Source organism: Tuber melanosporum, assembly GCF_000151645.1.
Source record: "Tuber melanosporum whole genome shotgun sequence assembly, scaffold_100, strain Mel28".
Lineage (NCBI taxonomy): Eukaryota > Fungi > Ascomycota > Pezizomycetes > Pezizales > Tuberaceae > Tuber > Tuber melanosporum.
The window spans coordinates 96,632-168,720 of record NW_003298756.1 but is presented as its reverse complement, the minus strand read 5'-3'; the positions used below and the strand labels follow the sequence as shown (position 1 = coordinate 168,720).

Genomic DNA, 72,089 nt, shown 5'->3' with positions numbered 1-72,089 from the left:
TACACATGGCTCATACCAATGAAGCTTACCGATTCCTCCAAAGACACCTGGAATAACCTCCAACAATACCTGTTTACCCCCCTTGGGTACCCCTTATCTATTGTCAGTGATGCTGATTCCCGCTTTACCACCATATTCTGGAAGCAAACCTTGACCTCTCTCGGAATAAACCACATTATGGCTGCTCCTGGACACCATGAGACTAATGGCCAAGCAGAACGAAAGATCTGCGAAGTTAAGACCGGAATTAGGAACATAATCAATGAACGACAAACCAACTGGGAACCAGCCCTTGTTGAACTGGCCGTATATACCAATGCCGGATTTTCAGATACCTTGGAAATGTCACCATACAAGGCAGTCTTTGGCCGTTAATACCCCCTCCTACCTACAACACTATTTAAGAACTCCTCAGTCCCTGCCTCTGATGACCACCTAAACCGCCACCAAGCAATTTGGAACGATGCCTTCCAAGCTGTTAAGGCTGCCCGATTCCGAAGCACCACTACTGCCCAGAAACGATGACGCAAACATGTCTCCATCTCACCAGGAGACATGCTCATGGTACATGGTAACATGTTCATTACCAATGTCAGACGCAGCAAGAAATTGCAACCCCGGTAGCGAGGACCTTTCAAAGTCATATCTTTTGACGAGCATACAGAAAACTACACTGTTCAGATGGATGGATGCATGTACCGTCACAATACTGCAGTTTTCCACGCCTCTGCTGTCAAATGATTCCACCCAAATGACGGGTCCAAGTTCCCTGGAAGAACCCACTCTCGACCCGCACCTATCATCATTGAAAAGAAAGATGAATGGGAAGTTGAAGAAATCCGAGACCACCGCCTTTGGCATAGAAATAATCAGTTCCTAGTCAAATGGAAAGGATATCCGACGAGTGAGAACAGCTGGGAACCACTAGAAGGACTAGAGCATGCCATGGATATGGTAAATGAATGGTGGAAAAACAACATGCCAAATGAATCCCTCACCCCAACAATCAATTATATCACCATGTGCTGGACACCTACAATGCCAGAAACTGAGTGATGGCATGCAGAACTCGAAGCTAGAGATGGATTTTGGGCACCATACTTTGAGTCGGAATTCGAAAGCAGCGATGAGGAGAATCAAGCTATGGAGCAGGCTCTCGACAACTTTATCTAATCACCAATCACCATCCGAATACCATAACGATGTCAAACTATGTGGAGCTCAATGTGAGGCTGCGACAACAGATTGTTGGACTGTTGTTGAACCGCGATGTTATCAAACTTGAAGACTATTTCGAAATCCTCTGGATAGATTACTGTCCTGATTGTGATCACGCTTGGGTTGATGTACAACGTGAATCTGGTATTCGTGACTACTGTGATTTACATTTCTTCTAGTCTAAGTGTTTTCTTAGGGTTTCTTCCTGCCCCTGGTGTGATACTTATGATGAAGAATTTCTTGCAGAAACTGAGGCCATGAGTTTCTCGGAATCCACTTTTGATGATTATTACGTTTTGTTTGTTTAAACAGTTGTTTTGTTTTGGGGAATGTAACCAGTACGGGTACTCAGTTATTGGTTTTGTTTTATGTTTTGTTTTAAGTATCGCTTTGATACTTGGTTTGTTTTAAGTATCGTTTGATACTTGGTTTTGTTTTATGTTTTGTTTTAAGTATCGCTTTGATACTTAAGGAGTTTTACCAAAGTGTATCAATTGATACCTTTGATTAGTTTCGTTCATGCTAGACATGAACAGATTTGTATATTTAAAGACCGCCTGTTTCTACGATAGAAAAGGCAGACTTCGACAGACAGTATTTCAATATACTTGGTTGAACGGTTACTTCTTTGTTCCCCAGTACACCCTCGAAGCCTCCTTTAGTTCTCAGCTCTCGCCTCCTCTCTGGAAGAGCAGGCCACCTGCCAACTATCGTATCTATTACCGATAACGTGATTAGCACCCTGCGAACACATTACAGCGCTGGTAATCTTAGTTGGTCTGCCAAATCTGGAAGTATCATAGGTGTTTCCATCTCTGGATTTCGTATTTTTGACTACTGTTGAAACAGTTGACTTGGAGAGATTTATAAGCTTTGAAATTTTACAATACTCCATATCAGTATGTTTATCTCTTGGACTGCTGAAACGGTGGAAAGTTTTTGACCACCCTTGTAATGATCCCTCTTCGGATAGTTAGTTCTTGTTGATGGGAAACAATACTTCTCTTCTTCTTCTGTTCCTTTCCTTAGTCTTACAACAGTACTAGGCCTCTTTCTTCGTTACCGATAATACAAGACCTTTGCCCTCTATCAGAAATGCCTATCGTAAGCTTTCTCTAGCTCTTCTTTGTGAAGAGCTTTCCTCGGCGTATTTATAAATGTTGTAATAAAGATAAAGATCGTAAAGATGTTTTATATTTGTTAAAGTAATAAGTAGGAAAAGTACTTAGAATTTAATCTAATATTATTGATACTAGTACCGCCAACACTGACATACGACTAGTCTCCCCCATACCCCATAAATCAAACTATCTAAAATACACTACCGCGGACAATTCTGCCTCGCATCCACTCCCCCAAATATAAATCCAAACATCACTACCTAAGTGGACTCATGGGCGCTCGAAGTAACTAGTGCTGCTCCTGATTAACACATCTTCCCACCTCACTACCCAGCTACCATCTCATACCCTTACCCCTATCCACCCCTAACACAATTTGATCCACATACTCAACAAAGGAAATATACAGTTTGTCCCAACATCACTCTCTCCTCTTGTAATGCAACCCAAGATCCAAATACCCTTCCACCAACACCAAACCACAAAAGAGACAGCAGGGTTCCTTCAGCAATTTGTTCACCTTAGCCCATCTCAAGACCACCGATGTCCATGTCACCAGGTTCAGCTCATCCCACTGCAGATGCTGAGAATGCCAAAATTAATCATGACATATCTGTAAATACCAGGGGCATTTCTCAAAGTGTTCTGCAAAGGTGAAACATTTCTTGGTGGCCATAGCGGAAATGGCGGTACCACAACAGGGACACTCGCACCGCTGTTGGTCAGGTAAAAAGAACCACTTCTTCAGCAGTATCACCTCGCCTAGCAAGACGGAGCCACTACCGTCGTGTCTCTTCTCACACCGGGTGCAGGTCGTAGGGTCCCCTATCAATACTACCCTCCCATCCCTTTCCACCATCAATGTGCCATCAAAGGGGTTACCTACCACAACCAATTCTCAATTTACAACTCCAACATGATGAGGGATTCTCGGGCCCAGCCACCGATAATCCATCTACCAGCACTTCCACCACAGGATTGCCGAATCCTTATACAAGTCTTTATTAGCAGGGCGCCCTCTAGCATAGCGGGGGCACTTAGTCCAGTGGTGTCTACCTTCCTTCCCTTCACAGCTGTCATGGCCAACCATGCCCATCCCAATGCAGATCCTTAACAAAATGTAGGAATCCATTCAGGTCAGGTCCCGGAAGTGTCAGGATGCTTTCGGTTCCTGAGCATAATACTCGTGCCCTTCCCTAGCGTGCCAGGTTTCCCACTCTTCCTTACACAGTTCCCTAGCCAGGGCCGCATGACCAATCCCAAAGCTAATCCCTTCCCAAAGCAGGGGGCGCAAGGGGCGTTCAACACAGGCCTTAGCCTTCAGGTTGACCATCTTGTTGCCATCAATGCCCACATACTCGAGAACCTAACTAAAACTGATGTGAGAGAATTCATTCAACAAGGGAACCATTACCTCCTACAACTCAGCCGAGTCACCATCTGAAAACATGTTGTCAAACCATGATGAGGGCCGGCATACAGTCTAAGAACACATGGACCAACCGTCACTTAGCTATACCTTGAGCATGCCGCAGGGCACACATAACAGTAAACAACTCACATTCCACGATGTTCCAGGATGGGGGAACCGAGCACTGGTCAACATGGATCAAGGCCCCTCTCTCGAATACCGTCCAAGCTACACCAGCCCCCTCAGAGCACCTGGACCCATCTGTGTATATGACCACATCTGAGGATGTGCAGAGGTCCGTGTAAAGTGCATGGTAGCATGCAGTCATCACCGCCTTTCCTTTTCCAGCTGAAACTGTCAGGCAGCAGGTGAGCTCCTTATTTAAAGTCTACCAACATGCCAGCAGGCCTTCCTCCTTCTATTATAACCGTATCTCCCCGAACCAGGGATGCTGGTCACAGTATCGGTAATAGATGAACCAGTTGTAGCACCTCCATTGTAGGTACCTTCCCTGAATAGCAACGGGCAGTATTCCGAACTCAGCTAGCAGTATGTTGTTTGCCAGCCTCATTGGTGTCCAAATCACTGACAGGAGGCAGTCGTTATCGTGAACCTGAATTTGTTTCACATACAATGCGTGGTTAGTTACAAACTCAAGCCCATAGAAGACAGTCGGAAGGGAGACTGCCTACACCAATTAGTAAGTCTCCCACGCCCCTAACCCACCAACACTCCTAAATCTCCTCCTCAATACCGAAATCCTTCTCCTAATACCTAACCCCCTTTCCAGCCAATACTTTACATGAGAAGAAAAGTTAAGAAATACGTTGAACCTATACCCAATAACCTGCAAGTTCTCCAAAGTCAACACCATTTCTCCTAACAACTCCTTTCCTTCCCATGCTCTATCTCCAAACCCAATCCACTGAGTCTTAAGGGCACTGAACCCCATTCCCCTGACTATGGCTATGCGGTTACAGTCTGCAAATATTTCTCTCGTATGGTATTGGGCGGCCTTACTTTACACCACCGCTACCATAATAACCCCATTTTCGATATCTGAGACCACCAGCTGATGTAGACCGGGGGAGTAGTGCATGCGTTGCCTGAATATAACTACTACATACCCACTGAAAAGGAATGGGGAAAGGGGCAAGCCCTCAGGTACTTCTCTACTAACATGGTAGGGGCGAGAGATGTATCCGTTGAAGTGAAACCGTATTGACCAACAGGAAGCCTACCGCCAGATCCATTGGTAAAGGTATACTGGATACCCTCTGACCACTAGAAAGTCTAACAGTAGATCAATATCAATGTTATCAAACCCTCCTTTGACATCCATTGACAGAATTAATTGTTTGTAACCCTCATTATACCATAAGAATTCAAAGATTACTGCCATGGCATCATGCACCCCATGCTTCCGACAAGACCTGAACTGTGTTTCTCCCAGATCAAGGCAGGCAGCCAGTCTCAACAGGACAATGCGTTCTGCGACTTTTGTCAGTGTTGGTAGGAGGTGTATCATCCTCCATGATTTTACGACACCGTATCTGGGTTTGTCCAGTTTGGGTACGAGTACCACCTCAGCCTTGTGTCAGTCTGGAATATCGTGCCATAACCCATAGTCCACCAGGCACCTCAATGTTGTTGTATCTCTTCGTTTCCAAAACTGTAGGAAGGGATAGCTAATATCATCCTCGTCTGGGCCTGTGTTCGTAGGGAACCTAGCAAGGGCAATTTCCATTTCTTGAACACTGTCTATGTCGATCTTGGAATCCTCCTAAGGGGTGGAGTTGACAGGGGACAACTGCTGTGCAATCAGGTCACTAATATCTGAATGTGTAGTAGCATAGGACCCATCTGTCCATGCCATGGAGGTAAGGGTTCGCTTAGCTTCCAGCTTCCGTGCCAACCTAAAAATGTCTGGATCTTGGCTCTCAGCTATATTTTCTCTAATGTGCTTGAATCTAGCCCTTACTAGTAGGCATGCCCAGTAAACACATCAGGCCAATTTGTAGTCCTCCATCCACTCCTGCATTTGGAGTATCAACGTAGCCGAGCCACATCCAACCTCATCCTGTCCAACTCGGGTGTCCACCACTCGTACTGACTTCTGCCAACCGAGGCCCATGGGAGTACATCCACTACTCATCTCACTTCTTCAAATAACCTCCTATCTTTCACCTCTTGCAGGGCATCCAACTGTTTCCCAACCTTCTCCCATACTAGCTTCTTCCAAGCTAGCCTCCTATACATGATATTGTCAGGGAGGTCAACCGCCAACTTGAGGGCTTGAGCACTATACTCACAGCCAGCAGCGTCTAGATATCAATGCCTAATGTATGGTACCCCGTGTAAGTAAAGATCGATTCTGGAAACATCCCAGAAGGTTGGTACTGTTAGGTGAACCATGTTCATATCACAAGTCGGGACCATGAACTACTGTTTTAGCCACCGTCCACCTCTATTGTTGTGATCTGCACTGGGGTCCCAATTTTGGTGTCTGGCATTAAAGTGACCAAACACGATGTCTGATTCCCCGGGTTTGTCCAACCAGCCAACAAATTGATCCTTAGTGTAGCCAGGTCGGAAATAGACTCCAGCGAGTACTTTTTTCACCCTCCTTTCCCTAGAGCCAATGCTGGCACTACTCTCTCCATGCCTCACCATCTCAAACATCCCACAGATGTGGGATCGAACAAACACCTCAATACCTGACTTCTTAACAAAAGAAAACAAATCCCACCCATCAATATTTATTGGTACATGCAGTCCCTCCAGGTCAACCGGTGGTTTAATAATAAAAATCAAATCAACTAAAGAAAACAAATCAAATGCCAGTGCCCGATTCTGACTACTCCTCCCCTCATTTAATGCCATTGTCATAATAAGCATTAAAAGTGGGCCTCGACTGATCCACTTGGACCGCAAGGGCTAGAGGCATAGGGGACACCACTATCTTAGTCCTGGGTGGTCCAAAAAGTATCTTCCCGGAGGGGTTTGGAGGTGGTAGTGGTTTTTAAAATCCCACACACTAGGGAGGGGGAGGGGGAGGGGTGTTCGGGTTACTTACCCTTAACCTTATCTGACTTCTGATGGGGGCCTTCATCTTCCTCATCACTGTTGATCTCAACCAGGAATGGTGTTGGAGACCTTCTATGACTGCGGTGTTATCTCTGGGTCCTCCTCATCTGACTTCCCTGTTGTTCTGGTTTCTTGGCAGGTTCTGTCATTGGGGTCGTCTCTTGTTGCAGAATTGAGGCGGATGTAGCTTGGGGCAATGACCTGACTCCTGAGCACAGCTCATATCCTGTAAAGTGGTCCATTCAGTGTAACGATCCCTCTCGGGATAGTCAGTTCTTGGCGATGGGGAACGATACTTCTGATTCGGTGTCGATTCTTCTTAGTATATGCGACCAGTTCCGTAGGCCTCTGCCTACGTTACCGATAGTACAAGACCATTGTCTTCTATCGGGAATGCCTATCGTAAGCTTTCTCTAACTTGTCTTCATGAAGGACTTTTCTTGTCGTAACAATAACGTTGTAATAAAGATAAAGATTGTAAAGATGTTTTATATTCGTTAAAGTAATAAGTAGCAAAAGTACTTAGAACAAAGCGTAAAGAACCTATCTTCCTCGGCCGCATCGACCTCCTTATATAGGATTCTTCCTGCCCGTAGTCATGTGACCTAAAGTGGTCACATGTGTGAAACCAAATCATAACAAACTAGTTATGTGACCAAAGTGATCACATGCTCAAAACCCATGACCTCATAGCGAGGTCATGTACAAAACTCATAAACCAATCATAACGCAATAAACAAGTCATATGACTTGACTGAGTTATATGCGTGAAACCCATGACCTCATAATGAGGTCATGTGCAAAACATAAATCATATATGCAAGGCTTGCTCGCAAGGCACACTTGCAAGGCATACTCGTCAGGCACACGTCCCATGATTCATACTCGAGCCATGTGCGAAAGCATTACAAATCCCACACATAACAAATCATATAATCCGAATAGGTCATATGTGCAAAACAATAACATACCTGTGACTCATAACCATGTGTTACGTGAAAACCTTTTTCATGCTAAGCCACGTTCATGACATTAGCTCCCCTCTTCCTAAGCCTGAGTCCCATCAGGCTTTTTCTCCCAGTTTCAATTGTTCATATCCTGCCAAGCGCATGGTCCTTCTCAGCTTGTGGAACATTTCGTCTGCCGTCCTCCACCTGACCCTTACTGATTCTAGGGTCAGATTCGCCATCTCGATCGTGTGCCGCTGATTATTACTCAGCTGTCTTAGCTCCGCGATTGTTTTGTCATTTGCTGAAATTGTGGCCTCAGCTTGGCCAAGTTGTTCTCGGAGTCCCTGTATCTGCCTGTGCAGGCTCCTGACGTCCAGTTCCATGTCTGCTGAGGAGTTTTGGGCTCCTCCCTCCCTGGACCATGTCCTCACAGCCCATGCCTTCCTGGCATCCTCTCCTTGCAACTCTTTCCTGCTTCCATCCTTCTGCGGGTAGAATCCCACAGATATTTTCTGTGCCCTGTGCATCCTGCACCTATTTCTGAAGCATTGTTGCCAATGATTCAGAACGTGATCCGGGCGTGGGCCACGCTTTCGACATTCCCTCGGAAACCATCCCGAGACTTCTTTGTCGCCAAAGTGTGTTTGGCAACTGTCATCATAGCATACTTTCCATGACATGGCGTTATGCTGTGCTAGTTGTTCCCTTTCCTTAAGTTCTTTGTCGGTTGGCCTCATGAATAAGTATTTGGGGCTAGTGGGTATGGCTTGGCGGGGGCTATCGCCCCAGCCTTTGTGTTGTTGCAACGGCTCGGGAGCCTTTCACTCGCCTTTGTCTTGGTTGAACGTGATCGTCACCTGGGCCGGACTTCCCTGAGTATCGCTGGTGGAAGGTTGAGATGGCATCTTGTATGCTTTCGAAGTTGTGTGCGAAGTACCAAGTTTTATTGTGTTCGGGAGAATATCCCATCCACTTTGCTCGGTATTGGAGGTGACCATGGAAGAAGCAGGAATCGACTATTTCGTCGAGCTCGTATTCTGGTTCTCCGTTGAGTTGGATCGTAGGGGGAGCAATAAGTGTTTGTGAAGGAAACCTATTGTCGTTGTGTAATTCGAGGAGTGAGATGTGGAATGTGTTGTGTATTCACATTGAGGGGGGGAGGTCAAGTTTATAAGCTCGACTGCCCACTATTTCCAGTATCCGGAATGGTCCTATTTTCTTGTAGTCCAATTTCTTTAATGGCCGCGTTGTATGGATCTTGCGTGGTATTAGCCATACTATATCTCCTAGTTGTATGTTCGGATCTGGTCTTTGGTGCTTATTGTATTGTTCCTTCTGTCTTTGTTGTGCTTGACTCATTTCATATTGTAATGTTTCGTGTAGTTTCCACATATCGGTTTTATCCGGTATCACATTATTAATCGTATGATATATAGTCTGACTTTGTGGATGTTGTTTGTAATTTGCGAAGAAGGGTGTTGTGCCGATTGTTTCTTGCTTTCCATTGTTGTATGCGAATTCGGCCATAGATAACAGCTTGTACCAATCATCTTGTTCATAATTGACATAGGCCCTTAAATATTGTTCAAGTATCGTATTTACCTGTTCCGTTTGTCCATCTGTTTGTGGATGGAACACTGTGCTCATTCTGTTTGGTATTCCCATTTCTCCGGTTACTTTCATCCATAGTCCCGATGTGAATAGTGTTCCTCGATCGGTAATGATATTCTTTGGGAGGCCGTGAAGTCGAAAGACCTCTCGGAAGAATGTTTGTATAAAATTCCTTGTGTTGATATCTTTTCTAACGGGAATGAAATAACTCATTTTGGTCAGACAATCCACCACGACCAGGATGCTATCGCAATTTTCCGATGCCGGTAGGTCCGTGATGAAATCTATAGTAACTGTTTCCCATGATTGTTCAGGAACTTCGTTTGATTTTAGTAATCCATATGGTGCGTGTTTCGCCGTTTTCGTCCTTTAGCCTATGTCGCAATTTTTGACCTATCGTTTGACATCTTCGCGCAGTCCTGGTCAATAGAATGACTTCGTGATGAATTCCGTGGTCTTAGCCGTTCTCCCGTATCCTGCCGTTCAGATATCATGGTGTTGTCATATGATGTCTGTCCTTATCCCCTCTTCTTCTGGGATCCATTGTTTTCCGTCGTACCACATGTTTCCGTCCTTCCATTGGTATAAACCCAGAGCAATTCCTTTCATCTCCTTTTTCCCTTCCTCCAAGTCTTCTCTTATTGCCTGAATTGTTTTGTCTTTCTCGTTTGCATTCTCAATTCCTCTTTCCTCCATTGATGTGAATTGGATAACCTGCATTGCCTCGAAGTAGGTTTTCGGTAATAGTGTTGTTATTTTTTGTTTGATTCTTTCGACTTCTTTCGTTTGTGGTTTGTCATTTGCAATCCTTGTGAGAGCATCTGGCTTTCCACTCTCTTTGCCTGGTAGGTATTCGATTTTGAAGTTGAATTTGCTGAGGTGTTCCATCCATCTTATCTGGCGGTTGTTCAGTTCTTTCGTAGTCATGAACAGGACCAGATTCTTGTGGTCGGTAAGAACTCAAACTGGATGGTCGTTGTTCAAAACGTATCTTCTCCATTCTTTTAATGCTTGAACTATCGCTAATAGTGCTTTGTTTGCAACATCGTAGTTGCACTCTGTAGGGGTCATTGTCTTGGATCGGTAAGACACTGGCCTCCATTTTCCATCATCGCATTGTTGCCATAGTATGCCTGAGCATACATATTTTGAGGCATCCGTTTCGATCATTGTCCTTCGGTTTGGGTTGAAATGAACCAGTATGGGTGCTGATGTTAGATGCATTTGTATTGCATCATATGATTTTTGTTCGGTTTCTCCCCATTCCCATTTCTTGTCTTTCTTTGTTAGGTTATAGAGTGGTTTTGCAAGTCTGATAAACCCCTCTATGAACCTTCGATAAAAGTTGCAGAATCCCATAAAGCATTGAACATCTGTTTTGCTGTTTGGTTTTGCCCAATCCCATATAACTGCTGTTTTGACAGGGTCGACCTTGACCCCACTTCGATTGATGATAAATCCGAGGTATTCTGTTTCTTCCTTATGGAATTCACATTTTGTTGGTTTGATCTTCATTCCTGATGCTTGTATTGCGGCCATGATATTGCTGATATCCGTTTGGTGTTGTTGTATGTTTTCCAAGTATATGAGTACATCGTCCAAGTATATGATGCAACATATGTCGAGGTACTTATTAAGTACATTGTTGATCCATCCCTGGAATGAAGCCGGTGCATTGGTTAGCCCGAAGGGCATAACCAAGTATTCGAATATTCTGTATCTTGAGGCGAATGTAGTCTTCCATTCGTCTCCTGCCTTGATGCGTATATTGTGGTATGCGTCCTTGATGTCGAGTTTGGTGAAGTATTTTGCTGACCGTAGTCTGTCCAGTACTTCTCCAATCAAGGGTAGTGGATATCGGTCTTTCTTGGTAACCGAATTGAGGGCTCTGTAGTCCACGCAGAGTCTCATTTTTCCATCTTTCATTTTGACAAATAGTATTGGGGATCCTCCTGATGCGAAAGAGTCCCTGATCCATCCTCGCTTTAAGTTTTGCTCGATGTACTTCCTAAGTTCCACGAGCTCTGCTTCTCCTAGTGGGTATAATTTCTTATAGGGAATCTCTTTTGTCTTTCCCATTTTTTCATCTTTGTCCAGCTGAATTTGGTGATCAATTCCTGGTCTTCGAGGTGGTAGCTCCATAGCTTCCTCTTCTTGGAATAGATTCGTGAACTGGTGATATTGTTTTGGAACCAATTCTTTCCATCCCTTTTTGCTTTGGTATTTCTTGTCCTGGATTGCTAGCTCTGTGCTGATGTTGATTTTTGCAAGAACTGCTTTTTCGTCTTCGTATGTCCATTTGAGAATTCCTGTTGTATCTCCTCTTCGATAGTACTGTCCAAAGGCTTGTGCTGTGATCTCTTTGATCTCAATTCTTTTTGGTGTATCAAGCTGGTTTTGGTCCATACTTCCAAATCCCTTGTTTCCTCTTGTGGTTTCTTCCAGTTGATCTACTTCATGCAGATCCTCTTTGTTGATTTTTTCGATTATCAACTGTGCAATTCGATCACCTTTCTGGACTTGGTAGTCCTCTTGAGCTAGGTTGGCCAGGACCACTTTGATTTCACCTGTATAGTCGACGTCGATCACCCCTGCCATGGTCATGAGCCGATGTTTGACCGCTAGACCACTATGGGGTGCTATTCGTCCATAGGTGCCTTCTGGAAGTCCAATGGCTATTCCCGTCGCTATCATTGCCTGCCCATTGGCAGGTATCTCAATTCCTTCGTTGGTATATAGGTCGTGTCCTGCTGCCCCTTTGGAACTATTGGTAGGTACTCTTGCCTCTTGGTCCAGCCTTTGTATCCGGACTCTCTTATCTTGCCGCATCTCAGCGAACTTTGCATGCAAAGTTTCTTCTTCCGCTTCTCGTATCGGTGTTGAGTAGACCACAGGCGAACTGTTGAGATATCGTGTTGCACATAGTTCGCTTGTAAAGGTCATCTTGTTCTCGTTCCAATCCATTGTCAGATTATGTTTTCGTAACCATGGTATCCCTAGAACTATCTCCCGGTTTTTTAGATCCACTACTTGAAAGGTTACCGTTTCCCTATGGCTGTCAATGTCCATAAGTACTGTCACTGTATGGGTTATAGGACCCATAGCACTTGGCTTTCCATCCGCTAAGTAGACTTGTCTCGCTTTCTTCGCTTGTTTAGTGTGGAGGCTGTATTTGTTGCATATTTCTTTGTCGATAAAGTCTTCGGTGGCCCCAGAGTCGAGCATTGCATATATTGTTGTTACTTTGTTTTCTTCATTGTATATCTTCGTTTTGATCATCACATGATCTCTATCTTCTTCTCCTCTTTGCATGTGTAGTGCCGTGTAGTAGTTCGCTAACTTGATAGGTTTTCCAGGTCCACATCTTGGGTCTCCCAGACTACCGTTTACTGGGAACCCTCGTCGTTTTCCGCTGGTGAATCTTCTGCTATCATTTTGCGAATGGTGCTCCTTTTTTGATTTTGGAAACAATTATTTCCAGTAGCTTGTAACGATCCCTCTCGGGATAGCTAGTTCTTGGCGATGGGGAACGATACTTCTCTTTCTGTCTTCTTCTTTCTTTGTCTTACGATAGCTCTAGGCCTCTGCCTACGTTACCAATTGTACAAGACCTCTGTCTTCTATCGGGAACGCCTATCGTAAGCTTTCTCTAACTCATCTTCGTGAAGGACTGTTCTTGGTGTAACAATATCAGTGCAATAAAGATAGAGATCGTAAAGATGTTTTAGATTCGTTAAAGTAATAAGTAGGAAAAGTACTTAGAACAAAGCATGAAGAACCTATCTTCCTCAGCCGCCTCGGCCTCCTTATATAGTGTTCTTCCCGCCACTAATCATGTGACCTAAAGTGGTCACATGTGCGAAACCAAATCATAACAAACTAATCATGTGACCAAAGTGATCACCTGCTCAAAACCCATGATCTCATAGTGAGGTCATGTACAAAAACTCATAAACCAAGCATAACGCAATAAACAAATCATATGACTCGACTGAGTCATATGCGCGAAACCCATGACCTCATAATGAGGTCATGTGCGAAACATAAATCATATGCGCAAGACTTACCCGCAAGGCACACTCGCAAGGCGTACTCGCCAAGCACACGTCCCATGACTCATACTTGAGCCATGTGCGAAAGTATCACAGATCCCACACATAACAAATCATATAACCCGAGTGAGTTATATGCGCAAAACGACAACATACCTGTGGCTCATAACCATGTGTCAGTGAAAAAACCTTTTCCATGCCAAGCCACGTTCATGACACAGCTCTGTTGCCTTGGTATCCGTTGTCGGGTCGGCTTCTGCATTCTCGTATCCGATGTCCTGCTTTTCTGTACCTCAGGCAGAGTTTTCCGTTTATTCTTCTGGCGTATTCTTCCCTAGACAGGTTCAGAGCAGGTCCTGCTCTTGATTTGTCTAACTCCATTGGCTCGCCTGGTGGTAATGCTCGACTTTCTCCGCGAGCTGCTTGGGATTTGAAGGTCCCATCCACATTCCTGGATGATTGGACCACCCTGTGCGCTATGGTGTTTTCCGAGTTGCTTCAAAATATATTTAATTTGCTTTCTTCATCGGTCGCCCATCTTGCAAATCGTTCTGCTCCTGTATAGCACTGGTCGGAGATTCCCGATGCCTCTCAGAGTCTCTCACTGTAGTTTCTCAGGAGGATGATGTAGAGAGTAGCATCATCAAACTTGGCCTCGTATTCCAATAGTCAGCATTCGTTCCAGTATGCCGAGAATGTTTGTTTTCCTTGTTGGAGTTTTTCTTGCTTTCGTCTTGCTGTTTCTTTGGCGTTGGGATCTCCGAATTGTTCGAAGAGTGTCTCCTTGAACTCTTTGTATGTGACCCATTCCCTCTGCTTTCTTCCATCTTGGAAAGGCATGATCCATTGTCCCGCAAGACCTCTGAGTAGAGATTCCACGTATGGAATCTTGATCTCATCATGGTGGTCTCCATATCCCTTAACAGCAAAATATCCTGGGCATTGCACTAAGAATATTCGTAGCTTGTCTTCAGCTCCTTCGTATGTGTCGGGTTCCTTTACTTTCGGCCTTTGGACATTCCCTGGTCCTGTATTTCATGTGGCTGCGAGAAATGCCTGAAACTGATTTTCAGTCATTCCAAGTATGCTGGTTCCTGGTACCGGAGCGGCTGGGGCCGGTGGCCGAGGTACTGCCGATCCCAACATTCTCTTGGGTTGTGGAGTTCCTTCAGGAGAGCTATCCACTGGTGATCCTTTCTCTGGGGTTACTGGGCTTGCTGCTCTCGAGGGTTCTGCTGAGACGTGATCTAAGACATCGCTGAATCCTCCTAGGTCAAGGTTTTGATCGTCGATGTCGATATCTCCTTCACTGTCTGCATTGAAGGATGCCGTCTTGTATCGTTTAGCGTCGTACTAGGTGACGCTTTATAATGTAACGATCCCTCTCTTGATTGTTAGTTCTTGGCGATGGGGAACGATACTTCTCTTCCTGTCTTCTTCTTTCTTCGTCTTACAATAGCTCTAGGCCTCTGCCTACGTTACCGATAGTACAAGACCTTTTTCTTCTATCAGGAATGCCTATGGTAAGCTTTCTCTAACTCGTCTTCGTGAAGAACCTTTCTTGGCATAACGATAACGTTGCAATAAAGATTAAAATCGTAAAGATGTTTTATATTCGTTAAAGTTATAAGTAGGAAAAGTACTTAGAAGTCAATCTAATTTTATTTAAACTCATACAGCCAACACTGGCATACAATGAGCCCCCGCCGGCACAGGGATACCGCTAACTGGTATGCTACTAATCCTAAGCTAACCAAGTCTATGGCCTCACACCTGCTATCCCCGAGTCATGCCCACACGAGAACCAATTACAAGACCATCAAACAACCCAGCACCCTCTCCGGTCCAAGTCCATAGCCCCTCTGGTATGAAACCAACCAGCACCAAGCGTAGCCGAAGCTGGGCAAGAGACCGACCCAAACTGATTCCTCGTCTAACAAATATAAAATCACTACTACTCGGTCTGAACACCGTCCCACAAAACCTCTTCCACAGTAGAAAACCAACCAACACCCACACAAACTAATACTACAGGCGACACAATAGCAGAGAGGAGGTGACCAACATGTCCACCTCTCGCATCCGCATACCCGGCCGTTGACCCTATGAACCCACTTTGCCAAGTGCATCTGAAGAGCGTAATGGTAAAGAGGACCTGTACCTGCTGCCTGTCCCCCAAAACAAACACATAAACAAAAGAAATACATAGAGGCGGTGACAGACCTAAAACGGCCAGTGGGGCCTATCTCCCACCTGTGGTGCCTTGCCCCCGCCAGCCATGCCCATTGCCAAACCAAACAAACCAAACAAACTCCACAAAGCCCAGCATGCAAGACCTAAACAAGTCTAACCAGGTGGTTGCAACTCACTATCCGCACAGGTGGCCATCAACCATCCGGGTCATCGAGGAGCTTTGCAGCACTTAGCAGCTTCACCCATCAGCCCTATCAGGCTGGAAACATTTGATTAGACATCGCCCAACCTGACGCATGCCCGACGGTAGGCGCAGGTGCCTCTCTCCCCCCAATCAGCCTCCCCCAATCAGCCTCCCCCAAGCCCCACACACCAGGCACCACAGAGCCCATCCAGCTCCCTCAGCCCCTCAGACAGATCAACCATCTGACAGCTACAGGACAGCTATACCTAACCCCATCAGGCAGCCACTGGTCTTGGCTGTGCCAACAGAGCAACAACCCTTGACTCCATATAGCCGAGGGGAGCCCACCAGCTAAAGCTAGGAGCCACAAAGGAGGCAGCACCAATACCCGAAGGTACCAGCACCAGCCACACCATCCAGCCCAGCCGAACCGAAGTTCAACCGAGTCGGGAAAAAGGGTAAGCAGGGTCAGCCAAAGCCAGCCCCACAGGCCCGGCAACTTGCACGGACTGAACGATGGGTAAGAGGCATCCCCAACCGGTGCGACAAGAAGGGGGAGGGCGAGCAAACAGAAGCAGACAAACAGAAGGTAGGCTCCACTTGCAATGGGTGAAGCCGCCAACCACAGACCACAACCGAACTACCCAAATGCACAGACAACGCGAGTGCCTGGTAGCCAATCGTCCCACACCACCCCAGGCAGCAACAATAACCACACCACGGGGTAAGAGTTTTCAGGGCCAAAGCCATCCCCACCAAGGCGGGAAGGAGACACCTGACTGAATCACGGTAAATGCCGCACGGACAAAACTCCAAGGGAACGGCAATAAACAACATTGTAGGATTCTGACCATAGAAACTAAAACGTAACGAAGAGGGACTGGGCAGGTACCACCCTGCCACCTGAGCAATGATGTGGCCGGTACGATGAGTTGATACTTGGGAAGGACATTAGTCTAACCCAAGGGCATTTTGTATCGTGAGAACTAAGGACTCCATTAAAACCCAACAAAAGACATGAGCTGGCCCAAAGAATGACACGGGTGATCTCTCCAAATACAATGTTCAATCCCTCCAATCGAACACGAAACCTGCAAATAGACGATAGACTAGAAGCCATAGCCATTTTACCGAAAGGGGCTCACATGCGACCTTGATGAAGTGCTCGAAGTGCTAGTATTGTGCGATAACCAACCCAACGAAACGAGACGCAAATAGGTTATCCGCCACGCAACATCTAACAAACCTCAATACCAAAGACCCCAGGAACTACTGAGCGAACTCAGATATCTCCCCCAGAATCCAAGGCATCAAGGCCCATCATGAGGGCGAAAGAAATGCTCAGGGCAAAGCGACGGCAAGGATGAGGCAAAGTACTTAGAACAAAGAGTGAAGAACCTATCTTCCTCGGCTGCATCGGCCTCCTTATATAGTATTCTTCCCGCTCATAGTCATGTGACCTAAAGTGGTCACATGTGCGAAACCAAATCATAACAAACTAGTCATGTGACCAAAGTGATTACATGCTCAAAACCCATGACCTCATAGCGAGGTCATGTACAAAACTCATAAGCCAATCTTAACGCAATAAACAAGTCATATGACTCGACTGAGTCATATGTGCAAAGCCCATGACCTCATAATGAGGTCATGTACGAAACATAAATCATATGCGTAAGGCTTACCCGCAAGGCACACTTACAAGGCATACTTGCCAGGTGCATGTCCCATGACTCATACTTGAGCCATGTGCGAAAGCATCACAAATCCCACACATAACAAGTCATATAACCTAAATGAGTTATATGCGCAAAACAATAACATACCTGTGACTCATAACCATGTGTCACGTGAAAACCTTTTTTATGCTAAGTCACGTTCGTGACAAAATGCTTCTTTTCTTCATGTGGTCCCTATACATCATCAGATCCGTAGCTACATCTGTGATTCTCTTAACATGCATTCCATTGACTTGGTGGAGCTAGTTGAATTTGTTGTATATGAGGTCGTGTGTGATCGAGGATTGGAATCAGCCTTTCAGGTAATCAAGAACTATAGATCCTCTTAATCTTACATTTCTGCCGTATTTCTTATAACATTGGTGGTAGGCATCAGTTGCCTTTCCTTCGCAGAATAATCCAATGTATAGTCCAGTTGTCGGGTCTTCCACATCTTTTCCTTGCAGGAGAAGGTAGTGTGTGAGTTCTGTTACCCATTGGTCAAAGGCTTCGGGTTTGAGGTCTTTTCCTTCTCCTCTAAACTTTGCTGGGAGGTGGAGTTTAAATTTAGGAGGTTCAAATGCTGCGGGTACTTCCTCTTCTTCAGGCCGAGCCCGAGATTTCCCTTCCCCAGAGGTCCCTCCTCCTGTACTAGCCATGTCAGATTCGCTACTAAATTCAGGGTGAATTGGAGGTTCAAAGAAAGGCTTCTTTGCTGGAGTAGAAGGGAATTCTCCTATAGGTTGTGTGTCTTCCATGTTTGCAGGTTCTTCCAGCTTCTTAACAGAACACCAGAGTTGTTTCTTTCTTGTAAGGTCTTGTCGTGGGATTTACTTCCCACTCCTGGTCGTCAAAGACTGTATGTTAGATTTGAGATGAAGCCGAATGTGCTGTGATTCTGCCGCTTCTCTCCACTAGCGTTCTGAGGTAGATATCGATAGGTTGATCAGGCCTAAATCCGGGAACAGGTTCTTAACCACTTGCTGAGGTTAAAAAAATATAACGTGTTCGCAAGGTGCTAGATATGCTATCGGTAAAGGTCCAATAGTTGGCAGGTAGCCTGCTCTACCAGAAAGGAGGCGAGAGCTGAGAACTAAAGGAGGCTTCGAGGGTGTACTGTGGAACAAAGAAGTAACCGTTTAACCAAGTATATTGAAATACTGTCTGTCAAAGTCTGCCTTTTCTATTATGGAAACAGGCGGTCTTTAAATACACAAATCTGTTCATGTCTAGCATGAACGAAACTAATCCAAGGTATCAATTGATATACTTTGTTAAAACTAATTAAGTATCAAAGTGATACTTAAAGCAAACATAAAACAAAACTAAGTATCAAACGATACTTAAAACAAACCAAGTATCAAAGCGATACTTAAAACAAAACATAAAACAAAACTAATATCCGAGTACCCGTACCGGTTACAATATATATCTCTTAGTCAGTCCTTAGCTAGATCATTCATCATTGATCATCATTTCCACCACTTCTGACCTCTCATTCCACCTCTCACATTGTCCCTTATCCATACTCATTGCTACTTCACCGCTGTGTATTTTTGAGTTGCTTCTTCACATGTGTTCATCTACTACTATCTGTTTAAATATTATCGACTATTCGCATACAATTGTCTATTCACAGACTATCATCCACTCGCACACTATCATTATCTGTCATTGATATCCCTCCTTATCGCCTGTTATGTCCTGTTGTTGTTTCATCGCTTGTCTAGGGAAATAGTCACGGGCATGAGAGCTATTGGAGGAAAGGGAGCAAGGCGATTAGAAGGACTTAAAGAGTCTCTTGGAAGGAAGCAGAGGTTACATATAGGCTAGGAGGAAGTGGGAGCTTATTGGGAAGCATGTCTTTCTTTTGTTAATGCTTGAGTTGGATGGAAACGGAGCAGGAAATGTGCTTGGAAATCGAGTAGAATGGATGTATAGCGTTATCAGTAGAAGGCCAAAGTCATTGGATAATATCTTCAATTCTGAAATATACATATCTCCTATCTTTTCCACTTATTAGTTAGAAGTATGCGTAACTAAGATCTTCTTTCCTCACCTGCTCTATTGTGTGATCAAACCTTTTCTCATTGATAACACCTCCTATTATTTTTTGAAAAGTTACCTCATTCAAGATCACTATGCCTTGTATGCTAAATTTTGATATACCGAACTTGACGCTTAATAATATGTCCCAACCTATGCCCAATTCTACCCGTTTATTGGCTCGCCGATCACTACTATATGCGAGTATCTGGCTTCAATTCGGCCGCATGAGTAGCTTACAACAATGTCAGTTGTAAAGTCTCACTATCAAGTGATACTAATACTGCAATAGCGGACCCAAATGAAGTTTATAATAGCGAAGAGGGGGAAATGGAGTTTCATGGACGAGGACGAGCACTGGGAGAGATAGTTACGGTCGAGATTATTGATAACGAAGAACAGGCAGACCATGAAGAAATCGAGGACGGAGTTGGTGAGGCAGAAGAGAGGAGAGTTCAAGAAAGTGAGAATGAAGATAATATTGTTAATGATGAGTGAGAACTGCACCCCCAAAATCTACCTCCCGTTCTAGCTTTTGAACCATATCAGCATCCAAAGCCACGTCACAAGAGGATTCTGAACCTTCCTGTTGAGTTTTCTTGTCAATATGATCCAGTCCGCAATCCTAAACGTCATACTGAGAAACGTCCATTGGATTTCTTCATACTGTTTTGTTGATCAGGAACTATTCGAGGAACTGGCAAGAAATACCAATACTTATGCCAGAGTAAAGGAGGCTGGAAAGGATGGTTCTCGGAAGTGGTATGAAGTAAAGGCTAGGGAAGCTATGACTTTTTTAGGTTTAATCATCTATATGGGCCTTTATCATATAAGTGCCATATCAGACTACTGGCGGAAAGAGGGTTTGGCTCCAATTCATAGGTAAATAGATTCAGCTCTATCATATGTAAATAGTATAATTAAATTATAGGATATCTGTAACAATCGCTCCTCAGATGGTTAGTTCTTGGCGACAGGGAGCGATACTTCTTTTCTCTTGATTCTTCTTCCTTCGTCTTACGAGAGCACTAGGCCTCTGCCTACGTTACCGATAGTGTGAGACCTTTGTCTTCTGTCGGGGACACCTATCGTAAGCTTTCTCTAACTCTTCTTCGTAAAGAACTTTCCTGGGCGTAGCAATAATGTTGCAATAAAGATAAAGATCATAAAGGTATTTTATATTTGTTAAAGTAATAAGTAGGAAAAGTACTTAGAAGTCAATCTAATTTTATTTAAACTCATACCGCCAACACTGGCATACGACGAGCCCCAGGGCTGGGTCCCCAGGTTGTCGCATCCCAGATACCACTAACTACAAACTAACTAAACCTCCAGCCCCATACCTCAAACATGCCCGCGCCATGCCCTAACATGAACACTAAGTACAAAAACCATCATCAGTAAAGAAAATCCTCCTCAGCCCAGCCTACCCGCCAGCCAAGTTACCCGTACAAAATACAAAATTTCCACTACTGCTACCTAAATGTGACCCCGCGATAACCCCCTCCACAGTAAAAACCCTCCCGAATGCCCCCACTCAATGATCTCGGGACATCCCCGCCAACCGCCAGGCACCCACCCCCAATCCCAAACAAAAGAAACACCCAAAGCCCAAGCGCGTAAGCCCAACAGGAAAGCCGACTTACAGGGTGAGGGCTCCCTAACCGAGGGGGTACGAACCATCGTAGAGAATCCGGGGTGCACCACACCGGCAGCGCAGTCCAAAAACCTCGATGGAAGCAGCCAGAACGAGAGAGTCCCCAAGCCGCTGGTACTTGACCGAACATATCCAAGTATTCAACTCATCCTGCAACTCCCCAGCCTGCTCCGCAAGCGGCGAACCCACCACGGACTCTGTAGCAGCCAGTTTGCGATAGTGAACCAGCGAAGGCGATGACCCTTCCGAGTTGGGAACAAGTGGCACAGGTGAGGTCTGATCTTGCTTGACCTAGCGCTTCTTGTTTCTCTTCCTCTTCCCACCCCCGCGTGCAAGTCTAGCAACAGGAGTGGACAGGCCACCCTCATCACCACCCACTACCACAGGAGGGATGCCACTAGAGGCGCTTCCCCGACCAGCTATGGGCTCAGCCACAGATGACTCAGGCACCTGCCCCCCCAAAGGGGGTGATACCACCGCAGCTGGTATCACCACACCAGGATCCACCCTACCCTCATCAGGAGCAAGCACCTCCTTCAATCCTGACGAATCAGGAACAGGACCACCCACACCACCATCCACAACCGTAGCTGCAGGGGGGGTAGTGATAACCACCGGTGCAACATTCTCCCGAGGGAGCTCCTCCGCCTGACCCTGAGAATTCTCTGGGTCTAGTCCACCCCTCTCCACCGAGACCACCGTAGTAACCGAAACGACCGAGGGGACAGGTGAAGAGGGGATAACCGTAGGAGCTTCAGCCGCCAAAATCGTGACCAAACCGCGAACAGTATTGTGTTCAGAGGCCAGGACAGCCGACAAGGTAGATATCTCCTTTTCAGCGCGATGAAATCGCCGAGAAAGGACAGAGATGTGATGCCGAAGGTGAGAGACTTCGGCCTCTAGGGCGAAGTTCTTCTCAACAGCACGAGACAGAACCACCGACGAATGTAAAGCGGACGTGGCAGAAGGGACAGAGGCTCGCTTAGCCATTGCGACCGTGAGGAGGCGACGTAAATGAACAAACGTAAAGATAGGTAGAAGGAAGAAAGAACTTCCAGCAATCGTAGAGGAGAGATTAACAACGATGCCCCCAAAAGGTGATCGAAGTTAAAAACTTGAAGTCTATCGTGAGATAGAAATCAAGGGCTCTGATTGGACCGACACCAAACCTTCACGTTCTGATACGGGGTGAAAGAAGGAGGAAAAGTACTTAGAACAAAGCGAGAAGAACCTATCCTCCTCGGCCGCATCGGCCTCCTTATATAGTATTCTTCCCACCCATAGTTATGTAACCTAAAGTGGTCACCTGAGCGAAACCAAATCATAACAAACTAGTCATGTGACCAATGTGGTCACAGGCTCAAAACCCATGACCTCGTAGCGAGGTCATCTACAAAAACTCATAAAGCAATCATAACACAATAAACAAGTCATATGACCCGACTGAGTCATATGCGTGAAACCCATAACCTCATAACGAGGTCATGTGTGAAACATAAATCATATGCGCAAGGCTTACCCATAAGGCACACTCGCAAGGCATACTCGCCAGGTGCACTTCCGTGACTCATATTTCAGCCATGTGCGAAAGCATCACAAATCCCACACGTAACAAATCATATAACTCAAATGAGTCATATGTGTGAAACCTTAACATACCTGTGACTCATAACCATGTGTCATGTGAAATCCTTTTTCATGCCAAGCCACGTTCATGACAATATCACGATATATGGCCCAGGCTCGCTTTGAACAATTAAAATTATTTTTTCATGTCTCTATTCTGGTAGAAAATTTACCCCGAGCGCAGTGGTATCAGAAGGTGGAGCCACTTTCCACAAATCTTCAGTGATGCTACTAACAATATTGTAACATGTTCACAAGGTGCTAATCATGTTATCAGTAATATGTATGATAGTTGACAGGTGGCCTGCTCTTCCAGAGAGGAGGCGAGAGCTGAGAACTAAAGGAAGCTTTGAGGGTGTACTGAGGAATAAAGAAGTAACCGTTCAACCAAGTATATTGAAATACTGTCTGTCAAAGTCTGCCTTTTCCATCATGGAATCAGGCAGTCTTTAAATACACAAATTCTGTTCCTGTCTAGCATGAACGAAGCTAATCAAAGATATCAAGCGATACTCTTTGGTAAAATAAACCAAGTATCAAAATGATACTTAAAACAATACATAAAATAAAACTAAGTATCAAATGATACTTAAAACAAACTAAGTATCAAAGCGATACTTAAAACAAAACATAAAACAAAACTAAGTATCAAACGATACTCAAAACAAAATATAAAACAAAACTAAGTATTAAACGATACTTAAAACAAACCAAGTATCAAAGCGATACTTAAAACAAAATATAAAACAAAACTAAGTATCAAATGATACTCAAAACACATCAAGTATCAAAGCAATACTTAAAACAAAAGTAATAACTGAGTACCCATACAGGTTACAGATATTGTACTCCAGCTACAGAAGTCTCAATTGATGAGATGATGATTCGGTTTGTTGGTAGATTGGTTCACACAGTAAGGGTTCCGAATAAGCCTATACCTGGGGGTTATAAGGTTTTTGCCCTTCATGAATATGAATATACATATTCCTTTTTTTATACCTCCCAAGAAGACCAATTTTCTGGACTTGATATTCCTTATCCTGGACCCAGTAATCTTCAACTAAGTCCAGCCTCCTGTGCAGTTTTACAGCTCACTATGGCCTTACCCCATAAATAATATCACTTTGTTCTCTATTGTGACACCTATTTTAGTAATGTACCCTTGTTTCAAGCCTGTTAGGAATACCAGAATCCGATACCTAGGAACCACCCTAAGTAGGGTAACCCCACTCGGAATCGGAATCTCTGGTCTCCAACACCCCCTTCCGGCTCCCTTATGGGGCCCGAGCATCATCATATATATCAATCTCAGTTGCGTCCTGTGACTATATTACTACAGAGTTGAAGGTTTTAGAATAACACCATATACATCATCGCCGTCTGTCCGTCCAGATCCTGTTCGCAGGATATATGAGAGGGGACCTTCGGCTAGGTCTGGGAAGTAGAACAGAGTGATTCTGTCAACTACTCAGAGAGTTACTTGGCTCCAAAAACATGATACCTTTGGCACAGGCTGTAAGTAACAGGAAGAGTTTGCACAAAGAAATCGTATCAAATGGTAAAGGATCTATATTAGAGACCAATACATGTACATCCACTAGAAGAGTCTAGAACTCCAAAAGACACTACCAAAGAAACCAACGAACTTCATGGAGCGTTGCAACTAGGTTTCGGAACACGTCGTAATCATGAGGTGATTCTCAATATTACAATAGTTACTGAAACCTACCACCCAGAGAGCAACCAAGGGTTGCTGACCGAGGGATTAATTACCAATCTGGTGGAATAGCTTCCTGCAAGTTAATAGGAAGTCATCCAGAGAAAATCTATTGGTTGGGTATGGAGTTACAAAGGATCGGAGTCAGATGACCTACGATGGTTATAATGACGACAACCTTTGCAGATATAGCCGTGGATAAAACTGATCATTTTATCAATGGCGAAAGACAATTGGAGCCAACTCAGTTCGACTTAAGAACTAGGCCATAAGTCTAAAGACTCTGCTAATCGGGATATTACTATTGGGGACAGCACGTTTCCTAAGAAGATATATCGTAATTATCGAAGATGGTATGATGGTTTTCACAGTCTACAGGTGTTCGCACCTTGGAAGAAAACTCGACGTTGCCAATTATGATTGAAGAAGTACATAGTTGTATGATAGATAGATGTAGTCCCCAAATACTCAGACACGGAATATAAATATCGAAGTGTCTCCCAAGCTTTAGACATCATCACACAATGGAGAAGAGACCTTAACAATATAATATTGTTTTTATGATTCTATCCTACTTTATCTACTTTACTTCGCTCCTAGTAGTCATAAATGAAATGAGTCAAGTCCGAGCCTTCCTAGACAATCTCCATCTACAGAAACGAATTTCGATTGGCCTAGACAATCTTGAAGTCTATCAAGTTGTCTCCACCTAACAAAGCCCTACAATATCACCAGATTTCTGCCTGTGGTACTGTACAACCCAATTCAACCGAATATCCATGAATATTGAAAATCAACCAGAAAAGAATGCTCTTACTATAGAGAACTATTTCTGGAGTAATCCCTGAGGGCTCGCAAGTCTTAGCTATCATTTGGCAAGATAGGACTCTAATACGACTTCTTACGATGGTATATGATATATGACCCCAACTCCAGAACTATACCCACCACCTATGTCATGGTCCCCAACATCCACGTAACTGGAGTACATATCGGGACATGATTGATGAAGTATGGGGAGAGCTACAAGTTCGTGAACTTGCCTTGCCAACTGCTACTATCGACTACAACATGCATATAGGTGGTGTCGCTATAGCTGACCAGCGACGAAGCTATTATTCAATACAATTACGGGTAGTTAGAAGCTGGATGCCAATTCTTTTCTGGCTTTTAGATACTACTGCGATCAATTCATTTCTTATTGGACAGAAGCAGATGGGAGGATCGCATCATTCACTTTGGCAAACACAAGCGAGATTTAGAGAAAGACTTGCATGGGACCTAATAGAGGAAGGATATCGCCAGCTATATCCTACTCGAGTACCCCAAGTACAATTACTTCCTCAACTGGTTCCGGCAGGAAACAACCAAGCTAGTCGTGTAATGGGCTATATCACGAAGACTACATCTCTCCCTATTATGCGTAGGGACCTGGTTACACATAAGCTTATTTGAAATCACTTTGATAAACGGCCTATATACTGTGTTCTTTGTCAATTTCTTTCAAAACTTGCTCTTGAATCGCCCCACTATGAGTCCTTCTACCATGTCCCTGATGGGCCACATGGTAAGCTTCGAAGAACATATTTTATTTGTAGTTACCGCAAAATTGTTAACTTCAATGTTCCACTTTGCAAAAACTATTGCTTTAATCTATTTCATTCTCTTGAATAGCTCAAGAGCTCTTCCTGCTTTTTTTTCTTCATTTTCTCTTATTTCCATTCTTCTTTTCACTAATGCGGCCGAGTTGAAGCTGAACACTTTGTAAGAGTATTGTTACCTCAGGTGTCCGGCTTCAACTTGGCCACGCGAGTACGTTTGTTGCGCTTATCTTGTTATTGATCATTGCTCTATTTGTGTTTAGCCTTATGACTGGTTACTGCTTGTTATGTATATGGGATCGATGATCCCCACATTAGTGCAACGCTAAAAGTGCGTGAATGAGAGAACAGGCAAAGGGATACCGGGCATTTATTGGTGGAGCTTTTGTGGTGACCGGTGCACTCGCTGGGTCGCTTCTCCTTGTCCAAGAGAGTCATGCTGGATACCGGGAAGTTACCAAAAACTTTTCTATGAAATTTGAGCACCTCAACCAGAAATTCGAGCAAAAGTCCGAGCTCCTCAACCAGAAAACCGATGCTATTGAAAGAAAAATTGGGGAGGTAAAGTAAGCCATTGAGGATAATAAGAGAATTCTCCTTACCACTGTCCACCATACAATGACTGCATTGTCAGGTAATAAAAAATCAATGCAAGAGTTTCTTAGGTCCTGTTTGGCAAAACTAGAGCTATAAGAAATGGTTCCATTTCAAAACAGTTTGAGACCTGAAATAGTTATCTTCCATTCCTTCCCGTTAGTTCCAATCTGTCTGTTTCGATAGAAATGGCTCCATTTACACAAAACAGGCACTTACCCCTAAGAAGGAGAAAAAATTCCGTACAATGCTTGGTTTATTTACTTGTATGAGAGTTTTTTTTTATTAGGGTTTAGGGAAGAACTGTTCTATTTGAGATGGTTCCATATGGTTATCAGAATGGAATGGTCAATAGGTTTCTGATTTGCCAAACACCAGTTGTGATCAAAAAATTTGAAATAGAAGGAAATGGTCACTCTGTATGGAGAAATGAAATGGCTTTATTTTTGCCAAACAGGGCCTTAAGATATTCAGAAATGCATAGAATCTGGGAGAAAGAACTATAGTTCCAGTGCAGTTTAAGTTAGTTAAGTCACATACAGGTGTGAAGAGTGGAGTAGTTTAAGGAACTAAGAGTTGTGGCTAGTAAAGTGTTTGATCCTGTACAATACTAAAGAGTGGGCTGTTTAGGAATAGGGCTGGGGACACCGCTTTTCCCGGGATGGAAGGGACTTTTTTCCTTTTCTCAGGGAGGTGGAGGGGGGGAGTGGGATACAACAACCAGGGAATAGATACAGTAAACCCTCTCATGATTCTAGGAGGCCAGTGAATGAAAAGTGCTAGAATTAGTTGAAGGTTGGAAACACAGGAGGTGTCTTGGCAAGTTAGGTGATAGAATATGGTGTAGTTGATATAAGTGTTAGAAATACCAGGATCTGATACCTAGGAATTGCCTTAAGTAGGGTAACCCCACTTGGAATCAGAAACTCTAGTCTCTAACACCTCTCTCAGTCCTACTTATGGGGCCTACACATTGTCATATATATCAATTTCAGTTGCATCCTGTGACTATAATACCACAGAATTGAAGGGGACTGAGTAACATTATATACATTGCAGCTATTTGTCCGACCGGATCCTGTTCACAGTATATATAAGAAGGGACCTTTAGCTAGGTCTGAGAAGTAGAACAGAGTAAATCCATCAACTACTCAGAGAGTTACTAGGTTTCAAAGGTGTGATGTTATTGGCATGGGCCATAGATAATGGAACGTTTTCACACGAAGAGATGATATCGAATTATAAAGGATCTCAATGAGAAAATAATACATTCGCACCCACCCTACAATAACCAGAAGAGTTTAGAAGTGCTAGGAATACTACCATAGAAGCCAATGGACTTCATGGAGTATTACAACCAAGTTTCAGAACACATTGTAGCTGCAAGATGACTCTCAATACTAGAACGGCGATTGAAACCCTGTTACACAGAGCAACTAAGGGTTACCGACCGAGGGATTATCTATCACTCTGGTAGAATAGCTTTCTGCAAATTAGTAAGAAGTTCTCCGGAAGATATCTTTTAGTTCAGTAAGGAGTAATGAAGGTTTAAAGTCAGATGACTTAGAAAGGTTGTGATTACGACTATCGTTGCAGATACAACCTACAGATGAAACTGATCATTTCATCAATGAAGAAGACTATTGGGGCCAACTCAGTTCGACTTGAGAACTAAGCCATAAGTCTAAAGACTCTGATGATCAGATAATGACTATTGGGAATAGCATGAACCCTAGATAGTTATATTGAAATTACCAAAGAGGGTGTAGTGATTTTCAGGATCTCCAAGTATTCACACCTTTGAAGAATACTCAACATGGCGAGCTACAATCAGAGAGGTACATAGTTGTATAATAGATAGATGTAATCTGTAAACACTCAGATGCAGAATATAAATATTGAAGTACCTTCCAAGCCTTTAGACATCATCCAGTAACAGAGAAGAGACCTTAGTAATATAATATTGTCTTTACAATTCTACTTTACTTTATCCACCTTACTTCACTCTTAGTAGTTATAAACAAAATGTGTAAAATCTGAGCCTTCCTAGACAATCTCTATCTACAGAAACGAATCTTGATTGGCTTAGACAACTCTGAAGTCTATCAGGTTGTCTCCGCCTAATAATAAGTGATTGAACAAGTAACTATACATTTATGTATGAACCATGGAAAAACTGATGAAAAAATCAAACCTCCTCTATTCAAAATCCCACAATGCATATTCCTACTCAGGAACCCAAAAATAGGACAAGATAGTGGCCTGAACCATAGACTCATCCACAATTTTAGCCCTAATTTCTGGAATTATAATGGATCAATTTCCTAGAAATAGGAATTATTGGAGGGTTAGAAGTTGCAGAGGTAATCCTCATAGTACCAAACCTGTTCTTACACAAGACTGGAAGTATGTGAGGGTTTACTGTAGATAGATAAGACACTCCACTCATAATACAACCACTATTTATCCTTTTTCTCTTTTTCTTCTTCTGGGGATTACCTGACATTGCCTTAGACTGTTTTCCATCTATTACCCAATTCAAGAGTGCAATTTATTTGGAAAAACCCACCAGGAATTAGGCTTGGTCACCATACTGTTCAGTTAGTGGAAAGTGTACTTCCCAGTATGACACAGGTATGGTATAAGTAAGGGCAATTTGATAGGATAGTCTTAGGTAGTTGTACTCGTATGGTATTTTCACTAGTAGGATGTGTCCCATGTTAGTGGAGGGCTGGTCACACAGAATTTTCCGTATGATGAGTGCCTTTTGATGGAGTAACCTCATCGTGTTATGTTAGGTTAGGGAACACTTGTGAGTGTGAGCAGGGTTATTGACTAGACCGTATTGCAGTGACTGGTATTGTGTGAACCCACTGTACGGATTATCACAAAACTGTATCTAGTCTGAGCTGCATTCCTTGCACTGTAATACACACTTGTACGCCTCACGGCATCACCTGAGACTCCTTTGCGAACACTTGTCATATACATCGAATATCGAACACATCTCAGTTTTCCTATTAGCAGCTGACCCGGTCTTTCTCATAACAGCAGTTTGGCTAATAGCTGTGACATTGCGGCGCCTATACAATGGCCTATTTCCCTGCACAGTACCAGACCTCCATCATCTTTATGTTTTTCTAGCTAGACTCATACACCATAGTATCTTCTTTATAGCACCCAATCCAACCTTTACTCCATTTCCATTAAGCCTTTCTTTATCTCTGATTTGCTCTTGCCAACTCAACAACATTACTCCTGGTCTATCCGGAGTCAATTCCATCATTACTACCTTCCAGTATCCCTTAGAGAGGTGAAACATTGAAATTCGGTGCAGCCACAAAATTGCGCAATAGAAGTGTCTAAGTCAGGAGCTTAATAATCAGTTAGCAATATCAGCTGAGTGTAAACTAAGGTGAAAATTTTACTTAGACATGTTCAACAAGCAGCAAAAGATACCACAGTTGCAAAACAAAAAAGGTATAGGAAATGTTATCCTTAAAGGAAGGTTAATGGCTAATAAAAAGTGCAAAGTAGTGGAATCATGGCTGGGAAATATGGCTCTGCTAAGGTGAACAGCAGTTTCCAAGCATTGTACAAGATCACAGACTCAACCACTCCATCTACTGAATACAGAAAACAGCTTTCCAGAAGCGGGAGAGAGTAGTATAAGAAGTATAAATGAGGAGAATGATGATATGGAGAACCTGCAGGAGAGAAGTAACGTATAATGGAAAAGAGGAAGGAGGGCTAGTTGAGTAAAAGGGCTGGCAGAGGGAGGTAATCAAGACGAAAACAACAAATACAACGATGAGCAGGGAGAACGCAAGACAGGGCCTAGCAACTTTAAGGCTAAATCAGTTACGAGAAAGGAAAAGCAGCCTTCCACTACCAGTAGTAGTGAAAACAACCCTGCAGTTGAGAAGATCAAACAGCTTCTAGCTCCACCACTACATATTCCCTTTCAGGGAATATTTCCACCACACAAAGCTCAAGCAATCAGTTTAGCCGCTGGCTGTAGTGACTCTTACAAGCTATTCTCTTTGTTTTTTTCCCATGAGCAGGTCAGCCTTCTTGTAAAGCATACTAATTTGTATGCTGCTTTACATGAGGCAGGAATGGCTAGTTTAAGTCATCCATTTATCCGCAAATAGTATCCAACTTGCGCCTCTGAGCTCCTAGTCTTTTTCGCAATTTTGATCTACATAGGTCTATCAAAAGCAGCAAGCCCAAATCTGTTCTGGTGGTGAATAAATGGTGTTCTCCCAGAGCCAATGATGTGTACGAGTTACACAAGATATCAACAGCTGAAGCGGTACTTCCACATCTCAGAGCCAAGCGAGTTGCCAATCCCACACAAGTAGTGGTGGAAAAAGCTAGAACCGTTGAATAGTAGTATTCGAAACTGGGCTAAGGAATACTTTGTTTCTTCTACCAATATCGCTATTGATGAGATGATGATTCGGTTTATCGGATGATCAGTGCGTACAATTAAAATGCCAAATAAGCCAATTGGTCTTGGCTATAAAGTCCTTGTATTATGTAATGCTGGCTATACCTATGATTAGAAGTTTACCTCTTGAGTAGAAGGCTTTGCCACCTTAGTTCAGCAAAAGAAACCCTATCGACTTTCAACTACTTCCTCTGCTGTTCTTCAAATGCTTGTTAAGCTGCCTTACCGGTCACACTTTTTGACAGTGTATATGGACAACTACTTCTCGAATATTTGTCTATTTGTACGGCTGCTAGACTATGGGATAGAGGCATGTGGGACTGTTCGGACTAGTAGTAAAGACTTCCCTAATATTTTATATGTTAGTAAGGATAAGGCAGCAGGTCTACTAGAATGGAACTTCACAACTGGAGTGGTAGTTCGTGAAGTACGGGATACACCAAAGAAGACAAAAGGAGAGCAACAATCTCAATGAGGCATTCCACCTGTTATGGTATTTTTATGGCAAGATAATAGTACCATTCATCTTATTTCTACCGTTCATAACCTTGACTCCAGTGCATAGGTTGAAAAAATGCGCTAGAAGCCTAGGGAAACAAGTACAAATGCTATGGCTGCTCAAAGACCTTTTGGCGAAAATCAGCACCGGAAGCTTCTTCCAATTCCTAAGATTGACGATGACTATAACCAATATATGGTCAGTGTGGATATAGCTGATCAACTGCGATCATATTATTCCACACAGTGTATTTGTTAGGTGGAGACAACTTGATAGACTTCAAGGTTAGCTAGACCAATCGAGATTTGTTTTTGTAGACGGAGATTGTCTAGGAAGTCTGGGACTTTACTCGTTTCATTTATGACTACTAGGAGCGAAGTAAAATAGATAAAGTAGGGTAGAATCGTAAAAACAATATTATATTATTAAGGTCTCTTCTCCATTACTTGATGATGTCTAAAGCTTGGGAGGCACTTCGATATTTATATTCCGCGTCTGAGTGTTCACGGACTACATCTATTTATCATACAACTATGTACTTCTTCAATCGTAATTCGCAACGTCGAGTTTTCTTCCAAGGTACAAACACCTGTAGACTCTGAAAACCATCACACCCTCTTCGATAATTATGATATTTCTTCTTAGAAAACGTGCTATCCCCAATAGTAATATCCCGATTAGCAGAGTCTTTAGACTTATGGCCTAGTTCTTAAGTCGAACTGAGTTGACTCCAATTGTCTTTGCCATTGATAAAATGATCAGTTTTATCTATGGCTATATCAGCAAAGGTGGTCATCATTACAACCATCGTAGGTCGTCTGACTCCGATCCTTTGTAACTCCATACTCAATCGATAGATTTTCTTTGAATGACTTCCTGTTAACTCACAGGAAGCCACTCCACTAGGCTGGTAATTAATCCCTTGGTCAGCAACCCTTGGTTGCTCTCTGGGTAGTAGGTTTCAGTAACCATTGTAGTATTGAGAATTACCCCATGGCTACAACGTATTCTGAAATCCAGTTGCAACACTCCATGAAGTTTGTTGGCTTCTTTGGTAGTGTCCTTTAGAGTTCTAGACTCTTCTGGTAGATGTAAATGTATTGGTCTCTAGTAGAGATCCTTTACCATTTGATACCATCTCTTTGGGCGAAATCGTCCTGTTACCTACGGCCCATGCCAAAGGTGTCATGTCTTTGAAGCCAAGTAACCCTCTGAGTAGTTGACGGAATTACTCTGTTCTACTTCCCAGGCCTAGCCGAAGGTCCTCTCTCATATATCCTGCGAACAGGATCCGGTCAGACGGACGGCGAGGAGGTATATGGTGTTATTCTAACACCTTCAATTCTGTGGTAATATAGTCACAGGACGCAACTGAGATTAATATATATAATGATGCCCGGGCCCCGTAAGGGAGCCGGAGGGGGGGTGTTGGAGACCAGAGATTCTGATTCCAAGTGGGGTTACCCTACTTAGAGTGATTCCTAGGTATCGGGTTCTGGTATTCCTAACAGTATTGCTCGATGCAATTGGCAGCCTTTCTTCTACTGGTTACTCAATACAGCTATAATTAATAGCTACTGCCTTGCCCGTACCAATGGTTCACAAATATCTTACCATGACTTCCACTCCTCTCTTGTAACCTCTCTGTTGACTACAGCTCAGACTTCTCTCAGCTCAACTTTCTCAACCCCTACATCCAATAGGCCTAAATTTAAGTTTCTTTACCAGCAAAACCAGCAATTTTGCCTTCGCGATCCTGTGCGCCTATCTTATCTTACAAAAAACTCCCAGGAGCCTAAGCCAGTTGGGAGGTTTGGCACACTACAAGGAGGGCATATCTGAGTACATACTGTAAAGGTCACTTGGGGATGGTGCTTATGGTGTCGGTGGAGGCACAAGCAGGGAGGACCAGATGTCCAAATTCATCAGTCTAGCTTTCAGTGCCAGCGCTGTCATGTTGTTCTTTGTCACTCATGTTTTCCTTTATTTCATGGTATTGGACAGTCATAATGGTGTTTTTCTTTATATTGCTCTATTTATTTAGTAATATGAACCCCTGTCTGTCATACGTGAGTATGGTGCAATTTTGTGGCTGCACTGAATTTCGTTGTTTCACCTCTCGAAGGGATAGCAAGCAGGTCACAAGTGGCATTTCTTTAGCACAAGTGTGCCCGGTCAATCCACCGTCCAAAACGGGAAGTTGTCGAATAATTCCCACAACGGTAGTTATATCCTATATAAACGCTACAACTATTACAGTACTGTAATGTACATGAAAACCAATACTCGAGTAGGTGTGATTGGAAGTATCACTACGGAGGTACAGCTCCTAAGTTTTGTATGTTACGCAGGTGGCAGACACCACAATCACTATTAGTGTAACATACAAAACTTAGGTGCGGTACCTCCGTAAACCCCGCACCCCACAGCAAAGCACGCCTCTTCCCCCCTCCCCCCGGCACTCACAACCACGAACAAACAAGCAATATTTTGCACTCCAACTCCTTTTTTATTTTGTCTTGTGTTCTTGTTTTTCTCGTTTTGTTTTTTTTGTTTTCGGTACTTAGAGGCTGGTTTGGTGATTCTTAGATGAGATATGTTTGTTTGTGAACCCCCCCTTTTGTGCTCTGTTTGCTTTAACGGGCTGTCTTTCTTATACAATTGACCCCCTCCCCTCCTAAATGCTATGTTTAGGCCGCTGTAATCCGGTCATGCTCATTGGGCCTTTGGTTTTATCTTCCTTTTTTGCATTTTTTTTCTGTTGTTAAAATGTTCCTTTCATAATATACAAGGTGTCCCATAAACCCCCGAGCAAGATATTGTGCTGTGAAGCGTACAAATTTTATGGCTGTACAGTACCTCCGTACACACAATTCAGACGCCTGCTCTCTTAGCAAGTACGGTACTGCTCTACGCGATTGTGCGCACACATATTTGGTGATACACTATTTCCGCTTACTTTCTCCAAAGCTTTCTTACGTAGGAAAATAAAGCCGGAAGGCGCAACTGGGATGTGTGAAACCCACCCCATTTCAACTTTTTCCCCTCGATTGGTTAAGCACAGGGCTGTACGAGTACTATTACTGATACTATTTGGGACAGACAAATTTGCTACCAGGACTTTTTTAGGCACTGTACTCGAGTACTTGTATCATATACATTCTGAATTTTTCTTCCTCGTTTTTTCCAAGTTTGCCCTTACCCGGCTCACTCCCTTCCTACGGAATAGTAACACGTCTGGCGGAAACCCACTCATCCTAACCACAAGTTTCCCGCGGAACCTTTCTGCCTCCCCCGGCACTGCTTCCATCTTGCCCCGCTGTCTACTGAATCCTGAGCTCCCTACTCCCTACTCAATTCATCGTGAGTTGTTCCGTTTACTGATTATAAAGAATCTCGAACACAACCAATCCCCTTCTGCCAGGCAATCTTCGTCATGTACGGTACACCAGGAACCACCAGTGGGGTTTTCACACCTCATTATACATCGCCTCTCCACCCTCTCATACTCAATTACAAACCACTTGAGTGTGACCTCCTTATCTTGGGCACCCTTCATTATCATACAACTGAGCTTCGCCAGCAGTTTGCGTCTCAATTGCCACCCGCGACTGATGAATATGCTCTCGGCAAGGAGACATCATCGGTCTGTGAGCTCCTTTCCCGGTTTTTGGCATTGGTGACAACAAATTCTGGAGGAAGTGGATGATGCACAGGGAACCTAAGAGGATGTTTTATGGCTTGTTCTGACTGAATTCCAAGGCCGGTTTCTGCGGGGTAATGAAGTTCATGTGATGGCTGCTTAGTTGCCTGGTACTCCGGCTGAGCGATAGGATGTGATCAAATCCGACTATGGTGCTTACCAAGCGGCTAACAGACCTACCAAGGCATATGAGTCTGCTTTGTTTTGCGCCGCTGCTGAACAAACCGCTAGTGTTTATGCAGTTTTCCGGGAACGGCGGGACGTTGGGGGATACTTTAACGAGCTTCGAGAAATCTTCAGCGTTTATAGCGGATTCGTTGAAAATTATTTGGTGTATTGTGCCCGGCTACTTTGGTCAATTTTTCGAGATTTTTTGTGGGGGCAAGGTGTATTTCAAGGGACTTGATCTTATGAGATAGCTACAAGAAGGGGAATCTACCTTTGATCTTACCTATCTAGTTTCCTCCTGTGTCCTTCCCCTTGATTGGGCTGGCTCAACCGTCGCATCATTATGCAACTTGCAAAATCCTCGCCAAAGAGCCCAGGGAACTCCGAGAAGGGCTTGTAAGTACAGCTGCCCATTCTTCGGGTATCGTTACCGCGACAGCCATTGCATCTGCATTGACTTGGGATTCGTTCCATCGTGTCGCATTCCGTACTCTCACCGTCCTTTTCTGCTTGATTGCCATTCCCAGCAGACCTGTCCCTGTACTTCACTAGCTCCTAGCATCCTATAAGACTACCCATCGCCCATGCTGTTGGTATGGGACCTGCCCCCAGCACAGCTCTGGCACGGCGTTTATATCGCATTAGGCTAAGGATATGCATATCCACATCCCTTAATTAATGGTTCGAGGAGCGTTGTCCCAACTGGTCCTCCCCAATTTCTTTACAGCCTTAATCTTTGCCTGAGGAAGGATAAAGGGCTAACTGGATTTGACCAGAAACGTCTTCCTTTTGCAGAGAGGAAGGTTCATCACACAAACTGTTTCCTGCCTAATTCGGCCGTCCCACTCTCCATACCTCGAATCTGCAACGGGTATCATTTTGGACGACCATAAAGAGACAGGAGCTTTCACCTAGCAGGACCTTGCAATTCCTGCTTTCAACACCGCCACCGGTCAAGACATCTACGATGGTTCGGGCGATGAATCAATCATTTCCAAATACATGAATAAAATCACTCAGCAGCCAGTTCACGGTGAAGCCGCGACGATCTCCTCCGCGACAATCCAGATCCTTGACTTTGGCCTTGGAGGCATTTCCGGGTTTAGTGTTCTGACCCACCGCAATGGGGATGGCACTGGTGTACGCATAATCACCGTGGGAGCTTTTGAAGGTACAATAAGGTGGGATACAAACTTGAGCTATTCATTAGAGATTCCGAGCACGCAGTCATATATGCAGTTAACTGGCTAAATGAACCTGGCCCAAACTGGTACGAGCACAGTAGCGAGAAACTTTCGTTGATAACGAATTTTCCGGATTGCTTGGACAGCTGCCTGTACTGGTTGTTGGGATGACTCCTTGTATTGGCTGTCCTGTGGGACGTTGTTCTGGCCACTATGAATTCCTGGTATCAGGTTGAATTTGCCTGTAAGCTAATACATTTCCTCAAATCTTGCCCACTCCGTGCTGATGCAAATTACCAGGTAGTGGTTATTACAATGCCAAGTGTCTTACTGCAGCTCTTCAGAAGATCGAACAGAATATGATTCCTGGTGCTAGTATCGTGGTCAATCGTATCGATGTGAACTCCCGAGCTATGGGACGGCAGATCCTATTTCTCCAGCAGCTACGTTCCACAGGTCTTCCGGTTGAATAGTTGCCTATTAGCGGTCCTGTACTGCCGATCGAGGTTGCTAATGAGTATGTTGAGGCCATCGGGTTGAAACATGTCTCCTTTGAGCCCCCTTCTATCAATACTATTCAACAAGGAATCAGTATTGCCGACGCCAACCTAACTTTCCTGGTAATTCTGCAGCGGACTGGAGGGATAGGTGGCGGTCCCTACTGCCTTGAAGATTTCCATCAACTGATCCTTCCGGTGCAGGTATGCATCAGGAGATGCAGTAGCAATGCTCTTATAGGCAGCACCGGATTTGGTGGGGCGGAAGATACAGTTCCTTATTTGACCGGAGTTTGGTCTCAGAAGCTAAGTACCCTCCGGTCCCTTTTGAAAATGGCGTTTTTTTCGGTGCCAGAATAATGACGGCAAAAGAAGCATGTACTATCACAAATGTAAGTTTATTTATCAGGGCCAGTGATAGAATCAGGCGCATTCTAATAATAAATATTGTATTCTAGGCGAAGAAGGTGGTCAGCGAAGCACAGGGGGTAGGTAGTAGGGGCTGGAAGACCTATGGGGGTGTAGCTGGTAATGTTAGTAAGGTCTTGTCGGAGATAAGTTAGCCTACCCACAAGCTGGCTACCTCTCGTATCAGACTCTAGTGAGTATTAACGGGGATTTGTTACTTGAGTATTTCCAATTAACCGCCTATTATATAGACCTGAGCTAAATCACACAATTTTCTCAATCGGCAAAGCCAATCGTCTCGTTGAGCTTTAGAAGTAATATGATTATATCATTTAAACCTGAATCCTTATTTCCAAAAGACTTGGTTAGGTCAAAGTTCTAAGGCGGACGATTGATCTCATAGAAATGACCTATGCTAAGGTCACCTGTCGCTTGGTTGAACTCACGTATGTTAGGCTTGAGTCTCGCTGAATATATCCCACTTTATAACAGCTTACTGGGGACTTCAATCAATGTATTGAAGAACATTCCACCTCCATTGGGGGCGTGGCGTCCTTGCTTCAAAATTAAGCCGATCTGGATGATCCTTTTGCTACTCCCGGCAAGACTCTAGCCCATTATCCGACAGCCAGCGCTCAACTCATCAATTCACCAGATATGCAGCATTTCCTTCTATGTCTGCGGCGCAGCCAGAAGCCCGTTCCATTTGTTCCTTCACTTGACCAGAACTTTGAATTCTGCTTCGAGAAGGATTCTCTTCGGCAATTGCTGACCAGGATGTTGGAAGAACCTGCATTCTTTAAGGACCAATGTTGCTGAATTTGACAAATACTCCACCGTTGTTAATGAGCCTATCATGGATATCCGCAATGGAACCTACAATGGACACATCACTGCATTAGCGGTGGATTTCTATGGCAGTGACGAGCGAGCTATCCTTGTTGGACATTTTGGTGGTAAGCCGATTGCTTCTCTACATGACCTGAGGAGGTTCGACGGGTCGTATTCTTAACCACATGCAAGTTCATATCCTGCATTCTTTAGTTGTGGGTTCCTGGAACTTGGATTGGTGGACCCTTTACGCGAGGCATTACAGATCAACTGAGGTGCAAACTGGTTTTTCCCGGGGGTTTGCTGACACCTTGGCTGTCCATCTCCTTAATGTACTAGCACTGTGATCGGTATTGCTCACCCTGTACATGGATCTTGTAGGTGAACACTTACACCCTGAACTGTGGCATCAGAATTTTCCCCTTTCAAATCGCTAAGCAGCCCCGGGTGGGCCAATCGAAGTTCCGATAATAGCTATTGGATTCTCTTAAAGTACTGCACGTGAAGGTGGTGGACCCCGCAATGGAACCTGGTGACACCACGATTTGCCTCGCCTTCCAGGAAAGAAATGCGCATATGTTTCTTGCATTAAATTTCCCCAAGGCCAGATGTGGATTCTCCCCTGCTAGACCATGAAACCGGGTATTTAGTTGTCAGAAATTGAATATATAGGGAATATAGTGAGGTGGGCTTACATTTCCCAAGATTTTCTGATATAGTCATTTGCTCCCTTGGTGGACAGGGCATGGTCCGCACCTTTTTCGGCCGGTGGTCCCAATCTTCTCCAAGAAACTCATTGAAGAAATCGTTGAAGACATTTCTAGCCTATCGGAAGCCGAGGAGGGAGAGACCACCTGGCTATATACTCGTTATCCAGCTGCTGACCTGGGGCTGGCATCACCTGTACCTCCAAGAATTATTCCAGGATGATAACAGCTGCCATTTTGAACTGTTAATAACTGGATCACGGAAAAAGGACCCCCCATCAACTACTCACCAGGCCGCGAGCGAAAACCGCCCTACAACGGTAGGCCCCCCTGTCTAGACTTGGTGGAAACAAACCTTATGTGCTTTACCTTAACGGTGCTACATTTTTTTGTGGGGTTTGTAGGAGTGTTACTGGCTGGCTGAAAAAGACATATCCCTCACAGCATCTGCCGTGATTTTGGCTCTTGTCACTCTCATAATCCGGCGTGATTATCAAGTCTATCTATCTGCGGGACCAGGGGGTTTTCCCCCACGATGTCCGTGGGTGGCTCCGCAAATATCTTTCTTCCTTCCAGGCGAGAAAAGATGAGCCTCACCAAATAACTTACGACCACACCTCGACTGGGGTACTAATGGACATTCCCCCGGGTCAGGCGATCACCCAAAAATCGGAAAGCACTCAATTCCACACACTTTCAAGCTTCCGATTTGGGCATCTTGGAAGCGTGGTTCTTTCATCGGGGTATACCCACCCCACATAGGGTCGCAGAGTTGGCCCGGAGAGGAATCGCCCATTTCCGTGAAAGCGATGGACCTTTTTATGCCGTGCTATCGCCGGCTGACTGTGCGGAGATTATATATAGTGGGTGGGAGAAAGGTATCTATTGAGCGGGAGCATGCTGTCGCAGTCCCAATATCTCTTAGTGTATGCGCCGAGGGATGAAAGCGAAACTTCTGTCTTTGCGGAAATGCTGGTATTGGAGGTGGCCATTGGCTGATAGCAAGGAAGTTGTGTAGCGGAAGGAAAGATTTGTAAACAGGTCTACCGCTGGATGATCAAAATGCCTTGACTGCAAATTTCTGAATCCTAGCGTTCTGGTTATAATTATAAGGAGGGGCTATCCATAATTAGTGGCATCTTACTCAGGAAGCACATGGGTGGCCCGGACAAAAGCTCCCACAAACTTTCTCCATTCCACTATCCTACTACCGTAAAAACTCGTTAAATCCGGCATCTGGAATTGGGCTTGGCTATGGTGCAAATTGGGTATGAGTGATCATGCCAAGAGATTGAGTGACCGGGAGTGATGCCAAGATTAGAAACTTGCACAGACTATATCAAATAGAGCATGAGTCAACTCACCCGTGTTCATTTTCTTATTATTAGAGTTCAATGAGTATCTCATATTTGCCTATTGGTGAATAGAGTTTGACAATGACTATAGGTTTTATAATTGTAAAATATAGAGTCATGATATTATTTACTCAATATCAGAGACAATTGTTGAGTTCAAGTCAGCATGAGACAAGAATGTATAGAGAAGTAAAGGGAAGATAAAGTGTAGTACGTAGAATGTTTAGAACTGAGAACAGAGAGACCAATTACCTGATAGAAGACATGAGTCCAATTCAAATACCAAAATGCCAGCGGGGGCCAAACGCAAAGCCAATCAAGGAACAAACTCTACGTTCTTACAATTTAAAGCCAATTCAGCATCCAGAACGAAGCTATAGCCAAAATCAAAAACTGCGAGTACTTACGTTCCTGGCTCATCATTCCATTCCACTTGCCCAGCTGGAAATGTATTGCCATCCCACACAACAAGAAGCTGCCGACTTCTATCAAATTCCACGAACCACAATCAGCAACTGGGTACGAACAAAAAATCGAATTGAGGGAGTAGGAAGAAACTCAGAAAAAAGAAAAGAAGAAAGTATCAGAGTTTCGTAGCAGGTACTATGGCCACAATTAGAGGATCTGTTATATGGTCAGTTTATAGAGCGAAGGGAAGCAGGGCGAACTGTGAGGCAGGGGTGGTTTCAAATTCAGTCTCAATTCTTATTTCAAGAGACTTATCCAAACGCTAGTTCAGAGCTCTTCAGATTCAGTAACGGGTAATTTCAGGGGTTTCTTGGTCGCCATTGAATTAGCCTTCTCAGTATCACCAAAAAAGCACAAAAGTTACCTTCGGATTATGAGATGCTTGTTGTTAACTGGTTGTGTTTCAACTGGCGAAACTCACAGCCAAGAGGTAATCAATTCTGGGAGGTTGCAGTCGAGCATCCGGTTGGTCGCTATTCACGTTCCAATATTTGCAATCTCGACGAGACCCCGATTCCTTTCAAATACCTTTAGAGTAAGACCTATAATACGGCAGGGGCAAAGATGGTGTGGGTGAAGGAAAGCCGATCGGGATGGGACAAGCGGTAGGCCAGCTTGGTTTTCTGTATTTTTGCTGATGGTATCTCCCGAATACCACCTATGATTATTTTTCATAGTACAGGAGCTAGGTTGGAAGCTGAAAAACTACAATATCATCCCGGTGTTTTGATTGAGTATAATGCTACAGCATATATGAACGATACCTTATTTACAAAATACCTCACTAATTACTTAATTCGCACACTTGGTGGTCATCTGAGTCTTTTTGCCCTTGACTTAATGGGGTCTCATAAGACTCCCACCATACTTGAGCTACTTCGAAATAACAACATCACCCCTTCTCTAATTCCTGCCGGATGCACTAGCCTGGTGCAACCCCTAGACATCTCTATCAACAAGCCGTTTAAGGATTTAATACACAACTACACAGATCGAAAGATCTTCGAGTGTGAATCAGCAGCCAATTTCGAAAAATAGACAGTTGGGGACCGAAGAGCTATGACAACGTACTGTGTTGGAGATACTTATGCTCAGTTTCATGCTGAGAAGGCAAGCCTAATTGTTAGTTCTTTTTCTCAAATTAGGCTTGTCACTTCCGGTTGATGGTAGTTTGGATCATGAGTTGGATATCAAGAGATTTGAAAATCTGGAAATTGGCAACTGGCAAGAAGATTTAGACTCACTTGATGACAGGGCAGATGTTGGGATAGAGGGAGATGAAGTTATAGAATTTGTAAACTAATAGTTGTGTTGATTGTGGATTGATGTTCAACAAATGTCTTTTCGGCATCATGGACAATCACTCGATCTCTTGGCATGATTATGCACACCTTGTTTGCGCCATAGCCAAGCCTGATTCCAGATGCCGGATTTAACGAGTTTTTACGGTATGCCGATAGTAGTTGCGTAATTGTTAGAGTTCAGTGTGGCCTATTGATTGTCCACATCGGACCAACCTCACTGAATGCAGCTTGAGCGAGGGTGGATGTCCATGAGAGGAGAGTTCAACATATGAGTACTAGAGCTTTTACTATTTAAGTTTCTACTCCAACATCGGTAATATTTAACATACCGTAGTAAAGTTATCCCCTTTTATCATAGAGTACTCCCTGCTCGCTGCGGGTAAGCCCGGGTGCGCACAAGCGAGACTGTCCGAGGATGACAAAGGTACCTGCCCCAAACCCGAGGAGATAGATCGGCGAGTATCACACCTTATGGCAACAACTCTCTGGGCAAGAGTTGTTTATGATTTTCTCAAGGTCTGAGGATGTTTCCCCGTCCAGAGGGGTTTCTTTTTTCTTCTTCCCAAATTTATGATATCTACCTTAAAAAGTTAAATCCACGATCTCCCATCAGCCTCGGATCTTCCCGATCAGAGACAAAACACCCCAGGAAGGAATAGTGTCTATACAAACTGGGTATAGCCAGGCGAGGCTTGGTTTGCTGGATCTCATTAACCGGTTTTCGTCATTCTGTTAACCTACTCCGCTAAGCCTATTGTGGTTTAGACACTGAATTCCCTTGAGATCCCCGGCAGCGGATTTAACGAATTTTTACGATATTTTTTTATTCATATAGGAAAAACCTAGACAAGTGCTAGGACTAAAGTTCTCGCAGTTAATTTAGGTTTTTACTCTCAAAATAATCACTGCCTTGTACAAGTGCCATGGGTGAAGTCTTCGCACACACCAAAGTGGCTTACCAGCAAAAAAATGTTAAAAATTGGTGAGGTCACAAAGTAGTGTATGCGAAGACTTCACCCATGGCACTTGTACTATACGAAAACATTTGCCCCCTATGCGCTGTACTGTACAAGTAGCTATCATAGCACTCGGATGCGTGGAAAAGAAAACCCAAAAACAAAAGAAACTTCCTATCACCCCTTAAAAACCAAACTACGGTGGGTCCTCCTTCGTTGCCCTTCCACAAGGCCGAACCAGGCCCCGTGCCGAAAGTTCAGGGTATTCGCTCAACCTTCTCCACGGCAAAGGCTGGGCAGTTGAGCACTGGATCGCTACGGTAGGGAATATGATATAGCTTTCGACTTGGACCTTCCGTTGACGGAGATCGGAGTGGGCGCTATACCCAACCCGTAGTGTCTCTAAATGTTAGGATTCAAATATTTGCAGCGCCTTGACGGTGGTCGTTCCTTGGGGGTAAAACTCAGGTACAGTACAGTACATGGTGATCCTAGCAGCGGGCGAGGCACTGATGGTACTCTAAGTACCGCGCTTGGTTCGGATACACCAAGTCATTTATTCGAGTACGTGTATCTTTTAGTTTCCGGGTACGGTAGGCACCCGCTGCGGGTTGAACAATGGTGCCCGTACGGCACCGCGCCGATACTGTGGCGTATGATGTTCGGTTTCTATGACACAGTCATGGGAGGATATGAGGGAGTCTCACCACGCAGGTTTAGATGTACTCGCAGGGTGTGTACGAGTACTACCGGTAGTACTACCGTTCAAAGGGGTTCGTCGTAGGGCGTGGTGAGACTTCTTGGTTTTGAATGTAATTTCGCCGCCGGTTTGACGAAATCTGCAGCTGAGAGACCAATGTGGCGAAGAGAAAGGTGGGGGGCTGTTACTCGAGTATGATAGTTGGAGTTCTAAAGTGCGGGATGATGTGAACTCGAAAAATTTCGGGCGCGAGTGAGTGCAGCTCTCTTGTCCTACTTGTATCATATCATATCAAGCTGAACACTGTACTCGAGTAGACTATCGACCACAGTACCTCCGAACCATCAAACCAGCTTTCGAACCGCCTCCAGAGCTGGCACTGGCACCGCAGCTTATTTTTGGGGTTCGCGGTTCATGAGCTACAAATCTCCTATTTGGACCGCGCCGGGCCGGGGTGTTAGGACTTCCCTTTGACCACACGGTAGAACCAAGCGACTTGGTGCTTGTTAAACCGGCGACGGCGAGTTAAGTTAAGGAGGTCCGAAATAGTCGAGTACCCGAGCGAAACTCTTTTATCCAAGGACCGTACTTTACACTGCGAGTACGAATACAGTGCCACTACCCAGGGTGTTTTTGCTTTGCCCTGGACTTGGTTTGAATTCGAACCGTGCTTATACGACACTCGAGTATTATATAGGCCTTTGCATTCCTTACCACCTACTCGTATATCACAGAACTCCCGCGAACAATCCGCTCTCATACAGGTATCTACCTGAAAGAGAGATGGTCCCGGAGGAGAAGAGGGGGAGAACGCGCCGGAAACCTCCGAGGAAGAAGCTGCACGGCACCTAATTTGATAGAATTCCAGAACAATTTGATATGCAGTTAGTTCCACACTGCAGACAAATGATGAAATACCATGTGGTGGATTCCGGATGAGGGCAGGGGAAAAAAGCATAAGGAGTAGTGGTTGGAGTCGAGTGAGGGTCTGTGCAAGAAATTGAGACACCATTCACCATAGATGATACACACCCTCGGCCACCTTCACTCTTCTGGCAAGATCCATTGGGCAGGGACTGGGGGGAAATTTTCGGCATCGGCGAATTCCCACGTTGTTGGCTTCTTTAAAAAGCAATCTCCGCCCTACATTTCCGAATCACGAAATACGATTAGGGCGCCAAGATCAGGTTGGCTGGCTCATCTCTCGATACCCCCGATGCCTTCCGTCGAAGCAACCATTGGGGTGCCGTCCTCGACCAGGTATGCTGCTGTAGGCGGAATGCTCTTCTCAAGGCTCGCGATAGAGCGATCTTACCTGAGGGTGCTGTCGCTCCTACAGATGTACTAGTGCGGTACTGGGTATGGGGCTTGGGCGAATCTGGGTGATTCCCAGCATCCTTCTAGTACCGCGCCCGTGAAAAGTATTTATCCTATCTTCGGTACTCGAGTAAACTTCCCTTGTGAACCCGACACCGGTATTACTCGTATACTCGAGTAGGGTGCCGAGTACCCGTACTCTAATACAATACCGGTACTCGAGTAGACTACAGAACCAAACTGCAGGATGCTTTTCTCCCACACCTGACGCGAGATGTTTCGTTGGCGGGGAATTCCACGTTGCTCTTGCAGAGCCAAGCTTGCGAGATATCCAATCAGGGCTCACTGTTGACGAAAGTGATAAGCTTCTCCTTCGTGTCAGCTAAAAGCTTCTAGAAACGGTCTGAGCGGCGCAACCGGACATGATAATGCGGTAAGCAGATACCGTTGGTGGAATCGCGATGCGGGGTTGCACATGGGAAATGCCTCGTGGATGGATGGGTGTCAAAATCTTCAGTGCAATATAGTACTGGTACTCGAGTATTCGCCTCAGGGGTAGAAGGGTCAGACATAACTGTGCTGTACTTTCTGCAACAGATGGAAGGACCGGGTGGAGAATTAAGTTACTGGTGGATCTGATCCTGTATCGTTTTTACTACCGGTACCGGTATGTGACAAGTACCAGTGTCTTCCGCGCCCTAGACTTTGTGTTCGAGGGATTTCTTGAATAAAGTACCCATATGGGCGTGATACTGTTCTGCGCTCGCGGGGTATGACACTGTGCTAGTATAAGTAAGATCTACAGAACGTTTGTTCAAGGTTCAGGCATTACTCGTATCTTGTGCCTCGATGGCGAGCGATGGATGGCGCATACCCGCTTGCTTATTGGGTCGGAGTGTGAGTTGGGTGGGGTTCTTGGAATATGATACGGTATGATGCGGTAGTCTACCAAGCTTACTGCACTTGAGTACCGGAGTACTCGTACCCTATCATGCCTTCCTGGGAGAAAAGGTGGTATTGAGTTTTGTGGGACCTCTCACCTAGTTTGAGCAAGGGGGATCCAAACCGCAATCGGGCGATACTATCCCAGCGAGGCACCGCTTGGTTCTCCTTATCTTCTTCGCAGTACCATACGTACCGTATTTGTTTCTTTTCAGGGACGGCATGGTGTCTTGGTCAAAAATAAGATTTTCCAGGTATTATGGAGTAGTACAACAGTACTCCACTACGGTACAGGGGATTTAGCTCTCTCGGATAGGCGTAAGCTGGGCGTGGAATTCCGGAGAGCGTTGAAATCATATATCTTTGGGTGGCTGCCGTGTAGGGTGGATTTTTTTTCTTTCACTTTCCCCTTTTTCTCCCTCCGTCGTTGCTGGGAGATTCTGGTAGCCATGGTCGATGAACCAAACTCGATGAATTATCCAGAAGACCGGAGGGAGGTGGTGCTCGGGGTGAATGCGGCGTGCTTGGGATGTACTATACTGTTCGTGGGTTTGCGATCGTACGCGAGGTTTAGTGTGAAGGGTTTGGGTACGGATGATGGTAGGACTCTAATTTATCTGTTTGAATATATCTCGGTTGGGGTGGAACTTGGACTAATTTTCTGTAGTGTTGATTTTCCTTGCCACAGTAACTCCCCCCTTCAATATCCCTCGGCCGTGTGGGAAATGGAACAGGGTAGTCAACTAATCCTTTTGCTCGTCAAAAGTTGTGCAGTATCGGGTTATTTGTGACCTGCCTTTTTGGTACGTAGTGTTCAAATAGAGAGAGTCTACGAAACAATTCTCACAAAGCGCTAGCAATGAAATATGGCATGGGAAGGCATGTCGGAACAATATCTTCAGAGGAGTTGGTAGTGTACACCAAGGTGAGCCAAATTCCCTATCTTAGAATAGAGTTATCGCCAATTCGACTAACAAGTTTGTTAGATGACCTGGATCGGCGGATTAGTTCACACCGCATCAACAGCCTTTGTCAAGGCTTCACTACTGGCACTTTATCTGCGCCTCTCACCCAGCAGAGCCTACCGAAGTCTGAGCTACATCTCGCTGGTATTAGTAGTTGGCCATGCGGTCTCAGGCCTTACGGTGACTACGTTTCAATGCACCCCAGTGCCGTACCTGTGGGACAAGACGATCAAGGGCCGCTGCATCCGGACAGGAATTTTCCACTTTGTGAATGCGGGAGTGAATGTTTTGACCAATGTATTGATATGCGCCCTCCCAATGCCGATGCTTTGGGGGGTCCAACTTCCGAAACGTCAGAAACTCGGATTGTGTGTAGTCTTCTCACTCGGAGCATTGTAAGTCACTCTTCCGCAACCGACGCACCAGAGTCTAACTATAATGCAGGGCTTGCACAGCGAGCATAATCCGCCTCCTATGTCTCCGCGGGCTCCTCAAGTCTCACGATCCAACATGTATCCTCCCACCCCTCTATATCCTCTACCTAAACTAACCCCCCACCAGGGACAATAGTAAACTCATTCACTTGGTCCATAATCGAACTTCACGCTATCATCTTGGCCGCCTGCATACCGAGCTTCAGAACTCTTATGGGACGCCACTTCCCAAACCCCCTCGGGTCATCTTACTACTCACACTCCACCCCGGGCAGTATGCGGATGAAGACGAAACTGGGCCGACACACGCACTACCGGGTCAAACACCACATGCCATACGCACTCGGCAGCATGGATACTCGCGAGCACACTACGAATCATATTGAGGGTGGCGGCGGGGTGGGTGGAGGGGGTGGATTGGATGATAAGGATAGGGATGAGGGCGGTGGGATGATGGTTGTTGGGGGCGACGGGGAGAGTGAGATTTTGTTTATCGAGGTCCCGGATGGGGGAATTATCAAGACCACCGAAGTGGAGGTTAGGGTTGTCGAGAGGGGATAACTACTAACTTGGGAATTTCCGTTCTTTTGGTTTTGGTTTCGGCTTATTTTGTTCTTGTTCGGTCTGCTTATTTGCGCGGTCAGGAGTCTTTTTCTTTTTCTTTTTTCTCTTTTTTTTCTTTTCTTTTCTATCTTTCTCCCTTGAGGGAGGAGGGAGCGGGGAGTGCCCTTACCCCGCATTATATTGTTGGATTAGATGGATATCGGGCCGGGGCGCGGGTTTGGAATATCATAAACTGCCTGAAGAATTTCTTACCGCAGCACTTATGTTTACTTGGAGGGGGTTGTTTAATGGATGGTTGGTATGTCGGTCGGGTGCTGTGCTGGCACGGGATCTGCCAGTTATTTCGCTTCATCAATGGGAATATCATGCCTGATGACATGAGTTAGCGAACGTCAGTGGTGCAGTTCGAGTGAGTGTTTGTGACCTTAGCTGATTCTTGTGCGATGAGAGTGGGAATTTGGGGCGAAGTAGGTTACACCCCCGAACCGCACCGGTGGAGAATTATAGAAGATATCGCTACCCAGCCTATCCTCTATCCGAACACGATAACTATGATACCTATGATACTAACCCAGGTAATGTTGTTGGAAGGGATTTGTTTTTGTGGAAACCCCGCGGAGTGTTGGTGGGAGGGTGAAGAAGTGTCCTAAACTAACCTGCGAACCCCAACCTCTCTTGACAGAACCTAAAGCTGAATACAATCTAATGTGGCGCCCCTTCGGATTCAAGTGACTTGGATTCCCGACGCCTAACCCAAATCTACCGTTTTTTCTCGAAGGTAATAGATGTTACCTTGCCATGTCTGGCGCCGTAGGTGTGTGTGGGGGGTCGCAAACGATGAAGTCCTGTTTGGCCAAAGGCAAAAGCTACTGAAAGCTGCCATCGAAGAATCTACCGATATCTACTGTGCAGAACCGTGCATACCACATCAGAGCATATCATAACACCAAATCACGGAGAAGAAACCCCTGTGACTTCCAAGCACACCTCGCCGTATCATTGTTAAAGCCGACCCACTTGGTTTCAGTCCTTGAGACCTCGAACCCCCTTCCCAGCCTTATAATCTGGCAAGCCACTCCACTACCTCGTCCATTCGGATCTTCATGGGACCACAAAGTTCATGATAGGTCACAACCGCCGGGCCGAAAAGCTCAGCACCGACAGCATGAGTCCCTCGGTGGGGTGCTGGCCAAGAGTCTTTACCGACTTTTCGACGACTCGGAAACGGCAGCACGGCGGGACTGTTGTAGTTGAGGATGAAGTTGTTCGTCACGGCCGCAAGTCTTCAGGAGGTAGATCTGTACGAGCTAGTGGGGTAGAATAATACCATCCCCGAGACTACATCGGGGGTTATCCATGCGTCTTCTAAGTTTATTTCTAGGTCGTGGTGAACAGGGGGGCTTTCCTCTGGGTCGTCGGGGACGACCATTTCGATGTCTCCGTGGAAAAGGCTGTACTGAGGGCGGGGTAATTGGGCTGTCGGAGGGCGAAGCTGGGAGCTGCTTGAAGGCATTCTATATTCCTGCCTCTGATCATGCCAGAACAGTTAGCATACGGTATATACATCCGGCGAGGGTGTCAATCCCCCACAGATTGTATCGGGACTAGTGTGAGCCATTGCCGGGCAGAATATTTGGGGTGTTGAAATCGCGCGCTTGGGGTTGATATTTCCACTGCCACCGTGAGTATCATACTGCTAAGGTGCTTTATGCTCCCCTGGACACCCGAGTGAGGGGCCGGGTTTTTCCTCTGCGCCTTGTCGCGTAAAGCTGAAAACTCCAAGCCCTTTCCGTTTAACTCAAAACTCGGATTCACACGGTGACGGGTGCCTAGCCAGAGCGCTAAACCTGTGAGGGAGAAATTTTTCGGGAATTCCTACGATAGCATCGAATATGGGTTCCTAGCTCTCACCACAAAGCCCTAAAACATGCATCTCCTGCCTACCATCAACCTTTGTGTAACCGGAAGCTCATCTGAGTGGTGTTTGACAAAGGATATTTAACTTATCAAAAATTGGTTCTAGAACATTTGAACCCCGCAGAATTTTGATAACCAGGATACAATAGACACCAGAGATGAGGAGGGGGGGGGGGCAATCGGATGCGTTCTTGGCAGACCCATTGCTACCTGATAATACCCATGGTACCGCAAAGGAAGATTTCGAGCAGATAAGGCAATCTCGGTTCGGTTACTGTACCGTACAATGCCAGTGCTCGTACAAGTACAGTACAGCAGCCCTGAGTCTGTGGAACGGAGATGGAAAGTACGGCTTCGTTGGGTGGTGTAACCTACTGCTCTGTAATTCATCTCTGTTGCTAAAAAAAAAAACACCAGGAGTGCAATCCTTCTCAAGTTCGGGATCCCTACGCACATGTGTGTTCGGTGCACAACATTCTTGTGTTGTATTGTGATGTACCCGTATGATATAGCACATGTATTAGTATAGTATAGTACTCACTGAGAGACACTGAGCCTATTCGATAGCAATTTTGATAATTATAGTTCCTACCATTCAAAACCTACATGAGGTATTAGAATTTTTCGAATGACTATACCCCTCCACCAGGTTAAAATATCGATTCAGAAGGACCCCTAGATTATTCGGGACTCTAAGGAGAACGTAGAGGTTTTTCTTTCCTTTCTCGAAGTGATTCAAGGTCTTAATAGTGAGATATAATCGACTGAATAGCTGCGGCCTAGTGCAGGTTTTGAATACCTGGGACCACAAATTTTTCTTTCTTCCCCCCCCCCCAAATAAAAAGAGGACCACTGATCGGCGACAATAGCTCAATCACTAGCACTTGCTCGCATGATTTGGTGACGTTAGGACAATTTTTCCTGAGAAAGTTCGCCGGCACGCTTATCGGTCATCCTTGGGAGCAAGTTCGCCTCTCCTTCCCTTGTCGGCACAAGGAAACCTCTTGGAGAGGATCGCTCAGTGCTTCAAGTGGGCGCGGATATCGCAGTAAACTGAGGCCCGTCTGGGCTGAGCTGCCATGTGTGATACCAAACAGCTAGGTGTGAAAAACCCAAAGACCGAACAGGTCAGCCTAGGCCAGCCACGGTTGACCGCAAAAGCGAAAATTTAGAGCACAAATGTTGGGGGCAAACGGACCTGCTGGTATCTACTCTACTGCGCACTGGTGGCTCCCCCGTTAGATGTTAAATAAATGCGGAACGATGGCACACCGTGCATACTTCTCCAAAGTCCCTGGCGTAATAGGAGTATGATAGAACACCCCCTCTCCTAGGGCAAAATCATTATGATATTATCATCATCAAAATATCCTCTCAAGACGGCTAGGTGTTTTAGGCTGGGGGATGAAGAATGTAGCAGCCAATAATAATTTTCTCAAGCTGCCTATCCACCAAATTTTACAGACTAGGGGTACCGGCGCAATCGATCACACTTGTACCATTCTCACCTTTCAGACCTTCCGGTCTCTTGACCACGCCGACCTGACTTCACGTGTGCCCTGGGAACGCTGGGATCACCACCATGCCCACTGGAGATGAGTTTCCTTTTTCCACAGCTCCCCGTAACACACACACACACAAGATATGCAAGAGCAACATCGGGGGAACGACCCAAAACCATAAACTCATCCCTTCCAGGCCGTTCAACCAAATTTTGTCGCTTCGACGGGGAGGACTTTTTTCTTTTCTTTTTCGTTGAGGTTGACTTGTTGCATATCATATCGTACCGATCTTTTTCGTTCCGGTATTATACACCCAATTCCCTTTCTCCACACCCCCTGAACCGCCTCCCGAGTGATTCGCAATGAACCACTCCCACCTGGTCACCTACCTACCGTATCACACATGTGGCGAAGCTCACGGTCAATATTCTGACTCAACACCAATTCTCTTACCCGGCCGTGCCCTTCGTTGCCTAGGGAGAAAGGGGCGAGTTTGACAGAGCATCATGCTCACTCTCGTCGCAGCGGGAAGGGGTGATCGCTTCGATATCAGTATCAGATCTTCATTGGCTGGTGAATAAGCGAGACAAGCGCCTTGAGTCAGGAAGGAAGGAAGGAAGGAGGCTTTCGCAGCGTGCGGTTACGTGTGCCGTATCGTATGTGTTTTTTCCAACAGAGATTTGTATCCAAGGGTTTGTAAAAAAAAAAAAAAAAAAAATAGTGATTGGCGCCCACACCCCCCCCCCTTTTTTTTTTTGTCTTTCTTTCTTTCTCGATGGATCACGAACAATCCAGCCGTAGGTACAAGTAAATAAATTGTCTCTATCGAGTTCAAGCCATAAAGTTAGGCCAGCCATACCGTACGAGTACGAGTATGATACAGTATATACCATGGGGTGTTCGGATAATAATTAATGGGTCACCGTAGTGGCGTCTCCTCAGATTGATTGGGTACGAATAAGCCTCTGACCACGTGGGCGGCTAGATCCGTGATAAAGGGGGGCACAAGTATCATAGCTCCCGCCACCACAACCACAACCCAACAACGCCTCGGGCGTTTGGATAAGAGCCCAAGCAAGGGTGGTTTTAGGTCCCCAGTTTCACACGGTACGGCACTAATTACTCTACCTAATAACTTTTGGTTTGCGAATTTCAGGCCGCCCGGACATGGCTGAGGGACTTTGGCTCACATTATTATTATATCATCCTGTCATATCGAATGGGTGGCCATTCACTAAATTCCCCCTCGAGCATATCCAGGCACCGACCATCAGATCCGACCCGCTTCCCCGCCAGCATCTTGATAATACGAGTGACCGTCAGTGACACATGCTAAATTGTACTAGTACTAGTACAGTACTCTACCCGTTCACAAGGACTTGCCATCCACGCGGGAAAATCGAATCCCTCCCGGGTTCCCCCGTCCTATCATGTCATACCCAAGACACGCAACTGCAGGTACGAGCATTGTACTATAGTACGCCACGGGGGGGGGCGACATGGAGGCCTGTCTACAGGTGCGACGGATAGGTAGGATACATCCGTCACGCGAAGCTCGATAAGAAAAGAAAAAAAAAGTTTTTTTTGTGAATCTTCTTGTCGCAGTGTACCCGGCCACTTGAGGGATATACCGGTATCTTTTGTCCCTCATCACTTGTATAGCCTCCGATCCAGATCCAGCTTCAAAGCACACACGACGAACGAGGGATACGGTACGCGTGGACGGAACTACGCGGATGTCGCGATCCCTCAGCACTCCCCCCATCTACCATACCTGAAAGAAAAACTAATTTTGTAGATATGATGAGATAACTCTCGGTGGTGAGACCCGCGCGTTCGTCACTCTTCCCACCGGATCGGTAATGCTTCCGCGGTACCTTTTTTTTTGAACGCATGATCAGTAGCTACCGTACCGAGTGATATTGAAAGGAAGTGGTGTACGGTAAGGAGCCTGGTTGATCCGCTCTACCGTACTCTACAGGTTACTTGTGGGTACTGCACCCCCTTGACCACGCATGTCTGGCTGGTGGCGTGGCTGGGGAGGCTGACTGCTGCTCATTGCCGGCATGATATCATGATTTGAGAACGTGGATGTGGTCGAGTGAGCTCACATGACCTACATGAAGGCTGCCGAGGATGGTCGGTCCGAGCCACTGTGGCTGTTCATATCACGATGGGGAAGGGGGGGTTTTCTTTTTTTATCCGCCACTTTCAATTTGCCCTTCGCTAACTAGACTCGAGTATCGTATCGTAGGAGAATGAAATGAAAAAAAAAAAAAAAAAACGGTTCTGGTATGGGTAATGAGAAGAAATGGAAAATGGAAAAATATCATAGAAAAAGGGAAGACGCCACCCGTTTATGTGTGCACTTCAAAACTAACCGCATGAGAAATAAGTACCGCTGATAAAATCAATCAAGCCTCCTGTAAGAAAGGAGGGGAAATAACCCAGATGCGATGAAGACGAGATTAGGAAGAAAGAAAGAAGAAAAGAAAAGAAAAGAAAAAGACTAAAACACCATATAATGCTGAGCTATAAGAGTAGGGAGAAAGGTGAAGATCAAAAGCCAAAATCCCAACCCAAAGTAAAATATTAAACAGCAGAAGAAGAGGGAAATCGCAAGGAACGCAGTACAACTAAGAGACCCATATACTAACTCGGCCTCGGACACTAACTTCAACGATGAAGCATAAAACATCAATAATGCACCCCCCCACTAATCACAGTGTATCAAAACCAGCTCCACTCTACTCTACTCCCGACTCATTCCTCGGAACCTGCCAACCCAACCACTCCCGTCCCCAACCTCATTATCCACATCCTCCTCGACCGGCCAAAGATCGAAGCGGAAAGCATCCTTCCTCTCGACAGGAATCAACCTACGCCCCCATTGATCCTCAAATCGCACCTCCCCGTGCCACATCTTCCTCGCGATAACCGGGCGAATCTCATCCTCGTCCTCCGAGGAGTCCATATAAACCCCACTATCTCTATGGTTATCCCTAGCCATGAGGTCTATCTCGTCGCCGGGTCGTGAAGGGGATCGCACACGCGGCGGCGTAACGACATGCGGTTGCGGGCCGGTAAGTGACGAAGGTGGGATCCGCCATGACGGAGGTGGTGAGGGGGGATGATGGTAAAGGTATAACTCCTCCGGAGGGGAGAGGTGATTGTCGGGGTTTGTGGCGGGGAGATGCTTGGACGAGCTATTGGGCGACCTGTTCGGGGATCGATTGGGAGACCTGTTCGGCGAACGGTTTGGTGAGCCAGCGCGCCCGAGCCCAGCGGTTATCGCTGGGTCGTTGAAGGACTCGCGGGTCTTTTGCTTTTTGCTGGACGGCTCCTCGAACATCAGGAATGGGGCTGCGGGAACAATCTCCACTCTGTCCAGGAAGCGGACAAACTTCTTGAGTTTTGCGCCCGCTCCTGAGCAGATGTCCTTCTTGATTGCTGACTTGACAGGCTTGCTCGCGCCGGCCGAGTTCATTGCTCCTCGCAGGGAGGATGTGAAGGTGGAGATGGACATGCCATTTCCCATGTCTTCTTCCGCTGGTGTAGGCGATGAGGTCTCTATTCCCGCGGACTCGTCCAAGAAGAATACCGGTACCGGTTCTTCCTCTTCTATCACTTGCTGCGGTGATAACGAAGGTTTCCTCGGGGAAGCTAGTGCTGTCGAGATGGAGAGCCCTCCCATCACGCTGAGGATGCGTCCAAGACTTGTGACGCGGGGTATATTTATGCTCGAGGGAGGGAGAGTATATGTAAAAGATATATTCCGGATGTGGGTGGGTAAGGGGGGTCAGTGGGAGCACCGGAGAGGGGGGGGTCAAATGATCTTTTTGGGGAAAGAATCCTGACGAGGAAAAAAACAAAGTATATATTCAGATTCCCCACAAGACCCGAAAAAGACCCTTGATAGAGAAGAAGAGAGAAAAGGATATAAAAAAAATCAGAAAAAAGATCGAATAGTCTCCCCCAAACACGAAACCCCTACTACTATTTCCAAGTGCGATAGAAATTCCGTCTCAAACATAGAAACCCAAGCCCCCAAAATATTTACTTTTCTCTCTCTCTCTCTCTCTCTCTCTCTCTCTCTCTCTCTCTCTTTCTCTCTCTCGCGAATGAAAAGTGAAAGTGGGCAGGAAGGGGCAGATGGGTAGGGATTTATTGTAGACTGGGGGGTAGGGGTAGGGAGATTGAAGGAAAGTATATTAGAAGAAGAAAAAAAACCGACCAAGAAATAAACCCTTCAAAATACCGGCCTTATGATTTCATGAGGGGGAGGGCCCGAACTCTTCCTTATATGTATTCCATCCATCCAAACCACTGACGAGGGAGGTGCCTTGCCCTCTCTTTTGTCATTTCCCCTAGCATGACGGGTGCTAAGGGAACTCTGACTGTGCGAAACTAATCGAAAAGCCTAGGGGGGAAGTGTATGGATGGGAAAAGAAGGGTAGGTAAAAAAAAAAAAAACAAATCTAAAGCGCACACCACACCAGCTTTTTTTTTTTTTTTTTTTTCAGGGTACAACAGAATACGCACAGTATTAAGGCGGTGTGAATGTCCTTTTTTTTTCCTCTGGGTCCTTCCGTCTTTTGGATACTAGAGTACCGGTAGGGGAACAACGGTGGAGGATGGGGAGTAAAGTAAAAGTGCACTTACTAAAGAGAGTTACTCGTATGGTATCATAGCAACGATGAATTCTATGATACTTGATAATTTGTGAGTGCGTATGAATGGGAGTTGTGGTGGTGGTGGTGGTGGTCTAGAGAAGCGGCGCCGTAGTCTGATGGGTATCACAGGTGGGTCAGGTAGGATAGACAGGGAATAGGCAACAGGGGGTGGCAAGGAGACCAAGGTGGTGGTGGTGGTGGTAGTGAGTGAGTGAGTGAGTGAGTGAGTGAGTGAGTGCAAAGGCAGGGATTTTCGCCAAAGGAGGGGCGTAGTTTCGGATGTTTCCCCAAGTGGGAGAACCGTCGTATCGGGTCTTGTCATCACATCACCATACAATAGATGCCAGTATTGTATTCGAAGCATCAACCATTCGAGCTCAAAGCGAACTCCACCTTTTTCCTAACCCAACACTCTGCCTCCCGCATCTGTCCTCCTTCCCGCCCGCAATTGCTCCATTCGCTCGCCTATTGACCGCCTCCGAATAATAAAATTTCCCCTCCCCCTCCGCCTGCTTGCTTTTTCACGAGACCCTTGAAAAGGAACAAGTTGACTGGTGATGGAAGGAATGGACCGGATCTACCGTACTTGTACTGCACTGCATGCATGCACGCGTATCGGGATAAAAAAGTTGCTGCCCAACTCGACGCAGCCAGCCCAAGTCAGCCCAAACAAGTCCAGAGCCGACCAACCAGGTCCACCCTTCCGTCTGATGTTGTCGAGCTTCCCGCGAACCCGGGAAAATAAAAAAACATCATACACAAGAACACCCTGAATAAAATTTAAAAATGATAAAAATAAAATGATACCGTAACCGGTGCGAGCAAAGTCGAGTGAAGAGGACGAATGGGTTAGCAAGCACGTGAATTGAATAAAATCTGTGATGCGCTGAGTCGGAAATACCGGCAATGCGGCCAAGTTAAAAGGCATTGCAAGGCCAAGCCAGCCCGAACCAACCAGATGTAGAGCAGACCAAACAGGGTCATACAGAACATGGTGAGAACTACGAGTAAAACACTAGAACGAAAATGATGATAGCTGGATGAACAGGAAGACGCTACAGTGTTCGTGCGTCAGCTCGGTCTTGTCGTTGACAAAATCAATTTTGTCTCTTCCTTGCTGCTTGTTCCTTGGGCAACTCGTTGCAGTACGAGTATAGTACCGTACCTTCAAAACCCCGGAATCATACCGGTACCATGGCAACTATCGTGATGATGATTGTGAGAGAGTGGCTGAACAATCGAAAAAGGGAATGGTCCTGCCCTTCATCCCCTTCCCCTTCCAAAAAAAAAAAAAAAAAAAAAAAACTCATACGCAAGCTAAAATCGCACATAGGCTAAGGCAGACTGCACCAAGTGATGGGGTGGAGGTGAAATAAAAAAAAATAAAAAAAGACGTCATACAAGCAGATCACATAATATTATCCAATCTGACTGGGATTGTATATCACTTTTTTCTTTTTCTTTTCCATTTCAACACCTCCCCTCCTCCGACTCTTCTACCTGTACGATATCTTCTCCCTTTCGTTAGACTCTCCCTTCCAGCCCTGCGCGACTCCATGGTGCCTCAGGGCTACCATACCGTACTCTGAATGACTACAGTAGGAAATTGTGGTATTACAACGAGACGAGAAAGCCTCCATTTTTGCAAATCATGTGCCACAAAGCATGACTCGCACGCAACGCACAAAACGCTGGTAAATACAGATACCGGTACTGTACTTGTGTCAAAGCTACCGTAGGGTAACCATCTTAGCGAGAAACCATGATGCAAAGTATCATACTTGAATCCGTAGATGAAGAAGATGTTTCAAAAATGTGGTCATTGGACAATTCCTACGAACTGAACTCACTCACCCAGGTAGAGGTGATAGATATTGTGTCAAATATACCTGCAGTAAATAAACTTGGCCCAAAACGGTCCGTCCCATTCCGTAATCCTTTTCCTCTCTCGATACGATTCGATACGGTATCCTCAGCAGCCACCATCCACTACCCTTCCCCTCCCTCCCTCCCTCCCCCCCAAAGTGAAATTACGAAGTATTATTCAAAAAAAAAAAAAATGCGATATCACATAATTTATTTTGAAAGCCCACCTCCCCAGACTTCCGCTCTGCCGTACAGTTAGAACTGGCCGGATTCCGAACCCCGCTGGTCAGATGGCAGTTTTCGTGCACTGATAGGCCCTGCATAGTCTACTTGAGCAGTTCCTCATCCCATCCTTTACCATGGCATACGCAAAAAAAAAAAAAAAAAAAAAAAAAGAAACAGTTTCGTCCTAACTTTTCCTCCCTTTTCCGAAAAACTAAACAACTCGAGCAGACCACTTCATTTCCCCAAATAATCCAAACTGATTTACCTCTTCTCGTCCCCCCCAGAGGATCTCCATGACAGACGTTGCGCCGGTACTGTACCGCGCTCGGTGCCTTCGTTTCCGCATGACATGTTACTCGTACTGAAGGAGCTGGCTCCGTCCCCTAGTCTACTGCTCTCCGCTCCTACCGGTACGAGTACTATTCTCCAGCGACCCCGTCGCGATACCCGCATCGCCCCAGACGAGGGGACAAAACGTGAGTGCCTTCGTGTTGCCCTTCTTACACCTACGTCTGTACTGTACAGTACAGTACACTCTACGTACCGGGTACATAGAGTACGGACGCATGCACGCATCCCGCAAATGAGTTAAAAACCGGCCCCAGCGTTCGGAAAAATTTCCCGGTACGATAAAAAACGACTCGAATTCGTCGTCCTTGAATCGGCTATCGTATTACGTCTCTACACTCTTCTGGTAAATTATATTCCCATTCCATAATTCATTGTCCCCGCAACGAGGCATGTATGACTATAGTTGTGAGAACGATAGTGATAATCTTGGGAACATTTTTTTTTCACTTTTCTTTTCAGCTTTTTGAAAAAAAAAATTTTTGGGAGAAAGGAAGGGTGATGATGATGTGGGGTCCATTCTTGAAGCACCGTTATGGCAGTGCGTGACCGGAATGGGCTGCTTACTGAGGCTGAAGAGCGGCCTTTATTATTATTATTATTATTGCCGTTCTCGCTCACACAATGGGCGAGGAGGGTATTCAGAATAATGAATGATAATGATGATGATGAAAAACCGATTGCACTCACGATGCTCTACTTCTGGCATTTCTGAATCGGCATAGCGGTAGCTTATATGCTGCTGCAGGATTTGGGAAAAGTGCAAATGGAAAAAGCATATGGGAGGGTGTTATAAATTACGCCTTCCAAGTGACGGTCTAAGTTAAACCTACGAGGGCAAAAAAGCAGGAAAACTGAAAAAAAAATCAATGTATCATAATGAGTTTTTTTTTTTTTTTTTCCTCTTTTAAAAAAAAAAAAAAAGTAATATCCATATCATAAAAGAGTTAATAAAAAGCTAGCCGCACCGCGACAAACCTTTTTGTCCTTTCCGAATAGGTATGATAATTGCATTCGCTCATTCATCCCACCTCACTTTTCCAATGCTCGCTGACATTCGGGATGGGAAATTACCGTAGGTATGATATTCGAGCTATCGCCTAGCTGAGCTAGACTGAGAATTTGAGGAGGGGGGAAATCGAGCGAGCAGGCAGGCAAGCGGAGGTGTATCATAAAGCAAGGTGAAGTTGAAGGTGAAGGTGGAAAATAAAGCGGGGTCTTTGCCCCCCCCCTCCCTTCCCTCCATATATCACACCAAGCTCCCCACGAAGCGCACCGTATCATACCCACCTGCTCCGTGTTTTCTTTTTTCTTTTTCTCTTGTTGTTGTTGCGGAAGCCGACACCTTAGACCCCGGCTTGGGCACAAAGAACTCATGGCGGAGAGTGTCATATAAGATCACTCGACTGACTCACCAATCATTTTATCGGATGGTGCTTCTACGGAGGGATGCGGCGTGGTTTTTGCCTTCTTTGATACATACTGCACCAGGCTATGCTCTATTGTACTGCAACACCGGCACTTGTGGACACAGTTGCTATTATGATATCCAAATCTCAGTTGGTGAACGTGTCCTCTAATTTGACGCATCATACAGGACGAGTAACCGTAGTCCTCAAGCGAGGGGGGGAAAAGCAGAAAATGTGAGAGCAAATACCTACCGGCATCGTCGGGATAATAATCCAAGTGATCAGTGCAATGTCGGTTTTCCCGACTGCATCGTTCAATCAGTCTAGCGAACTGTAGCGATAACCCGATGATATCCACAACCCCAGAAACCTCCTCGAGGCACACCCAACTAAGCATCGTATCCCTCCCTCCCATCCCACCTGCAGATTACGTTGTGCTCCACCTTATCACACCGGTATCCATGCCCAGGATACCGGTGGTAGAAAGGGTGGGAAGGAAGGAAGGAAGGAAGGGAAAAAGGGAAAAAAAGAGCTAGCACGGAAGGTGTTTCCGTTCGTCGACGAGCCTTTTGTGTGAAAATTAGCGTCGGAGAGCAGTACTGTCCTTGCCCTTGTCTCAAAACCCGCCCCCTCTTCCTCACGCCGAGTCCCTCACGAACGCTCGGATTCCTCCTGTTTCCGTCCTGGGGTGGATTTGGGCGTGAAGCGAAGTGATCCTCACCGGGAACCTTTGTGGCGCATTTATGATCCTCCGATCTAGAAATGATGTAGAGGGATAAATGGGGGAGGGGGAAGAAGATGATTCGTCGCAAGCTGGGGCCGACGAATCAGGTTTGTCGGAGGCTGGGACCCGGAAGTTGATTGAGACGGTTATCGTATTACAAGTGTATTGGCAAGTGGATTCAAGTGTCGGTATGATAGTAAAAGGAATATCATTTTGTCTGATATCCCACAAATGCCGCACTGCGGTTTATGGCGGAAGAGACGCGATGTCTTACTTTCCCAGCGCGGTGCGACCCGGTTTCCACGAAGCTAGCTACTGTAGCGGGTGTCTCTGTCTGTCCGTCATATCTCCCTGGAGACCTTGATACAAGTACCCTTTTTAGTGCCACACCGCAGTTCTACCTACCAGTGCGGTATCGTATCATACTCGGACAGCGGAAAGCCAACCAAGTCATATTAAAACCGGGTTTTCTTGACCTCTACCTCACCTTTTCCCCCCTCTCAACACGCGAATACACACCTACCGGTAACAGCTCGCTAGTCGACACCTTGACCGTGCATTTTGAAGGAGAGCAGGTAGCCAATTTTCCACTCCTCAAGGGCCAAATGACGATCGAATGTTTCACCCAATCGTGTGATGCACGTCGAAACTGCACTTTATAAGGTATCTTTCTTCCCTTCCTCTCTGTGGCGCCGCTTCTCCTCCACTGTTTCACCTCAGCCACCTATTTTACTTTTTGACCCTTTTCTTTCCCTTTTCCCTCCTTTGCTCTCCCAGTCCACTGCTAAGATGCCGGTACAGTACCATAAGAAAAGCCTCTACGAGTACTAGTACACAGCCAACTACCGGTAACCCAATAGGGTTAAGGAGCAGCCTACAAATGAGCGCGGTACCAGTACTATGATGATAGCGATAATAGAGATAATGTTGGAGTCGCCGACCAAAAACACAACCCGTAATGACATCAAGCATTCAACAAAGTTACAGAAGTGTTAGACCTAAGTTATAGGACTACCAGTACTCGTCTACTCAACTGTGTTGGCGTCCGCGACCATTAATACAACTTGTCACCAAAAGTGCTCTACCCGCCGGCCGTTGCACGGTATTTGGCAGGGGATCAGATCATCCAGATCCTTAGATTACGATTACTAAAGCAGGGTTCCCGATCTCCTTCCCACTCCGGTACCCCAGCCCCGCTGAAGATCTTTAGAACCGGACCGGACGAGTCATGCGATGGAAATCTGCGCCAGATGCCAATTTGATTATCTTGGTCTGGCCGAAAGTGGTAGAGTGTGCCGTCCTCGGACTCGCTTCGGGGAGATCTTTTTTTCTTTTCTTTTCTTTTATCTTTTATTTTATTTTTTATTATTTTTATATGATACCTTTTTTTGAGGGACATATCGATTTTCGGAAGGAGGCACCGCATCAAACGAGTGGGGTTCTGTACTCTTACTCGAGTACGAGCACAGTATGATACCGGCATTGCGGCCTATCGGCGCGGATCCCGAATCGCAATTTCTCATGATCTACACCACCTATCAACCTCTGGCCGGAGACTTCTGGACCGGTAGCCTTGGTGTAGCCTTCCGCGAACGCTCTAGTTTACGGTACTTGCAGGTCCTGAGGCAAAAAGGTCAAGAGAAAGACAAAGGGGGGGGAACACCAAAGGGAGAAGTTAGTATAAAGAAGTCTGCAGACCACAGATTGGGCTGCATAAGAAGGGTGACACTGCATACACTAATGTCCAATGCGAAGCCAAAGAGCATAAGTTGCACTCTAAATTTACACCACCCAGAGCCCGAGTACTCGCGCGGTCGAGTTGAAGCTGGGCACTCACAGAAGCGTAGCGATCGCCAAGCCGAGATATGGACATCTCCAAGTGCCAAGCCGAGCGTATGCGGTCCTATTCGAGAATGGTACAGTATGATGGAAAATGAGTGGTACCGCACATAGCAAATGAAGCCAAATAAGCACTTGTGACTCGGGACGCCCTTCCTCTATTCTAGCCATGATCAAAAGTGTCATGGGGAGGCTTCAAACAACGATGCTCCACAATGGAAACAATAATTCCAATTGATATATTCCCATGATATATATAGGTATTGGATGGTTTTTGCCAGGTCGTGAATTCTCGAATAGAAACAAAATGTCCTTGTTTTTGTTGTTTCCAAGTGATTACAAATTGTGTTGCCCTGCATAGACTCTCTATTGGCCCGACGATCAATACCATATACGGCTATCCAACTTCAACTCGGGTGGGCGAGCATTGAAAAAAAAACCTTATTTTAGCAGCCAGCTGAAAGCGGAGCAGCACACACAACTTCATAATATTTATGGGTGGTCAAATCGGTTTTCCCCCAAGTCTGAATAGGAAACTTTCTCCTCACCCTTCACTCCTCCACCAAGATAAATTTATTATCCGCGACGCTATGGAGGCATGATACCATGGCACAATCCGTCGAACGCCAGCTGAAAAGGGAGAAGGCTCCTGGACGGGGGTTTGGCTTGGAACAATAAACAAAAAAAACTCGTTACGAGTAGAAGTGATAGTGTGATCATCAACGCTCACTCGAAACCCCTCCAGCCCCTGTCCTGTCTGTCCCACGAGGTAGAGATAGGGACCACGAGAGGAAAAAGGGGGGGAAGGGCGATTTTGTGCTCCCCTGTACGAGTACCCTACTGTTTTTCCAGAACGGCTACTGATTGACCCGTGGGGTTCCTGGATCACCTTATCATAGCTGAGATGAATCCACCATCTCCTCGTCTACCGCTTATTCTGAGTGGTCGAGGGGGGGCTCGGTAAGGAGTGTTGGGCTGCGATGTACGAGTACCGGTACTCGTACTGTGGGTAAGCACGAGTTCAGCGACCGAGGTATGGGTGTAATAACCACCGGTACTCGAGTATGATACTAGTACAAACAAGTGGCAATGTCTCGGAGCCTCGCTTCCCCCATGTGTCGGTGTGGGACTTGGGAAAAACAGAGACAACACCCAAATTCTACCATCCCCATCACGTTTTTGAAGGGGTTTTTTTTTTTTTTTTTTTTTTTTTTTTTTTGGAAAGGGGGGGGGATTTGTCTCGGTGCGCGCGCACTATCTTGTCGGCGAATTCGATTAAATTTACTCCTAGTCTACTGGCTGCGGACTGGAAATCGACGGATGAAAAAGGGGTCGGTAGACTACAGGTAGGTAGGGCTTTTAAGGCAATTGATTTTTATCATACCCAATTTATCCGATCTCTGATTTTCCTTGGATGGGAGGGGGGAGGGGGGGGGAATTGGTTCATTTTTTGGTAGACGCTCTTGCCCAAGATTTGAGTAATCAACGAAAGCCAAGAAGGTGGGGAGGTGGGGAGGTGGGGGGGGGGGAAGAGGGTTTTTTGCAGAAAATAAAATCGCATATCGCTGCAAGCGAGAAGTGAAAAAAAAAAAATGAAATGAGAAAAGTGAAAAAAGCTCCCACATAAAAAGCTTGTAAAAGTGTAAGACGTGATGATGCCTGAGGAGGCGCAAAATGATGGCGAGGGTATATGGAGAGGGACCTTTCTGAATTGATTTCTAATTATCGTATCCTGTGATATGAGAAGGCTACCCCTTCGATCCGTTCTCACCTTTTATCACTCGGGAAAATTGCTGTAGACTACAGACCCTTAGGATTGGCACGGTAAGTTCGCATAACCTACGACACGGTATGATGCAATGCGATACTCGAGCACTATGCCAATCTGCCGTGTACTGTACTGTACTGTACTGTACAGTACTTGAACTTACCAGACCCCGCCAGCCATGTCAATGTACAGTACGATAATAAAGGAGAACTCTACGAGTGGATACGCAGCGCTACGCAAGGTCCGCAGAGCAGGAAAAGCGAGCTCCAAATTAAGTTTTCAAACGCTCAATCAGCCCAAGACATCGGGGATATAAATAAGAATATCGTGGCTCCTCCTCGGCGACATGCACAGACCCTACCGAAGCCTCGCCCTTTAGTCCATTGTCTTTACCATCCCCCAATATTTCCTAGCATGCAACACAATGGCAAAAAAGAGACAACCATCACGCAGCATCAAATTTCCTGCTCGAGTGGCGCGAGAATAAACCGCACCCGAGTATACATAACCACAATGCTGTGATTTAAATTTACCGAAAGGTGCCGTATTAAACTATTCGAGCACTGAAGTGCGAGTACTGTACCGTACTCGGGGATCACTTTTTTCCACCGGTAGGAGAATAGGGCTGTGGTTGTTACGAGTACTGTACTACACTCGTTCGTATCTAGTGGGCTCGTCATGTAGACTGGACTATGTGGGGCTCCGGTGGGAGAGGTAGACTACGATGAAGTCATCCTGCCGAGAGGAATCTCTCGTGCTCTGGTTTCGCTAGCTATTATTAATAACACAATACCGGAAGTAAGGGGACTGACTAGTGTGACTAAGCTCCGACCAGCTGGTCACGGAAGGATTAGTAGACTACTCGGGTGGATCGAAAGGTGGACCTACGAGTCACTAGGAAGGTCTAGCAAACATTCTGTTTCCGAGATCCTGCGACTAACCACTCGAGTACTGGAGGAGAATTATAAATTCCTTTCTCCGGGACAGCGTTAGATAGCCCCCCCCCCCCCCGATATGCTTATTCTACCGCTCACCGGGGGTTGGGGACGGCCATTCCAAGCCCGGCCTAGCTCGTCGGAGGCGCTTCCGTTGGGTCCGAGAGATAGCTGATGAAGATGGTGTTCAAGTTTTCCGGTTATCCCGTGTACTGTACATGATCGAGCCCCGGCGACCAGCCAGTCCCGGTCGGCACGGCTTTTTATAAAGAGAGGAGAGATGTTGTCCAATTAAAATGTGCTCTCGCTTTTGCAGTATTACCCGGTCTACCGGGGGAAGACTAATGCGCTGTCATAGAAGGTCACTCGATTAGTCCCCCCAGTGGCTGGTGTTGAGCGTCGACGATTGCGAGCCGGGGCGTGGAAGTACTTGCGATTTTTTTTTTTTTTTATCCGTTTCCTTTCCTTTCCTCCCTTTCTCACCTCGCTCTTCATACCGCTCTCATCAGGGTTTACTCCACTCCCTATGTATCGCACTCGCTGCACCCACGTCGCTCCGTGAAACCTCCATCACCATCATTGCCGTTCCGCACAACACTTCCGACAACGGGGAATGATACTATTCATTGTAGAAAAAAAAACAGGAATTGCAGTATGTGAGGAGTCCGTCCATACAGATGTAGACATCTAGATACCCCTACTGGGAAAGGATATAGTGTATGATGGGAAAATGCCGCACGTATTAATCAGACGGAATATATTAAAATTTTGTAGCTAAGCGGGTTCGCTCCCCACCCTCTACCAAATTTATCACGCGCGGGGATGTTCCGTCCTCGGCATCGCCATATCGCGCTCTGCACATTTGAACCAGAAGATGGACCAAGGAACGAGTGATATAGAGGGGGGGAAATCTAGACGTAAGAGGATAGAGATGGCTAAGGATGCTCCGGACTGTTCAAGTAGAATCTCCAAAGCGCTGGTCGGTATGATAGGGGAGGTCATTGCAACCCCGAACAGCCCCCCCCCGTGCCAACATCTCCACTGCGCTACCCAAAATCACTCGTTCCTGCCCCCGCGATGCTCTTAAGCCCTGTTTACGCATGGTATTTACCCAGCCTGCTAGAATATCGAATAAAGTAGTTGTCAGGAAAAAGTCGTGGGATGGGATGCCCAAATTGTCCTACTCGCCTGAAATCTCTTAAAGAGCTGATCGGTCTTCTATTTAATAACTATCCTGAAGCTCGGATGGTTGAGGCATGACCTGGCATTTTCGTCCCCCCATTTCTGGTCCCGCACCTCCTAGGGATGCGGAACTGTTAAGCTCACCAGCGGCCGGGGAAGTATCATACTCGGTGGTAGGTTTCACTAGATTAGCTGAGGTTGCTAACACACTGGAGAGTGCACTGGGCGTGCTTCTACGAGCGATTAAGAGGGGATTACAGAGGTCCGCGGGAAGATACCTCGAAAGACTCGGAATGATTTTTCTGATTGTACAAGGAAATTGACTTGAAGTCCATATCTTGGGTCCCGTCTAGAGTATAAAGGTTTCTTGGCCCAAGGAATCGTTGATGTATCCTTTCTATTATTGCCGGAGCTCTTCTCATTGCGACTGGGGTTGTGGAATTTCGATTGGGCCCAGAGCATCTCTTCAGATGCGAAATGCATTAAACCCGCTTACCGCACATTACCCCAAAGCGCCACGAATTGATTGTAACCGGTGGAATGGCGCTCATTTTAGACTAAATGCCTTCTTAGGAGGCACGAAGAAAAACAATTTAAATGAGGGGAAAAAAATGTCGTTTTATTTGTTGATCAGCCTATCCGGTACCTTCTCTATCTAGACAAACTGATACAATCAAAAGAAAAAAAGAGACCCTCTACACATCATCCTAATCCCCCCATAGATCCACCTCAGGATTGACGTAGAGGTTTCGCGGTGACTCCCACAATGAACAGAACTAGGATACCTCGTGGGGTGCGCCATCCTAGAGGTTCTGCTCAAGACCACTGGTTCTTGGTTTCTTGTATGTCGATGTAAGGCTGCCGGCGGAAGAGATAGGTGCTGGGTCGGGGGCGGGACGTTTCTCGAGTTCTTCTCCCGGGCCTTCGATTTCCCCACTCTCGCCAACCACTCCAATTGTAATAGACATCGGGCCGGGACCAGCGCTCTCTCTGGTTCCCTCTCCCGGGCATGATCTCCCACCATTCGCATTAACCGCTCCACCAATGGGTACCGATTCAAGGCGTGCGCTCTTCCAGGGCCTTTTCCCCTGGTCCTCACTTGCTCCACTGGCTGCGCTATTTCCACCTCCACTGCCTTCTCCTCCCTTTCGGTTTCCATTTATGTATTCAGACCAAGCATCCTCAGCAACCTTCTGACCCCAACACTTTTCCAACGCATCCCAAACCTCAGTACAATCTCCTGCACCTTTAGAAGTCGGGGCTGGCGCCTCCAATTCCCTAGCTGCTTTGACGAGATTCGCATGCTTCAGAATTGCTCCAGCCGTGGCCTCGTTCTGAACGGCGGCGTACGCCTCCAACTCCGGGGACGAGGCGAGGGACAACGGGGTCGACATGGAAAATGCGAGATTGTACTTATTAGAACTGATATTCGGAGGGAGGTCCTTCACAATGCGACCGGCAAAAGCGATGTCCTCGGGAGTGATGCCGAGGAAATGAGCCAAGTATCCGGAACTGGCGAGGGAGTTGACGGTCACTGCAGCTTTTTGGAGAGGGGTGCGAGGGAGATGAAACTTGGCTGGGTGTCTATTAGAGGGGGTAGAGGTTTTCCCCTCCGTTTTGTTGGTCATATTTGTAGCTAGGAAATTGACCTTAGTAAAAAAAAAATGAATTAAAGAAAGAATGTGTGATTAGTCGCTAGATGATAGTGGAAAAAAGGAGGTTGGAAAATTCTCTGAGCCTCGGCGGGGTTTTCTCTTCTATGTCGTGCTATAAAGTGAGGAAGGGTGAGAGGGTATGGGGAGAAAAGGCCAGCTATGATAAGGAACGCGCTTGAAAGTTCCAAGGGTATGGGGCAACCGAGTGATGGTCTATGAAAAAATATGGTGTCGTTTCAAACTGTGCAAAAGTTTGGGCTTTTCTTCCTGTGACCTGTGGCACAAGTCACGAGAGGTATCCGTACGTAAACCCTAAGTGATGGTTGATTGGTATGAAATTTATGCCCTGTTGATTGGGTATGGTGCGAGTATGATATCTACACACTCCCGACACTGAATTTTTACTCTAAGGCTCACGATATTCCTCTTATACTGTAGTGGTCGTACCACTTGGGACAGATCTTTGGGGCTGACACTAAAGTTTAGGTACTGGGATTTGGGACAAAAATTTCCTAACTTTTTTTTTTAACTTCCCAATCCTGTTTTTATAATGGTCAGCACAATGAATACCAACTGTGAAGCCAATAATGGAAGCCATAGTACTATACTTATTTAGGCATCTGAGGTGGAGAGTACTGGGACCAGAGATGTGGACATGGAGCGAGGTGTAGACTACTAATACTTTATTGTTAATAACATACTTGTTGTAGATAGGGAAAATAAATGGCGAGCTTCATCTACTATATTATTTGGATATGTATAACCTTATTGAGAGAAAATTCAATGCGAAAATCACATAAAAAACCAGTCATGAAAAGCTGACAGGGCTGTGTGTATGGGACACTACACTGCTGACGATGACAAAAAGCTGTTTTTTAGGGACGGGACACCGCTTACTGACAGCTGACAGTCCCAAGTGGCACGACCACTACAGTACTATTGGGAGGTTGGTGCACTATAAGTTTCAGAGCGCGCTTGTCACCAAAAGGTATTTCGAGAATTGAGTTATTGTGCTAAGTAACACACAATAAAATAGAATAAAGGAGTCTACGGTACACTGGCCCGCCCGTTCACAAAATAGCCAGAAAGGCTCCCTTCCCTTTCCCGCAAAATGTAGCATGCAAAGGCAAGCAATTCAATGATGTATTGCGCACGAAATTCGGGATGCTATCCTCGGTGCTTAGATGGAGGAAGGGGGGAAAGAAGGAAAAAGTGAGAAAAGACGAAACACAAATAAGCCGGTCTCACAATGTTCCAGCTCAAATAATACGCTCTCATAACGCCCGAAGTAGGAATAAACGACAAAAGTAAAGCCATCACCCATGCCACGTAGTGGAATCACCAAGTCCGATCTTGGTTCACCCCTGCCGCCCCTTTCAAAAACCCATCGATAAAGGTTGCCATCTCATCCACTTTCCAGTCATGATGTATCTCTTCCGCGAGTGCCATCAACCGCTCGTCTCCCAGCGCCTCAGTAGCGCTAGATACCAACCCCGCCAGTCGTGATAAGCTTGCAGCAAAGTTAACAGTTTCCGTCCTAACACGACTAGAATCTGAGGATGCAGAGAGGGGCGTAGGGGGCGGTGGAGCAGCCCGCAGGTTTGTGCCTGATAACAGTGGGGGAGATGGTGATGGTTGCAACGGCGGCGATGATAATGGTGATGATGGTGACGAATGCTGCCGCTGTGCAGCTTGTTTTGAGCTAGTGCCAGGGGAAGTGCGACTGGACGGATGCTCAGTCTTTCTACGTGACTGAGGAGGCTGAGTTTACTTTAGTTACTGGTTCGGCTGAGAGAAAGTAAGAGGGCAGAACTCACATCTCTACCGTTGCCAATTTTTCGCTTTCGCTTCGCCCTATCGCGGGCTCTTGCGGCGGCCCGGCCCTGGCGACATGAGATACATGTCTTTAGCAACTCGTTTGTCCCTGGCCTAGCGTAGTCCGCTATTGGCTTCTTACCTCTGCAATGCGCGCAGGGCATTATACCGGAGGGATGTGAGTGAGGTTGCGTGCTACTTGATGGTGTGACAACGATTGTGGCCATGTTGGTGGTGGTAGTGGTTGTGGTGATGGTGGTTGTGGTGATGGTGGTTGTGGTCGGTGGGATCGATGGTGTTGTCCATGATAAGGCCGTTGGTGGCAGGCGGCAAGTGGTTAGGCGATGGTGGGCTCGGCAATTGGCAATTACTGATTCTGGAAGGATTAGGTTATGCAAGATGAGCGATGCACCATGGGAAACGTGCAGCCGAACGTAGGTCTTGTTCTCTTTGCCGGTAAATTATTGGTTTTTGGTATTTCGCACAAATTTTTACTCCCTTCTCCCTTGGGAAACCCCCACACAAATATAGATGTCTGAGTAGGCTGCTTGGAATTGTTTAATTTTAGTTGGATAAACTTTACATTTGTCCTAAAACGGGGAGAGAACGGTGGGGACTTTCGATACACCATCTGCAAAATCTGGAGGCATTGGTATAGAATTGAGCCAGCAATACCGGTAGCTAGGGAAGTGGTACTAGAAGGGGAATGCCGGTGGAGTTAATAGTAGATGCGGTTCCAGTTTCCGGTGCCTCGGAAGTGTGATCTCTCGAGCGATTTACCGCAGCCTATCATAATACTGGCGTGCAATAGGCGATGTGTCCACTTATATCTACTTATCAATTATGCACCCTACCAGTATGATGCGGTACCATACTGCTATCAACAAGCATGATGCCAGCATCATCCAATAACATATCTAATCATATCTCTTTCTTCCTTCGGCCCTATAGCCTTAACCTACTGGGAACAACAATACATCCCCAGCACGCCCAGACAGAACCAATGGAAGAAAGAAAGGAGGAATACAAAATAGGCGAGACTAGATGTCCTCTCGTAGACCCTTCAGGGCGATGATATCTCGATACTACAGTCTTTGTATATGACGATGGGTCCTACAGGGGAGGCAGTGACTTTCAGGAGTAGTGGAAAGGCTATTACACATACCCCTATACGTACCCTTATATTATACCCATGATACCTTCGTGACTCTGCCTCACCAGTCTCTCCTTCCTCACCAAGCATCCTTTATATTATACCAAGAACACTTTCTCCACCATTAACGAGGCCAAACGATTCTGATATCCTTCTTCCCCCTTTCTTTCCTGGGTTGAATTTATTAGCCAATCTACCTCTCCATCAACTATCCGGCCTTTCCCATCAGATCCATTAACTATGCTTGACCCTGAGACTTCCCGTGCTCGGGCACTCCCCTTCAAAGGCGTTCCTTCTTAGGAGAGAAAGGAGGTCTATCAGCGTGTCAACTGGAGGTAAAGTCCGAGCTGGTATCTCACTTTCTGTAAGTTTTTGTTCCCTTCCTCTTTTTTCCTTTTCCCTCTTCTCTACTTATTTGTTTGCTATTTCTTTTTTGTCCTGATATTTTTCATTAAATTCCGCCGCCCCCCCCCCTTTTAATTTTTTCCGCTATCGTACTCTGTAAATTTTTTGCTAACCTGACGATACAGCCGCTCTATATTGGGGTGTCCGCCACTAGGGTTGATGACAGGACCGTCAGGATTAGCATTTCCATCTATGATGACGTTTCCTCCATTATCTACTGCGTTAACCAACACACTGTCAGAGATGGCGAGAATATGCAGGATTTCATCAAGACAGATGCTATTAAGACGATTGGTGGCCACCCTCTAGAATTCCAGGCTAAACTTGTGGGCACTTGGGTTATGCTTGGTCTCGAGGGAATTTGCCTAGGAATTTAGGCATTTCTCTAGCAGAAATTGGACCTTGTCTATGTGACTCTAAAAGTGCAGATGA

At 45.7% G+C, this 72,089-nt stretch overlaps 4 protein-coding genes; 3 read left to right on the top strand and 1 right to left on the bottom strand.

Moving 5' to 3' along the window:
* Positions 1 to 37,006: 37,006 nt before the first annotated feature.
* On the top strand, positions 37,007 to 37,266 carry GSTUM_00004194001 (uncharacterized protein; the record flags this gene model as incomplete). The annotated part of the gene is made up of 2 exons (XM_002835244.1): positions 37,007 to 37,037; positions 37,094 to 37,266. The coding sequence occupies 2 exons, from the start codon at positions 37,007 to 37,009 to the stop codon at positions 37,264 to 37,266; spliced, it is 204 nt and encodes a 67-aa protein (XP_002835290.1).
* Positions 37,267 to 37,649: 383 nt separating this feature from the next.
* On the top strand, positions 37,650 to 37,955 carry GSTUM_00004193001 (uncharacterized protein; the record flags this gene model as incomplete). The annotated part of the gene is made up of 4 exons (XM_002835243.1): positions 37,650 to 37,682; positions 37,749 to 37,778; positions 37,850 to 37,891; positions 37,950 to 37,955. The coding sequence occupies 4 exons, from the start codon at positions 37,650 to 37,652 to the stop codon at positions 37,953 to 37,955; spliced, it is 111 nt and encodes a 36-aa protein (XP_002835289.1).
* Positions 37,956 to 46,727: 8,772 nt separating this feature from the next.
* Positions 46,728 to 48,238, top strand: GSTUM_00004192001 (uncharacterized protein; the record flags this gene model as incomplete). The annotated part of the gene is made up of 7 exons (XM_002835242.1): positions 46,728 to 46,878; positions 46,946 to 46,965; positions 47,045 to 47,081; positions 47,136 to 47,203; positions 47,265 to 47,638; positions 47,688 to 47,755; positions 47,805 to 48,238. The coding sequence occupies 7 exons, from the start codon at positions 46,728 to 46,730 to the stop codon at positions 48,236 to 48,238; spliced, it is 1,152 nt and encodes a 383-aa protein (XP_002835288.1).
* Positions 48,239 to 53,837: 5,599 nt separating this feature from the next.
* GSTUM_00004191001 (uncharacterized protein) lies at positions 53,838 to 55,916 on the bottom strand. XM_002835241.2 has 1 exon: positions 53,838 to 55,916. The coding sequence occupies exon 1, from the start codon at positions 55,196 to 55,198 to the stop codon at positions 54,413 to 54,415; it is 786 nt and encodes a 261-aa protein (XP_002835287.1). The 5' UTR covers positions 55,199 to 55,916; the 3' UTR covers positions 53,838 to 54,412.
* Between the last annotated feature and the right edge of the window lie 16,173 nt (positions 55,917 to 72,089).

What these genes read in the sequence shown, in the direction of transcription:
- GSTUM_00004191001 (XM_002835241.2), bottom strand. Translation starts at nt 55,198, where the DNA reads ATGGGAAATGGCATGTCCATCTCCACCTTCACATCCTCCCTGCGAGGA.